The sequence below is a fragment of the Cynocephalus volans genome, chromosome X (genome assembly GCF_027409185.1).
Source record: "Cynocephalus volans isolate mCynVol1 chromosome X, mCynVol1.pri, whole genome shotgun sequence".
Lineage (NCBI taxonomy): Eukaryota > Metazoa > Chordata > Mammalia > Dermoptera > Cynocephalidae > Cynocephalus > Cynocephalus volans.
Genome location: NC_084478.1, coordinates 84,508,538 through 84,580,626, shown reverse-complemented (window position 1 = coordinate 84,580,626; position 72,089 = coordinate 84,508,538). Strand labels below are relative to the sequence as shown.

The 72,089-nt window shown below is 40.7% G+C and overlaps 1 protein-coding gene and 2 long non-coding RNA genes across 4 annotated transcripts; 1 reads left to right on the top strand and 2 right to left on the bottom strand.

The window, feature by feature from the left end:
• Positions 1 to 1,560: 1,560 nt before the first annotated feature.
• Positions 1,561 to 6,154, bottom strand: PBDC1 (polysaccharide biosynthesis domain containing 1). The gene is made up of 6 exons (XM_063083421.1): positions 5,984 to 6,154; positions 5,827 to 5,892; positions 4,525 to 4,584; positions 3,862 to 4,002; positions 2,816 to 2,927; positions 1,561 to 2,496 (listed from the first exon to the last, which is right to left on the bottom strand). The coding sequence occupies exons 1-6, from the start codon at positions 6,113 to 6,115 to the stop codon at positions 2,237 to 2,239; spliced, it is 771 nt and encodes a 256-aa protein (XP_062939491.1). The 5' UTR covers positions 6,116 to 6,154; the 3' UTR covers positions 1,561 to 2,236.
• A 14,928-nt stretch (positions 6,155 to 21,082) lies between these two features.
• Positions 21,083 to 32,110, bottom strand: LOC134367243 (uncharacterized). Of its 2 annotated transcripts, XR_010022393.1 has the most exons (4): positions 31,853 to 32,110; positions 30,450 to 30,633; positions 24,409 to 24,490; positions 21,083 to 23,193 (listed from the first exon to the last, which is right to left on the bottom strand). It is a non-coding gene; the product is annotated as an uncharacterized LOC134367243 (long non-coding RNA). The 2 variants fall into 2 exon arrangements; XR_010022392.1 differs by lacking the exon at positions 21,083 to 23,193 and having other exon boundaries at positions 24,052 to 24,490.
• A 5,330-nt stretch (positions 32,111 to 37,440) lies between these two features.
• Positions 37,441 to 48,478, top strand: LOC134367223 (uncharacterized). Its single transcript, XR_010022388.1, has 4 exons — positions 37,441 to 37,698; positions 38,918 to 39,101; positions 45,071 to 45,152; positions 46,368 to 48,478. It is a non-coding gene; the product is annotated as an uncharacterized LOC134367223 (long non-coding RNA).
• The last annotated feature ends 23,611 nt before the right edge of the window (positions 48,479 to 72,089 follow it).

Here is a 72,089-nt window from a genome sequence, read left to right as displayed (position 1 = left end):
TGGTTAAGGAGACCAGGTACAGCTTAACTGGGTCCTCTGCTGACAGCCTTACAGAGCCAAAAAATCAGTGTCAATCTCATCTGAGGCCCAAGGTCCTCTACAAGCTCACTGATTGTTGGCAGAATTCAATTCCTTGCAATTGAGAAATGAAATCCTCCTTTTCTTGCTGGCCATCAGCCAGGGAAAAATCTCAACTCCTAGAGCTCCACCCTCAGGTCCTTGCCACATGGCCCCCTCCTCTCACAACATGGCTGTTTTCTTCTTCAAGGCCAACAAAACATCTGCTGCTGCTGCTGCTTGTCTCTTTTAAGGACTCACTTGATTAGGCCAGACTCATCCAGGAATATCTCCCTTTTCATTAACTCAAAGTCAAATGATCAGTAACTTGATCACAGGAAAAAAGTCTCTTCATATTCACAAGTCTTGCCCACACTGAACAGGCTGGAATTAAATAAGGCATGTATGCCATGGGGTGGGAATCTCAGGGCCATCTTAAGAATTGCCTACTGCACCAAAGCACCATTTCGCCCACTTCTTCCCCTCTAAGTTTGGATGCTACCTTGGACTCCTGGCCTCTTATAGTGCAGCTAAGGTGTTCTGTGTATTTACTCCCCTCCTTTTCCCCAGTTTTCATCACCCTATCCTTGAACAGATGCCTCTTGCTTTAAAGCAGTTGGACTTTCAACTGTAGGTTTCTTGTTCTCTGCAAAGTTGATTGCAGAAAAGTCAATAAGCCAGTTGTCCTGCTGGTGAGCAACCTAGAAAAGGCCATCAAAGGCATAATTGTATGTGGCCAATAATCTTGCCACATTTGTGGATACTTAAAAATGTATTAACTAGAGAAAGTTAATACAGTAAAGGAGGTTCTTAATAACAAAGTCTGCCTAAGTGTTTAACATTCTCAGACTCCTTTAAAAACACATTTTATAAAATGAAAAACCTAAAAAATATTTTAAATATTTTTAAGAATTTGCCAAGGAGAATTCATGGAGAAACCTATTTGCTTTGTGCATAATTGTTGCTGCTGAGTGCATCTCTAGTTCAGCTCCTGCCTAGGCCACAACTCATCAATTAATTTTAAATTTTATTTTTCTCCTATGTCTACTGGGGGTGGGGAGCCTCATTTTTTCCTTTCTGCTCTGGTAAATCCTTTCTGGCATGATCACACTGTGGTTAGACTTGTAATAGTATTTACTGTACAAAGGGGTCTTCAAAAAGTTCATGGAAAGATTTGCATTATCTTTTAATTCCATTTTTCCACAAACTTTTTGAAGTACCCTCATATTTAGTATAAACATTGTGGTCTCCTCTAATTAGTTTCAGCAGTCAAGTTTAGTATGTCTATGGGGACATGCACCAAACTTTATACACATATAAAGATAACTGAAGCACGCACTCTTAAAAAGCATTAGATGAGAAGAAAACATCCCCTCCAAAACTATATAAAATCAATGTCTATTTTTGGAATCTGACAGAGTATCATTTAAAAATATATTCATTTTGTGTGAGTATACAAATGTATGCTATTATCCATAGCATTATAAAAGGGAAGCCACTCTATCAGACTTTACATTTATTTATTTTGCTAGCTTTCTGGTAACAACCTGGCTACCAAAAGAGAAGCAAGTACTAAAGCAGGTCCAGTTTCTTGCTCCTCTAATATGAACTGGGCTGCGTACACTAATGTGAGAGGTTCAAGCTGCTGCTGTTATCCCCATAGAGTATTTATCAAATCTTCTGTTAGATATAGCAAAGAAAATCAGAGAGCTATAGTCACTCAAAGGGCAAAAGTCAATTCTTATGTAAGGACTTCTAATGCCAACACCAGGTACAACTTAACAGGTTGAAAGAGCTTCACTAGAAGAAACAGTGACAGGAATTAAGAAACAGGCATAAATCATTTTATATAAGACATGGCAATGAGATTATATTTAAAAAGTCAAGTGAATTTAAATACCTTTTAAAAGTCAGTCACAGATAGAATCATAAGAACCAAAAGAAACTTATTTATAAGATTTTTTACTTGACCAGTGATGAGAATACAGTATAACAAGAAAGAATCGACTAAGACCCTACTAATAGTCCTTAAGCCAGTTCACACAAGGGAACAACCAGAGCAGCTCCTGATTATATGGCTAGAAAGATGTCCTTCTGAGTGTCCTTCAATTCCACAGGGACATAAATTTAACCAAAACGGTCTGAGTCACAGCTTCAAAAGTGCTGTTCCCTGTCTACCTTACATAGCTATTTTACCATTTTTGTTGATTTCTTTGCCAGTGTCTTTCTCTTTTTCTCCTCCTTTGTCAGTTTTCTCTTTTTCTCCTTCTCTGGTGACTCCTTTCTCTTCTTCTCCACTGTCAGCTCCTTTCTTGCTTCCGTTCTCTCTTCCATTGCTGGCTCCTTTCTCTTCTTTGTCTTGAAGACCAAGGTAAACTGCTTTGTTATAGCCTTCCCGGTTCCGAGCAATTTCGATGGCAAAAAATTGTATCCTGGGGGCTGGAATGTGAATGGAATTGATTATTTTATTAGTCTCAGTTAATTCCCTAAATCTACTATAAATCTATTGACAAAGCTGAACTAACATGCAAACCATTCAAGTACAGTCATAAGCTTCAGAAATCCTGAATTCTAATCTCATATTAATGAGACTGAAAATACTTAACTATCTTACAGTTACTTAAGAAACAGCAAGATGATCTTTAAAAATATTTGAAGATGATCTCCACCCTAACTATACATGTCATTGATTCATCAGTAAAACCAGACTCCTTGCTCTCTCCTTACGCAGAAACAATTCCAGAGGCAAGGAACTCACCAAAGATGGTGTTTTCCTCAGTGTAGCCCTGAGAACAATCTAGTCGCAGCAAAGTACCGTAGTTGAAGTCTTCTACAATCCCATTGAACTTCAAGCAGAATGGCCTCCACTTCTATAAAGGAAAAAAATGATGCCTTAACTGACAAATGCAAGAGGCTGATCTAGTCAGGCCTCGAGAGTGGTTCCCACTTCCACAGTAAGGAAAATAACCATAGTGGAAGAGACTAGGATTGAGGTGATTGCTAGTTAGTGAGTTTCTGTGCTATCTATTGTGTCTTTAGACTATTTCCTAGCAAGGACAATATTTTAACCTGAAAAATATCTAAATCCTTTACTACAGAATTAAAATGTGATTTCTTAAATAGATTCTGTTTTGTTTTGAAGTTAATGGCCAGCTCAGCCCAAAATGGTTACTCATCCCCACTAAAGCACAAATGAGACAAAGACAGGAATTTGGCCCAAAGTCATAAAGTTAGATTTTTAAAGTCCATTCAGTAGTGGCAATTTTCCAAGGATCAGTAACAGCCTACCAGAAGTCAGAAGTTTACATTCTTCATTAACCAAGGGCCCAATTTCAAGGAAAATTTTTTTCCTATCAGAGTGCTAGTGCACTGTGAAAGTACAAGATAATCATGTAAGCAGTGAGAAACACAAGTTTTCCAGATACCCATAGCCTGTGATCACGTGAACTTAAATCCAGAGAATCAAAACACATCCTGGTACCTTATTTGCCACTCCGCCACCCAAGCCTTCTGGTTAAACCGCCTACTTAAACTGATTCCTCCTCCCCTGAAAGGGCTGGGTGGGTGGGAATTTAAAATGTCCAAGTCAAAAAGGAAAAAAAAAAAAAAATAGACAATAAATATGAAAAAAACATAAACCAGAAAAACATTCATTTCGTAATTTAGTTGATTACAACTACAAAAAAGCCTCAGTTCTTTACGCATTTCCTTAAAACAAACAAAAAGAGTTTAAATGTATGAAAATGTACCAGCAATCAAAAACAGTTTGTAGATGCTAGGTAACATTTAAGACAGAATTCTTACCTCTTTAGCTGATTCTGATTTGAGTTCTTCTGGGACCAAGACATCTATCCTAAGTTTCTCAAAATTTTTCCGGAACTCAGAGTAGATTTGGTCATCTACTTTGGTGAGTTTCAGGAACTGTGGGTCAACTGATGAAATCAACTGCCAGACAGTAAAACAACATACAGATGCTAGTCTCTGACTGACTACACCTCTATCCTCCTCACCCCCACCAGAAAACCCTTATGGTTTTCAGGATAGAAGATTTCATTATGAAGTACTGACAGCTTAGGTCCTGGATAAAATCATGACATAGTTTTAAAGGGCCATAATATATTACAGTCCCTTCCGCCAGTTTGGCAATTAGCCCATTTGGCCCTAGTCCTGTCTATCTACCTCTGTGGATTGTTCATTCATTCAAAAAACATTTATTAAGTGCCTACTACATATGGGCCAGGTACCCTTTTGCCAGTTAGCAATGCAACACTAGGCAAAGAAGCAGAACTCCTCACTATCAAAACAAATTCACCTCCACTCCCCTGTCCTCTGTGGGCAAGCTCTTATAGTAATAAAAACTATCTCCAAAACACAACTGCTTAATTTGCAGAGATCAGTGATTAGCAGATCACCATATACTACAATCACATGTTTAATTCCGCTTAACGATAAAGACATACAACTCACCCTGTAGTAAACTTCAGCATGTTGTATTGCTCTCATGGCCCAAGCCATCTCAATGTCAGGCTGCAAAAGAGTGATGAGTGCCAGGTCAGAAATTTCCAAATCCTATGACTGAATAACAAACTCAGAAAGTCTGTGGATGTCTAATTAATGCTCAAGAGAGCTATCAAACTTGGTGTTACTGTCAAAAGATAAAAACTGGACTAACAGATTTAGACAATATAATTCTTTTTCATTCTTATGACAACCAAAAGAAGCTACCTACATGGTATAATAAACACAATGAGCTATCTTTGCCCAACAGCCAGTGAAAGTGTGGGAGAGAGTAGATAAATCGCTTTCTCAGGATTGAGTTAAATCACTGTAAAACTGAAATAATATACCCACCTATACCATTGAGGTGCCAGGAAGACAAAGATAATGGAAGTAAAACTACTTTTCACTTAAGAGTGTAGCACGTCATAATCATCATTTGTGTTTATCAGATAGCCAGTTCCCCATCCTATAAAACCTAGAAATGAATCAGTATCATGAAGCAGGCCAGGATATAAATGTCTTACTAAGCACTCACCACTTGTTCCACTGGAATCTCCCACTCCAACTTCACCAATCTATTTCACTGACTCAAGAAAAAGCCATTTGTATTAGTAGCTCCATGTCTTAGACCATGTATTTTTCCTACCTGCCAATCCATGTCCTTTGTCCACCTACACATTCAGGACCCAATTCGAGGCCCCACTTCTTCGGTGAAGTCGTCTTCTACTGCCTCGGTCCTTAGGGGTCTCTCCTTCAGCTAAACTCTTTGGATGGATGTACAGCCTGACCCACTCACCTAGTATGTATCACATTCTTATTTGGGTATTGTTACTATTTTCACATCCCTTTGTCTTGTTTCTCAAAATGCATCATGTGCTTTCTCCTTAAGGGTCTAAACCAGACACACCTTAAGCCAGTGCAACTTTCCTGCACAATGCAATCAATCAGGAACCTTTAAAAAATAGGGATTCTTGGCTGCCATCCTTCAAACATTCTGCTTTAGCTGATATGTACTGCAACCTGGCCATCGGGATGTTTAAAAGCTTCTGAGGTGATTCTAAAGCGTAGCAAAGTTAGGCAACCATTTCCACAGGCATTAGTCCTGTGTCTGTGGACCAAGACTAGAATGAACTGAAAGGCGCGGTTTCTGGCAGACGTGGAAAGAGTCTGCAGAAGGTATTAGAGGCGCGGGGTTATAATTTAGTGGAAGGTCCTGCAGAGATCCCAGGCTAGCTCCGTGGGTGGGAGCTGTGGGTGAGTCATACTCACATCGTTGCCATACGATTCTGCTGGGAGAGAAAGAGCATGTGCCACAGACACCAACTCCCCGGAAACCTGAGAAGGGGAAAAAAGGGGGGGGGTAAAGAATTCAAGTCTCGACCCACCTTGACTTCCCCACTCACCCGACCCCAGAGTAGCGTCTCACCGGTTCATCAGTTCCACTAGTAGCCGCCATGTTGCAGCCCAGAAAGCGTGCCTTCACCCTCCCAGAAGTGCCTTTTTGCTTACTTCTTCCGCAGTTGATTGGAAAGGCGGGCGGGACCGGAATCGTTCTCATCTGACCACGCTTACACTCACCCTCTCTCTTCCGGAGATAGTCGCTGGCCCCACCCGACTAGCCTCGCGCAGGCGCAGAGGGGGCGTGCTGTTGCGTAGTCGGGGTTGCTGGAAAAATCGGAGTTGAGTGACTGCTTAGGAATTTCGGTGGTGATCATGGGAAAAACCTGAGTTAAGATAATGCGATTTTCGTGTCCCCGCTATACTGTGTGCCCCGCAGAAATTTGAATTCACTTTCCAGGCGTGCATGCGCGCGCGCGAGCGCACACGAACACCCCAAACCAGGGAGTAAATCACAAACAGCCATGGTGCCTGGGGCTGGAGTGTAGGAATGAAGAATTTAATCCCTGCCGTGGAAGAACTAGATATAGCGGAAGAACTAGATATAGCAAGGGAAGAGATAAAGGGCAATCACAGCATAGCATCATATGCGTTTGCTGTGGGAGCATTAATGGGGGATACCTAAGCTGGGTCATGAAGGGCACTTAGCCAAGCATGTAGGGAAGGACACTCCAGGCAGAAGGAACAGCACATGCAAAGGCACTGTTGAATTAAACATCATGGCACCTTGCTGGGAATTGCAAAAATAGTATAGCTGGAGCAGTCATTTATAATTCTTTGAGGGAGCAGAGAAGAGGGCCTTTGTATACTGAATATTAAGGAGCTGACAGTTTACCCTAAAAGCAATGGTAAGCTACTGAAGGCCTTAAAGTAGACCAGCCTAATGATCAGACTTAAGTTTTAAGAGGATAAATCTAACAGGATGTAGAAGATTAATTTGAGGAAGATAAAATTGGAGGCAAAGAGACCAGCTTGAAGGCAGTGGATGATGAAAAACTAAACTAAGGCAGTGACAGGTGAGATGAATTTTGAGAATCAATAAGGCTTAGAATCAATCGGACTTTTTGGACTGGAGGATAAAAGAGAATTAGGATTCTAGTATGATTTCCAGGTTTCAGAATAGGATTTGGGGATGAATATCATTGAGCTAGAAAACACAGGAGAAGGGATGATGAGTTTAATTTGAGGAGATGAATTTGAAGAGCCTATGGGACATTTAGACAGAATTGACCAGCTAGAGGGAGATCTGATCAGAGATATAAATTTGATAGCTGATACTTGAGGTTTAGTTGAGCTTTCTCAATAAAACTATAAAGAACTGTAACGACACAAACAGCAGCAGGCCAAGGACAGAACCATTTATGAAAAAGAGGCAGGCGAAAAAAAAAGACTAAAAACAAAGTTGTCAGTAAGACATCAGCAAAGAACAAGGCAAGTGTCACAGAAGCCAAGGTGTGAGCTTCCAGGAAGAAGTGGAGAACAGAGCCCAATACCCTGGGTTGAGTATACTAAGCCCAGAAATATGGAGAGGTCATTGGAAACCTTAGCAAGAACAGTTTCGGTGGAATGGTAAGGGCAGAAGTCAGATGGCAGTGGGTTGAAGAGAGAGTGGGAGGTAAAGAAGAGATGGCAGTGACAATAGAAAGTTCTTCTAAAGAGTTGCAGCTAGAAAGAAATATGAGGTCTAGGTACTTTTTTTTTCTTTCAATTGTGGTAAAGAACAGATTACAAAAATTTACCATCTTAACTATTTTTAAGGGTACAGTTCTGTAGTATATTATATATTATATATACAGTTAAGTATATTATATATACAGTTAAGTATATTCAGATTGTTGTGTAACCGATCTCCAGAGCTTTCTCATCTTGCCAAACTGAAATTCTAATACCCATTAAACAATTCCCTATTTTCCCATCCTCCCAGCCCCTGGCAATCATTCTATTTTCTGTTTCTATGAATTTGACTATGTTAGAAACTGCATATAAGTGGAATCATAAAGTATTTGTCTTTTTGTGACTGACTTATTTCACTCAGCATAATGTCTTCAAGGTTAATCTGTGTTGTAGCATATGACAGGATTTCCTTCCTTTTTAAAGCAGAATAATATTCCATTGTATGTAAATACCACATGTTGTTTATCCATTTATCGATCAATAAACACTTGGGTTGCTTTCACCTTTTGGCTATTGTGTATAATGTTGCTATGAACATGGTTGTGCAAATATTACTTTGAGACCCTGCTTTCAGTTCTTTTGGGTATATACCCAAAAGTGGGATTTCAGGATCATATGACTAATCATGTGGTTAATGGATCATGTTTTAAATTTTTTAAGGAACTCAGAGACTTTTAGAATTATTTTAGGTTTAGAGAGACTTAGCTGTACTGAGGAATTGGCATTATACAAGAGTGTTCTGAAGGCTGAGCTAGGTGTATCTTGAGAGAAACTGAATGAACAGAGGCAGCAAAAGTAAAAAATCGAGAAATCCCATTCAGACACATTCTGTTTTCTCTATAAAGTATAAGAGGACAACTAAGAGCAAGAGGGAATGTGTTAAAGTCTTGTCTTCAGAAGAATGTCTTTGAATAGTAGCTCAGAGGAGTGGAAGAACCAATCTTACAGGGAGATGGAGGGAAGTTCTCAGGGAACAGCTAAAGCTGGAGGACATGATTCTGCAAGAGTAGTAGTCTTAGTTTGTATGTAACCCAGAAGTCTGAATGTAAGATGGACCACCCACATTGATGCTGAACGTTAGTGAATGCAGAGACCTGACCAGGAGGTCAATAGACAAGAATAACATGGAAAGGTAGACTCAAACCGATGGCCAGATTGGTGCATAACAAGTAGATATGAATATATCCAAGAGACCCACCTGTCCTTCTACTTGAGGAAGCACTTAGGTAATTTGCTTTATCTAATTTTGGGGGAAGATTCACTGCCTTCACATTAAAAAAAAAAAAAAAAACCCAACCCAAACAAACAAAAAACATTAACGTGTATAATATGTCCATGGTTTGTTTGTTAGGGTTAGTTTTACTTTTTTAAAAATAAGGTACCTACACACTACTCAACTACTCACAGACTTAGATACTTGCAGAGACCAGGAATTGGGTCCCCCAATACTGCAAATTCTGCACTCCAAAACAGCAGGAGATAAAACTGTCACCTAGAGCTTTTCTCACTGTTAGGGAAGGAAACCAGCCCAAGCAGAGTAAAATAAGTGTTTGTCTTTGCACTCACACCTATTGTTTCAGATGGACTCAAAGTTGCTGCCTATTAAAATAAGGGAGAGAGGAATAGGCCAGGAACAAAAGGCAGCACATAAAATGGAAGAGTTGGTGGACTTTAAGAACTACAACAAAGAGAACTTTTGGTGTGGGGTAAGAAAACTGGAGATGGAAATCCACTGGGATGATTCCCTCTATTTTTTGGAAAAGCAGGATTGAATTGTCCCTTCAGCTTCTTCCTTAAACAGGTAACACGGACACGCCATGGGTGAAACAAGAAGGCATCACAGTCCTGACTAAGATGCCAAGTATCGGTTATGCCAGGGATCGCAGGAGTGTGGAGAAGGTGAAAGTTATAATTGCTAGGAGATAGGGAAGAGAAAGGCAGTAAGTTACTAAATATGAGTTTGTCAGTGGCAAGGCACTTGGATGAGTGCTGCTATTTGCAAGTGGTGAAACCATATAGATATTCCCTTTGAACATGAATCACATGGTCTTGGAGGCTGTCAGACTATATGGGAAAGGCAAACTTGAAATGACCTTGAAACTGATCATTAAAAGCTGAGAGAAAAAATAGGACTATGGTCAGAAATCATGTAAGTTAGTCTATCTAATCATGGTATGTACAGGGGTTGACTTATGTCAGCTTATAAGGCTACTTAATGTGAAAGTAGGCTGTTAGAGATGACATCTCTAGTGATCACATGGTATGTTCTGTATCAGGAGGGAGCACAACAGTGACCCCAGGATGCCTTTCCAGATTGGGTCTTCTCCCAGACACCTTATAGTAACACAGCCTCAAAATACATAAAGCAAAAATTGAAAAAATTACAAGCAGAAATAAACAAATCCATTAAAAGAGTGGGATATTTTAATATCTCTCAGAAACTGATTGATCAAACAGCCAATAATTTAATAAAAATTTAGAAGTTTTGAACAACATGAACAAACTTGATTTAATGGATATATTCTGAACCCTGAATTCAATATTATATAATACATATTATTTTCCAGTATCCACGGAACATTTACAATAATTACATTAAAATATGTGATAAAGTATGTCTCAAAAAGTAATAGAGTTAAATTCATGCAGATAAGTTAGAAGCCATGCCTGATATGCAGTAGAGACAATGAAGTCAGTGAATTCTTGAACAGGAATTGAGTAGCAAAATAGACATGTAGACACTCTTCAGGGGCATAGTTTTTATGGACTGTTTGGCTATCAGATTATAGACAGGAAAGCAAACTCAGTTGGCCTTGAAAATTTTCACCAAAAGCTGGGAGAAAATTAAAGTGGGGCTCTGATTAGATATCTTGTAAGAGAGTATTCCATGAAAGAGAAATCCTCATTAACAAAATCTAACAAGGAACAGGTAAAAGAGATGGCTTTGCCACCTTGCTGAAGCTGTTACATGTGAGAGTGATGATCATATTCCAGGACTGTTTTATGATCAGGAGAAAAAACAACAGTTCCTCAGGATGCCATCTGACCAATCTGACACAGTTGTTACAAGAAGTGACACAATGTATTGCATCTCTTTTGACATGGAGACTGACAAATCCCTGAAGATCTTGTTCTTTCTTGGGGTGCAGTGGCCAACAGGAGTTGACAGGTTGACAACATGACACAGATGCCACCAGTACTGCTCTCTTTCACATTCACTAGTTTCCATAAGTCCCTCTCAGCCTTGTGTCATGTCCAGAATCCCATTCTCCATCCCCCTTGCCATCAATAGTAGCTTTAGTGCTCCCAAGGGTGCTGTAGTAAGATAGTGCTGCCAGGCTGACCATGAACTCCAGCTACTGCTCTTTCATAGCTGGTGAACAGATTTGCTTCTCAGAAAGGAAAACCCAGGCTTCTGGTCAAGATGGCGGAATAGACAGTCCCCAGCGTCACTCTTTCCCACAAATCAACAAATGCACAACTATAAAAAAGCAACAACAGCCAAGCTGGGGCCGCTAGAGCTCAGGGGAAGAGGAGGAGAGACCTACGGAGTGCATGAAGGTGGGAGAAGCCACGACGAGAGAAAAAAACTACTCCGACCATTTCATGCTACTGCTGCTTTAAGGCTGAAGCTGGTAAGCACACAGAGCAGGAGCCGGCAAAAGCCACAGCTGTGCCCTTCGGATGGAGTTGCTTGGAGGCAGCAGGGGAGAAGAGGGCCTTGGTGGCACCCAGGACAGCAAGACCACTAATAGTGTTCCTGTGGATCCACGCAGGAGTGAGGAGCCACAACAACTGAAAAAAAGGAGCCACTCAGAGGCTGGTGAGTCATCACAAGGGACTGGCACACAGCTGGTCCCATGGGAAATGTTTGCAGCACAGGCAGTGGGGGAGACAGGCCCACCAGGGGAACACTGGGGTACAGCAAGGACAGCTGATCTGCACCCCAATCAGTGAAGGACCACTCAGAGGAGACTGGTCAGGAATATAGAATTGCATGGGATGCAGTTTGATGAAAAGACTCAGCCCAGATCAGAGTTTCTACACAACACAGGTGCACCGGGTCCCTGGAGAGCCAGAAGCACCTATAAGGTCAACCATTAAAACCTGAGCTGCACAAAAAGCCTTCGCTAGGGAATCAGCAGCAAAGCAGCAATTGAGCTAAACCACAGAGCTCAAGTACTGGTCCCCACAGAAAGTTCCACCATTTTAGAAGTAAGCAAAGGACAAAAAGTTCCAGCCCAGGCACACTGCCAGCACCTCAGAGCCCACCCAGGGACCTGAGGCATGGAGGTGGGGACCAGATCCCCCCCACACACACACAGCCAGGCACACCACCACCATCTCAGGGCCCACCTGGGAACCTGAGGTATGGAGCCAGGGACTGGACCCACCCCACCCCCCCACAACCAGGCACACCGCTAGTGCCTCAGGGCCCTCCTAGAGTCCTGAGGTCTGAATCTGGGGACCGGATCCCCCCACACACAACCAGGCACACTGCCAGCATCAAGGAGCATGCCAAAAACATCACCTCCATGTGGGAGGCCCACTACAGCCACCGCAATAACCACGGCTGCTGCAATAGTGGCTAGACACCACAACCACCATGCTGATGGTCCACCAGCCACTGGAGTGCATTGACACAAGGAGAGTCACCAGCATAGACCAAAGAAAAGAAGAGGATGTCTCTCTTCACAAAGCCCATTCCAGAGGGACAGAAGAAGCATCTGCTCTACGATAATATTGGGGGACTTGAACACACCTCTCAGCATTGGACAGATCATCTAGGCAACAAATCAACAGAGTAACCATTACTCTTTCAGAAGGAGAGAAGAAATCTAGGGTTATCAGAGGTGGGAGGGGGGAGGGAGAGGGGTATAGGGAGAGATTGGACCAGGGGCATAAAGAATAAGTACGATTTGTAACAATATATATGCTGGTAATATTGATTTGATCAACATATGTCAACGTTGAACCCCCCCCCAGGTATGCATAACTAATTATGATTCAATAAAAAAACTTTTAAAAAAGAAAGGAAAACCCAAGAAACACCACTCAATATCTATAATACCAACTAGTGATGAACTTAGACCTTGAATTTAAGTCCTAATTCTTCCATTTACTCTTTTTGAACAGGGTCTCATTTTTTGTGTTTTTTTTTTCCAAATATTAAATGGAAACAAAAATACCTAATTTGTAGAGTTATTCTGAAATCAGTAATGTGAAACATTACCTAACTTAGGAGAACTGCTCAATTTATGGAAGCTTTTTGCTATGGTTTGAATGTGTTTATCCCTTCCAAAATTCACATTGAAACTTAATTCTCAATGCAACAATATTGGGAGGTGTATCCTTTGGGTAGTGATTGAGGCAGAGCTCTCATGAATGGGATTAGGTGCCCTTATAAGAGAGCTTGACAGAGGGAGTTTGCCCCTTTATGCCCCTTCCATCCCTTCCACCTTGTGACAACACTGTTCCTCTCCTCCTAAGGATGTAGCAACAATGTGCCATCTTGGAAGCAGAGAGACCAGGCCTTCACTAGCTGGCACCTTGATCTTGAACTTCCCAGCCTCCAGAATTGTGAGAAATAAATTTCTACTGTTTATGAATTGCCTAATCTGTGGTATTTTGTTAGCACAAACTATGCTTTCATTTACTATTGATAAGCAGCTATATAGAGAAACAATGAGCTGCTTGCTTCCTGATGCCACCTGCAACATAAATGAAAATCAGAAGTCCTGCATGATCCTTCAACACTGTGCAAAGCACCATAAGACATTTCAGGCAGGTCTGGCAGGTTAGGTCATATGGTTAGAGTGTGGTGCTGATAACACCAAGGTCGAGGGTTCAGGTCCCAGTACCAGCTGGCTGCTGAAAAAATATATATATTTCAGCCTCCTTGGCCAGCAAGAAAAGAACTGGTTTGACACATTGAAAGCAGCAACATCTTATAAATGAATGGAACCTAAAGAATATGGGATGAGCCCCATCAACAGAATTTATAGATAAAATCTACTATCTCTAGGGTAACTGGGAAGCAAAGTTGGCCTTTCAACTCTTTGCATAGTTAAGAAGCATGTAGGTCTGAGAGCACAACACTTCTTCTGAATAAGCCTTGAGGGTTCAGAACTTCTAATACTTTGAGAAACAGACAAGAGAGGCCAGTGAGTCAGAGTAGAAGGTATTTATTCCTAGAAGAAAGAGCTTTCATATTCATCCTCTTCACTTCTACTGTCCCCGGTGTACCAGAGGATTGTATCAAAATCAGTAGCTGTATGATGGGCAGACTGAGCCCCATAAAGCAGACCTGAGATTGATAGGATAGGGCTTCTATTATAGGGCTGGGTATTATTTTGTCATTATACCTAAGATGTATTCTTCTCTGAATGTAGAGACCATGATTTATTTTGTAAAGGGTGATTCGTGGGTAATACAAGAGCTTCCCTTTTAGTATTCCACCTTCAACATGGTGTCATCTCTCTACCCTTAGTGGGGTGATGGAGTTTGGATATGTTGTCCCCTCGAAAACTAATGTGGAAATTTGATCCCCAATGTGGCAGTGTTGGAAACTGATTGAGTCACAGGGGTAGATCCCTCATGAATGGATTAATGCTCTCCCTGCGGGAGAGGGGATTAATGAGTGAGTTCTCACTCTATTAGTTCCCATGAGAGCTGGTTGTTTAAAAAGACCCTGGCACCTCCCCTCTCTCTCTCTCTTGCTTCCTCTCACCACGTGATCTGCTTGTAGCTCCTGGCTGCCTGCCGCTTTCCACCATGATTAGAAGCAGCCTGAGGCCCATGCCAGATGCAGCTGTCCCAGAATCGTAAGCCAAATAAACCTCTTTTCCTTATAAATTACCCAGTTTCAGGTATTTCTGTTATAGCAACACAAAACGGACTAATACAGAAAATTGGTACCGAGGAGTGGGGTGTTGGTATACAGATACCTGAAAATGTGGATGCAGCTTTGGAACTGGGTAATGGGCAAAGGTTTGAGGAGTTTGGAGGACTTAGAAGGAGACAAAAAGATGAGAGAATGTTTGGAACATTTTAGAGATTGGTTAAATGGTTGTGACCAGAATGCAGATAGAAAGATATTTCTAAGCAGCAAAGCATTAAGGAAGCTGCATGGTTACTTTTAACAGCCTATGCTGAGTTATGGCAGAAAAGGCATGATGTAAAGCCAGAATTTAAAGGGAAGCAGAGCATAAAGATTTGGAAACTTTGCAGCCTGGCCATGTGGTAGAGAAGTGGAGAGCAGGAGAAAAGCTCAAGGGTGAAGCAGATAAACTGGTTGCTAAAAACATTAGTTTGGTGATGAGGCAGCCAGATGCTAAGAACTAGGACAATCGGGAAAAAGCCCTAAAGGCATTTGAGAAGTCTGGAAGGGTGCCCTGCCCATCACAGGTGTGAGGCCTATAAGGACTGAATTGTCCCAGCAGACAGACCTGGGGCACAGCTGCCCTTGGGATCCTGCTCCCTGCATTCCAGCTGCTTTTGCTGAAGCAGCCCTGCCTCAAGCAGCTCCAAGTGTGGTTCATGCATCAGCTCTGGACAGTAGAAGCCTGAAACCTTGGTGGTGACCATGTTGTGTTAAGTCTGCAGGCTGGTAGGATGTGAGAGAAGTGGAGGCATGGCAGCCTCCACCCAGGTTCCAGAGGATGTATGGAAAAGCCTGGGGGCCCAGGCAGAGACCTGCCGCAGGGGCAGAGACACTGCAAAGGCCATCTACTAGAGCGATGCTGAGCAGAAAAATGGGGTTGGTGCCCCCACAGAGAGGTCTAGTAGAGCCAAGGCAGTAGGGCTGCTGCCAGGACCCCAGATCTGTATGGCCACTGATAACATACAACTCCGGCCTGGAAAAGTTACAGGCACCAGTGCTGCTCAGTGTGCCATGCCTGGCAGAGCTGTGGGAGCGAGGCTACCCAAGGTTGTGGGGGCCCAGATGCCCAATTGTGCCCAGGATGCAGGAGTTGGAGTCAAAGAACATCATTTTGGAGTTTTAAGACATAATGTCTGTGCTGCTGGGTTTTGGACTTGTTTGGGGCCTATTTCTCCTTTCTTCTGGCCTATTCCTCCTTCTTGGAATGGGAACATGCACCCAATGTCTGTTCCACCATTTTATCTTGGCAGTAGATACATTTGTCTTTGATTTTTACAGGTTCACAGCTGGAAGGAATTTAGCCTTTGGTCTCAGATGAGACTTTGGACTTTTAAGTTGGTGCTGGAACAAGCTAAGACTTTTAGGACTGTTGGGATGGAATGATTGTATTTTGTATGTGAAAGTGCCATGAGTTTTGGGGGGCCAGGGGTGGAATGATAGAGTTTGGATGTGTTGTCCCTGCCAAAACTCATGTGGAAATCTGATACCCAGTGTGGCAGTGCTGGAAGCTGTTTGAGTCATGGGGGCAGATCCCTCATGAATGGATAGCAACACAAAATGGACTAATACAATGGGGTTTTTATTCCATTTAGTTTATACTTTTGTCTCCTTGTGTTTTTTTTTTTTTTTTCTTTTTTCTTTTCTTTTCTTTTTTTTTTTTTGGTGGCTGGCTGGTATGGGGATCGAAACACTTGACCTTGGTGTTATCAGCACCATGCTTTAACCAAGTGAATTAACCAACCACCACCAAGCCTCTCATTTCTTATATACACTATACACCTAATAAAATTTTTCATTCAGTCCCCAATATTTGTTGATAGCCTGCTCAGAGCTGTGCCCATATGTAGCTAAGCCCTAGATATGTAATGATGAATAATGCACAGTACCTTCTTCCAAAGCATTCATCCTAGTGAGATACATTATACTAAAATTGACAATTACAAAAAAAGACAGTAGTAATCAAAATGATAGAGACTCCAAATAGTAACACGGTTGCTCACATATATTAGAGGAGTGCCATGAGTTGGATGAATGGATAGATGACAATATATCCAGGGTATTATGGGAAGACAGGGAAGGGCATCTAAGGTATTCTGTGAGAATGCTGGGATCTGCTTGACTTCTGAAGTGAACACACCTTAGGTTAAGGTTGGAGATTTCCAACATGTTAAGCTCCCATGAAAACTCTGGCAGTTGCCACCTTTAACTTAAAATTGCTCATGGGTAAGGGCAGAGAAATAATACTGTTAACTGCTGAGTATAGACCATATGAACGCAGATTGTACGTGTTTTTTGTGTTTGTGTGTGTGCACACACACCTGTGAATGAAATGTGTTTGAAAAAGAGAGAGAGACCTCTCCAAGCACACCAGGGGCAGTACAAGTGATCTGGAATCAGGTAAGATTTAAATTCACCTCCTCCTTGGAAGTTACCAGCTTTACTCTCCTATTCAGTCTCAGGGCCATGATTGTTTATGGTTAAAGTTATGTTATCTTTTCTTTCAGAGGCACCTGAGTTTTAATATTTATATGACTTTAGGCGGATTTCTTAAACTCAATGAGTTTTAGTTTCCTTACCTGGTTGTTTTAATGATGGAATTATATAAGTGAACGTATGAGCTCCTAGCACAGGGCCTGTAAAAATACTTAATAAAGTTTAGATTATTCAAAATGCCATGAACTTTCCAGCTATAACTCAGACTGAAGCTCTGAGATTATTTTCTTCAAAGGTTCTTTTGTTCCACATCTGCTAAGGTAGAGGCCTGGTTTGAGGAAGGGGGAGAAATAGGCATATATTAGCCCTTGTGAGTAGAGCAGCAACTTCCTGGTACTGTGGTGAGCTGGGACTATCACACGGGATACGCATAGACCCCAGTCATGCCTGTCTTGTTGCAGTTCAACATAGGCTTTCCACAAGGGAAGTTCTCAAAGCTCCACTAAGTAATATCAGGATGTTATAGATAAGACTGGGCTTCAGAGGCAGGCAGCCCTGGAATTTAAGAAGAAAAATGAACTAAGCCCATGGCTTGTCTCTTTATATAGTTACTCTTCTCTACTTCTGTATTTACTCTCTCTTTCCCCTCTCCCTCTTTTCCTTCTTTCCTGTTTTGCTTTCTTGTAATCACAGAGGAATTTTTCATAGAAACATAAAACAGCCATTTATGTTAGTAACACTTGATAATTCAAGCCCTACCCTTAAATTTTTCTCAGAAATGGGGAAAAGTTTTTGCCTCTGTTGCTGTGCATTTTTTCTAACTAATCAGAACAACTCAGTCATTTAGGACTTGGATCAGTTCTTCACTCAGAACCTCTGAAGCCTTACCCACACCCACATTTCAGATCTCCTTTGTCATTCTATTTTATTCCATTCCTGGGTGAGGATATGGAACTGTATGTCAAAATATAACATCAAACCTGCCCCTGCCTAAGCCTGACGCTGTAGATTGGATGCTCCTGCCACCCCCAACCTCACTGAAGCTTAATCCCCACTGTAACTGTCAAGGGTGGGAAATCCTATTATGGTAATTGAAAGGTAGAGCCTTGAAGAGGTGATTAGATTGTAGGACCATGCCGTAGTGAATGGATTAATAATGGTGGTCAGGGGTGTGGTTCTGAGGTCTTTAAAAGGAGAGCACATGAAGAGTTTTTCTCTCTCTGTTCCACCATTTTCTGCCATGTGAGAACTCTGGGTCATTGTTGCCACTACCAAGACCTTCACCAGATGTATTCCCTGCACTGTGGATTTTGAATCTATAAGCAATAAATTTCATTTTTTTTTTTTTTTTTTACAAATTACCCAGTTCCATGCATTTTGTTATAAGCAACAGAAATGGACTAATACAGAAAATTGGTACCAGAGAAGTGGCGTGTTGCTTATAACAAATACTTGAAAATGTGGAAGCAGCTTTGGAAATAGGTGATGAGGAAAGGCTGGAAGAATTTCAAGGAGCAGGCTAGAAAAAGCCTAGCTACTGGTGGAAGTTCGGAAAACAAGAAAACCAGGGAAAGTGTGGAACTTTTTAGAGACTAGTTAAATGGTGGTGAGCAGGATGCTGATAGAAATATGGACAGTTAAAGGCCATACTGAGGAGATCTCAGATGTAAATGGGGAGGGATGTCTTGGAAACTAGGGCAAAGATCACCCTTGCTATGAACTGGCAAGGAATTTGGCTGCATTCTGTTCATGCTCCAAATTATTATGGAATGTGGAACTTAAAGGCGCTGACCCAGAGTATTTGGTGGAAGAAATTTCTAAGCAGCTAAGCATTCAGGAAGCTGCATGGCTACTTGCAACAGCCTATGCTGAGTTATGGCGGAAAAGGGATGATATAAAGCCAGAATGTATAACTAAAAGGGAAACAGAGTGTAAAGATGTGGAAAATTTGCAACCTGGCCATGTGGTAGAGAAGCAGAGAACATTTCAGGAGAACAATTCAATGGTGTACAACCGTTGGCTAAGGAGATTAGGGAAGAAGAAAGGGATGGCCAAGAGAAGAGAGAAAAGACCTTGAAAGGCATTTCAGAGATCTTGGAGGCTGTGTCTTCCATTACAAACCCAGAGGTCGAGGGAGACAGATGGTCTCGGGGAACAGGCCTGAGATGCCCTCCACAGGCTTACTGCCCAGGGCCACCTTGGGATGCTGCTCCCAACACCAGCACCCCCATTGCTTTGGTTGATCTAGCTGTAGTTAAATTAGTTCCAGGCAAGGCTGGACCTGCAGCTTTGTAAAATACAAGCCAGAAGCCAGGGCAGCATCCATGTGGTGTTAAATTTGCAGGCTTGCAGAATGCCAGAGATATGAAGGTTTGGGAACCTCCACCCTGATTTCAAAGGACGAATGGAAGACTGTGGTTCCAGGAAGAGATCTGTTGCGGGGACGGAGTCACCAAAGACAGCTGTCACTGGAGGCTCAGTGGAAACACCGGGTCTGAGTTGCAGCAGAGCAACCCCGTCACTGCCATGACTCGTGGAGCTGTGGGAGCAGGACCACTATGGAGACCCCAGACCTGTGGAGCTACCAGAGTCAATCACTAGCGTGCAAGAGCTGAAGTATGGCCTAAGCCCAGGAAAGCCATAGGAGCAGAGCTGCTCAAGGACCTGGGGACCCAACCCTTGCACCAGTGTACAGAGGACATCAAACATGGAGTCAGATACATGATTCACCAGCTTTGATATTTAATGCCTGCCCTGCTGGGTTTTGGATTTGCTTAGGAACTGGTACCCCTTTCTTTTGGTCTGTAACTCTCTTTTTGAATGGGAATATGTACTCTATGCTTGTCCCACCATTGTATCTTGGAAGTAGATAACTTTTTCTTGATTTCACAGATGGGACTTTAAACTTTGGACTTTTGAGTTGAAACAAGTTAAGATTTTGGGATGCAATGAATGTATGTGAAAAGGACATGAGTTAGAAGATTGGGGCAGAATGCTGTAGGTTGGAAGCCCCACCAATCTCACTGAGGCTTAATCACCACTATAACTGATGAGGGTGGGAAATCCTATTATAGTAAGTGAAAGATGTGGCCTTGAAGACATGATTAGACTGTAGAACCATGCCTTAGTGAATGGATTACTAATGGTGGTCAGGGGCATAGTTCTGAGGGTTTTTTTAAAAAACAACACACAAAGAGATTTTCTCTCTTTGCTCCACTATTTTCTGCCACGTGAAACCCCTGGGTCACTGTTGCCGCCACCAAAACAGTCACCAGATGTGTTCCCTGAAATATGGACATCCAGGCCTCTGAAAACTGTTAGCAATAAATTTCACTTTCTTTATAAATCAAGCAGCCTAAGGTTTTTATGTTATAATCAACAGAAACAGACTAATATACCTGGTGATAACCTTCATGGAGGTCTGCAGCTTTAAAACGTTTCCCCACGCTCCTGATCGCCTTGGCAACCACAACCCTCACACTCTGGGATGTATTTTGAGATTAGCATGGTGGTTTCAGGGATGGAACGGGTAAAAGTTCCTGTGTTGCATGTCTGACTCTTCCTGGGTGGTCTAGGTAGGCAGGGGTGCTCTCTGAATGTGTACAGGGACTAAAATTTTCCCTCCCCCCTTATTTATCTTGGTTTTGCCCCTTACCAATGTCTGAAGGTCGAGGCACACACAATATGACAGACAACAACCAGTTTTCTAGCCTTAAAAAAATTAAAAAATCTGTTATCTACAGATGGCTGAAGTACTCTAAAAGGGAAGGCCCTACTCTTCATCCTGGTCAGTGTTGACTATTGCCTTTGCCAAAATCTCTTATAATTTGATAAATAAAAAAGTATTATTTTATTACTATTTGTCTTTTTTAAAAGTACTTCTTAGATTAAACATTTTTTCCCCGCTGTTTACTATTTGGCTATCTCTTTCACTGAAATGTCTATTTGTATCCTTTGTTTTTCTATTGGGGTTATATGTTCTAAATAACTTTATTATTACCTCCTCTTCATCAAACTACTATGTCATCATTGTTTAGAATTCGAAAAATTCACAAATGCAGGAGCTGGGGGAAAAATAACTCATGATCACTCACTATTATTATTTTGGTGAATTTAATGGTTTTTTCCCAATATTATTTTCTCTATTTACAGATACTTCAGATAATTACACATACATGGACCCACACACATAATGAAATGGTGATCATAATGTTTTGAATTAATGAGCATTTTTTCACATCATGAAGAATTCTTCCAGACAATATTTCTAATGGTTGTCAAATAATCGACCTACCAAAGAGCCATACACTATCATTTAATCACTCACTCTCTTATTACACATTTAGCTGTTCCTATTTCACTGCTATTAATAAAGTACAATGACTGTCTTTGTACATAATTCTTTGGGAATGTACTTTAACTTACAAAATTAGCTATGCAATAGATATTAACCGTTTATCATGCATATTGCAAGCACTGTCCAACTTTATCATTGTATTTTGAAAATAAAATTTACTGAAAAGGTGTTGCTTTGTGTTGCTTCGCCCCCCCACGGATTTGTCACCCCACTTCCCCTGGGTGACGGAGATGCAAAGGACTACTCAAAGCCCATCTCTTCTGAGCAGTGAGAGGCCCCAAAGTGGTTAATCTCCCGCCGGAACCCTCAAGCGAGAGGGATCCCTTCCTTGGGAAATTAACACCGAATTGGGGTTCTCTTCCTGCATTTATTTTCCAGACCAGGAAATTACAGGAAGAGAACAAAGGTGGGGTTATAGTTTAACAATATAGGCTGGTAACTTTCAGTGAAACAACCCAGATGACATTCCAGTAAGGCAATTAAGTGGTCTTATCAACACAAGCTTGATCTTAGCAAACATTCCTTCTCCCTCTACAGTTTCTCAGTACCTTTACATAACAATCAGTAACTAGTCTGTCTTTGAGCCAGCAACCTGCTGTGCCACAATTCTTATCTTGCAACAAAGACTCACTAGACTGGGGAAAATTTCCTGTCCTTGCAAGGTCAATATCTGAAATTGCAAGGCTTTGGAAAACCAGGCCCTGTGAAGTACATATGCTTTTTAGTATATTCCACAAAAAGGTAATATATGACATGTATCAAAAAACAAAAAATAAGAAAAGGTATACAGTGAAAAGTGTCCCTCCCAACTTAATCTTCCATCTACCCAATTCCTACCTGCCCTCCTCACACATACAGTTGACCATTGTTATTTGTTTCTTCTGTAAACTTCAAGTGTGTGTGTGTTCAAATAAGGAGATGGCCCCCATCCATTTTTGTACAATATGTAGTATACAATATGTACTTTTCTGAACACTTTTTTTAGTTGCTTAACAATGTATCTTGTTGGTCTCCCCCTGTCAGTATACAGAATGCTTCCTCATTCTTTTTCATAGCTTTGCTGTATAATTTATCTAATGACAGACGTTTGGTTTTGCTATTACAAACAATGCTGCAGTGAACAACCTGGCACATATGTTATTTCAAACGTGTATAAATACTGGTGTGTCTGTGAGATAAATTTCCAGAGGTGAAATTGCCGGGTTAGAGGCTTTACGCGTTCATAATTTGCTAGACTTCCTAAACTGTCTTCAAAGGGTGTACCAGATCATATTGTCACCAACAATGCATAGGAGTTTCCCATAGCCTTGCTAACAGAGCACTTTATGAAACTTTTGCGGGTTCTTTTGTTGTTGTTGTCGTCATTACAATTGGTGAAAAAATCATCACGTCTTTTATTTTTATTTACGGGCTTCCAGTTTAAGAAGGCCTTTGATGAACAGTCCTTGATGCTACCTCCCCCAGCTTCTGACAAAAATACCTAAGACGACCCAGAAGAGGAGAAAAGTTTACAGCAACCCCTGAAAAGTAAGACTGACAAGGAACCTATTGCCAGAATGTGTGAAACATTCCCATTAACTCTAAAGTAAGTAATGTAGCTTCCAATTACTGAATACTTACCATATGTGGCGGAAAGTATATGTGTGTGTGCATGCACGTGCGCACACACACGCTTCTCCCTCAGGACTCTTCACAAAGATCCTGTGAGTATGTAGTATTACGAGACATATTTGACAAGTGAAGAAACTCTGGCTCAGAAAGCTGAAGTGACTTACTTGCTTAAGGCCATACGACAGGCACAGCTGAGGTTCAAACAACAGGCCTTCCAGATTCCAAACTGGAACTCTTTTCAATATCCCATAAGCTTTATTCGTCTCTCAGTCTTTGACTCCTGGTTCAGGAACAGAAGAATTATACCAATCAGAAATTTTGCCAACTCTCTCAAACTTTATGAGTACTGATTTCCGAGGTAGTTCAAGATGTGTTTCCTTCTGTTCCTTCTCACCTATACTAGCTTCCTTTCTATAGCCATGGAGAAACTAGAACTTGCAAACTCAAAGTGTATGTGCAAGATGGGAGGCTGGATGTAGAAGTGACAATAGGGATGCAGCTGGTGGCCTGTTGCATCCTGGCAGGTGGACAAGATGGATCCAATATAATAATAATGGTTAATATTCATTGAGCTTTTACAGTGGTCAGGGACTTTGCTAAGTGTTTTCCAGCGCTAGTTCGTTATAACAGCTTGATGGGGTGGGTACTGTTACTACCCCCTCATTATAGATGAGGAAGCTGAAACTTGAAGAGGTTAAATTACTTGCCCTGATCAGCTAAAGATAAGTGGAGCTAGGACGTTTTGTAAAAAAGATCTTTTCTCTGGGAGTCAGGAGACCTCTGTGATACTGCTGCTAGTTTACTTTATGGTTTTGTACAAGTGGCTGCCTCTTTCCCTGCTTCAGTGTCCCAATCTGCAAATTGTTTCCTTCTGTGACTTCTCTGAGACTCTAAGGTCACTGGCGGTGGACCTTGGAATCTGGAATTTGGAGGGGCAGTCTAGCATAGATGGGACTGGAAGGGAACACAAAATTTATTTGCCCAAGACACTGGCAAACCAGCTGCACCATGACAACCTCCATATGCCTTTGCCCTGCAAATTACGTTTTATGGAAAAACAGAATTAAAAGATAATAAGAATCTTTCCATGAACTTTCTGAAGAACCCCTCGTATGCTCTTTTCAAATGTTGAAGCAGGGCAAAGGCATATGGAGGTACAAAGGCAAAGATCGGAAGAGGACAGTCATCTGGATAGGCCCGAGGAAGGTGCTGAGGAAATTCGGTGGATTGGTATGGAGAGAGAAAACCAGAGATGGACGGCCACAAGGGTGATGATTGTTGTTTTCTACAAAGGACCCAGTAGATAGTCTCACAGCTTTTTTTTCTGGCAGGCAATACAGATGCGTTAGGATGAAAGGTATTTGTCATCACCAATCCAGTGGCCTGAGCTTGGGCTGGTGATTGTATTTCTCCGCAGATCAGTCTGTTTTCTGTTGCTCATAACGGAACACTGGAAACTGGGTAATTTACTTAAAAAATGAAATTTATTTCTTACAGTCTTGGAGGACAGGACGTCCAAAATCCAGGAGTCATATCTGATGAGGGCCTCCTTCTTGGTGGGAACTCCCTACAGAGTCCTGTAGTGATGCAGAATATCACATGGTGAGAACAGCCAGAGCCACCAGTCTACACCCATGGTAACCCATTAAACCATTAACCCATTACTCCATGAATGGATTAATCCATTCATAAGAGCACAGTACTCATGATCTAATCACCTCTTAAAGACCCCACCTTTCAACATTCCAAGATTGAGAATCAAGCTCCCAACATGAGCTTTGGAGGGGACAAATATAAAACCCATAGCAGATGGTTAGCAAGAATTTAGCATTGACCAGACAGGTACGCCAGCCATGCTACTGGTGGGAAGTGTAGCAACATACATACCAGTTGAGGATATGATTGGCAGATATGAGGGTACTTCCAAAAGTTTGGGGAAAAACAGAATTAAAAGATAATAAGAATCTTTCCATGAACGTTTTGAAGACCATTCGTATGCTTTCTCCAAATGTTGGCATGAAGAAGGAGTGAGCAGACTTAGAGAGCCATGATATCTTGCCATCAAAAGGTAAAAAGGAAAAAAAAAAAAAAATCTGTGGCTCTGGTCATGTATCACGTAGCTCAATCACCCCAGAAACAGAAGATTTTATTAAATGTAGAAGGCAATTCCAGTTTGACTAGGGCAGAGTGAGTGAAGGGACGGGGGGTGGGGGAGGTGGGGGAACAAAGTGTAGGAAAGGAAGCCAGAGAGGTAGCCAGGGATTAACTCCTGTACCGGAGGGCTTTCAGCTGAGGAATTACCAAGCTCACAAAATACATCCACACAAAGAATTCAAAGAACTAAAAAGCATGTTGGGTGAGGAAATCAAGTCCAAATTAGAATGAGGAAGTCTAATCAGATGACTGATTCGAACACAAAGCGCATTGTCATAAGGTTCTACGCACTGACTACCAGTTGGCCACAGGTGTGGATCTAAGTTTTCTAGCTACCAAAACATAAAGAGGGAAATGGGATCCCCTGCAGGACTCACAGTGTCCCTGAGATCAATTAACTGCTCAGAAGTAGCAACTATACTTTTTCCCTGAGACGAGTTTCTCCCACGAGTCATCCTAGGGAGAACACTGTGTAATGAGTGAAATTCCTCTTCCACAAGGTGATTCACTGAGATTTTTTTTTTTTTTTTTTTTTTTTTTTTTACAGCACGTTCAGTGTGAGCACAGTTAAGCAAAAGTAGCTTGTTTCCTTCCTCTCACCGCCAGCAGCAAATTGCTTGTGAAAAATGTTCATTTATTTATGGGTGTCTTAATGCATTTTCTTTGCTTGTGTGTTTTGCTGTTTGGTATGTTATTTACTGTCTGTGTTTGTTTCTCAGGGTTATTTACCCTTTGCCTGTTACATGCGTTAGGAATATTTTTCTTTGAGAGAAACATAATTCTGTGGGGGACATAAACATCTCACTCTTATTCTTCACTGGATCAAAAAAATATTGAGTAAAAACAGATGACGTCGGTAATATATATTTATTCATTCAGCAGACATTCAGGGAGCACCTACTACAAGCCAGTCACTATAGGGATGAATTAGTGAACAATTGGACACACATTCTCAAAACAAAACCAACAACAAAACCCAGCAGCTTTGTAGAGCTGACCTTCTGGTGGGCAGAAACAAGCAAACAACCATAACAAGGAAAGAAGTATGTTAAAAGAAGAAAATGCATTCAAGAAAGAACAACAACAAAAAAAGCAGGGTAAATGAAAATTGTGTGTGTTTGGGCGGGGGTGGGGGTGGCATCTGAAATAAGATGTTTAGGGGTGAGCCACACTGAAAGATGACATTCAGTCCAAGACATGAGAGAGATGAGGGAGGTAACCATGCAGACATCTGGGGAAAGAATGCTCCAGGCAGAAAGAACAGAGTGCAAAAGCCCCTACTCTAGGAGCAACAAGGAGGTCCCCACAGCCAGAGAGGAATGAGAAAGGAGGAGAGGACTAAGAGATAAGGTAAGAGAGGTAACTAGTGCCCAAACCACGTACGGCCTCACAGGCAATTGTAGAAATTCTCGATTTACCCTGAATGAAACGAGAGCTGTTGGTTTTGAGCAGAGGCATTATATGATCTGACCGTATGTTTTAACAGCATTACTCTGGCTGCTAGATTATCAGTGGGGGCGACGGGGAGGGTGAAGCAGGGAAAGAGTCAGGAAACAATTCCCGTAATCCAGGGGAAAACCGATGGTGGCTTGGTACGGGGCAGTAGCAGTGGAGGTGGTGAGAAGTGGTCAGCTGTCAGATTCTGGATTTATTTTGACGAGAGAGCTCACAGGATTTCTGGACAGATGCAAAATGAGGGGTGAGTAAAAGGGCGGAGTGAAGGATCACCCTCAAGGCTATGCCATGAACGACTGGAAGGGTAAGAGTTGCTGTTACCTGCGACGGGGAATACTGCAGGTGAAGAAGGTTTATAAGGGAAGATGTGAGAGTTCAATCTTGGGCTTGTTAATTTGGGCTGACTCTTACGCAATTTTCTCAATGAATTCGAAAGGAAGGTCACCAATCAAGAGCGAGGGTGGGGGTGGGAGGGTGGAGGCAGTATTGAAGGCCTGAAGAGAGAAAAAAGGCTGTGAAATAGAAGGGAGGGCAGGGATGGAGGCATGAGAGAAATGAGTAGTTTGATGATTTGGACTAAAAACCTGGCAGAAAGATGTTTTAGTTTAAATAGATAGAGATACTAGGTATTCCAAGATCGGGTAGTGTTCACTCTTTATGACCCAGTCAGAAAACTGTGGCTTTTGCTGGCCTTCCAGTCTCTGAACACAGGTTTGCTCTTGCTGGAGAGGGTGGCATGGATAGGTCCAAGTGAGGAAATAAGTTATCTGTGTTTACTCTTACTTCTTCAGTCATGCTGAAGAGGCACAGACAGGCCAAAGACATAATAGGATAGGACACACTCCATCCGGACTTCTGACTTATGCAAAACTGCACTTTGAGTTTTGCTTACAGAGAAAGAGCTCACGCAATTAGGTAATTTGACCCAAATCTGAAAGTGAGAGACAGGCCAGAAAGGGCATTCAGAGGATGAAAAGGGACAGCAGTAAGCCTCACTATCTTATATCCAATGGGACATGAGTAGGGGCTGGCTTATGAACAAGTTCCAAAGCTCTGCTGGCCTGCTTGGTCCAAACTGCTGTATGGATATTTACACCTCCTCCAGAGTGCTTCATTCTAGACCCCGATGCCAGTATTAAGGGACTAAGAGCCACGCTATATCTAGAAGAGGAAAGAAAGCTCTACCTATCGCCAGTCTAAGTATGTCAGACAGTGGGAATTTATACCCTTCCCTCAAACCGGAACTTCTTTTAAACCAGGCAAACACAGAAAATCTCTTGGGGGGGGGGGGGGAGCGGGGAAGCGAGAGAGCGAGAGAGCGAGAGAGTATGTGTGTGTCTATGGATATGTATAAATACGTATGATGTATGGATGTTTCTTCCAGAAGGGGCCTCCCTCAAATCTTCTTACTTATGGGTTGGCTGATGGCAAATTACATGCAGAGGTGGCTGAAACATACTTAAACTTGGGCCTATAAGCAAACCCCACACGCAGTGTATCAAACAAACTGTCTCCCCAATTTCCCAAGGAATTTGAAGCTGTGGCTGCAAAGCAGCCTCGAAAAGCGACTCCCACTTCCCCTCCGCCACTAACCTAAACCGAAGCCAGGTACCTGGGTCCGCAGGTGGAGAGGAAGCCTTCCCCACCAGTTCCTCAGTGAGTAGGAGATTATATCTAGGATCCCACTGATTCTGCTCAGATTCTACTCCTGCCTCTATGCAGTACACCAGGCAGTGTCCTCTTTCATGCCACCACCAGATGGAGATACTCTACCTCCCTTTTACCTGAGTTTCATTTGCCAGGGAGGCTGAACATTCCACAACAATTCTGATCCCTCCCCCACAGCTCCTGGCATCGCACAGAGAATCATACGGACGCTTCTGTCTGCCTGCACTGCTGTGAACTACAGCAGTGGCCAACCTGAGTTTCATGTAGCCACTGAACCTCAATGAGGACAATTTTAATACCTGACCATTGGTGGGCTGTATCCTGGTGGCGGCTACAAGAGCTACACTTTTGGATACTGGTTACCTCACATATTCTACAGAGGTCTTAAAGGGCTGGAACCTATGAAGTTCTAATTTTAGAAACACTTCAGCCAAGAGGGCCGGGGATTTAAGGAGCAGCATCTCACACTCCTGTACTGTCTGGCCCAAAATAAGGATATCCTGAGGGCATACTACCTCCTCCTGGTGTACGTGTTACTTGTCACCCTCTCCACGAGGTTCGGGAAGATAAAAGGGGCCATGGAGATGCCTGGGCACCCTTTCCATTCAACACAGCAGCCCTCCACCCCCACCCCTGCCACTGGTCAAATACAATCTGTTTTCTGCTTGTCCTCATTTGCCACAGATACAAGAAATGCACCCCAAACATTTTAAACGGTGAACAGGTGCAAGCGATCTCATATGTCTTAGAAACCAGCAATGTGTGCTCTTTAGTTGGAGTTTCTTTAGCAACAAAGAACGTATGGCATTTTCCAAATACAAATTTCTTAGGGCTCCTACGCATACACATTTGGAGAGGCACACTGGCCTTCTTAATCAGTAGTTTGGTAATCAGATCATCCAAGTAGTTCACTCAGAACAAAGCAATCCCCTCCAATATTTCAGAAAATTATTTTAAGTTATTGAAGATGATCATGTGCTGCCGCTCCCCTTGGCCCAATTAGCACATCTCATCTCATTCAGGCAGAGAATACTCGGAGACCGCCCCTCAGCTCTCCTTCCACTCAAAAAAGAGAGCTTCCGAGTGAAATCTGTCGGGACTCAGCTTTTCTGGAATGATGCTCAGAAGGAGGGAACAGGGTCTGGCACTTGAGTTCTCTCTTTATCACCTTTATGTTCGGGCAAGTATTTGAAAAAGATAAACAGAGTGGGGGCAATTAAGAATCCTATAGCCTGCCCACTTTCAGAAATCAGGACTTTAAAGAGGCTAAAACTTCACTTAGTCAATAGCTCTGCTCACCTAAGACACACAATAGTGCGGTATAGCACAGAGCCTTGGCACTCAAAGTATGGTCCACGGACCAGCCCATGAATCAGAACTCTGCATGCGATATATAAGCACATCAGAATTTGGAAAGTTCAGCTCCAGTGGTTAAGAGCTGGGGCACTGGCTAAAGCAGTGGTTCTCAAATTTGAGTGTTCATCAGAATCACCTGAAAGGTGTCTGAAAACACAGATGGCTGGGCCCTGACCCCAGAGTTTCTGATTCAGTAGGTCCGAGATTTGCATTTCTAACAATTTCCCAGGTGATGCTGATGCTGCTGGTCTGGGGACCTCACTTGCAGAAACACTGGGCTACAGACAACACTGGACTGAAACCATGGCTGTATGTGTTTAATCTCAGGTAAATCGCTTAAACTTTCTAAGCCTTGGTTTCTTCATATGTAAATTGGAAATAATCAAAGTACCAGTGTTCCCACGTTACTGTGAAGATTAAATGAGGGAATATGGAGAAAGCCCTGAATGGATACAGGCAATTATTATTATTTGTGGATCAGAACATACTATGGCAGACATTTCATCCTCCTCTAACCTCCCCCTTCCCCTGTCTCTACAGGGAATTCTGTCCCCAAAATAATGTAGCTAAACTATATGCGAAGTACGGATAATCTTAAATCTCAGTATTCAACACACAGAGAACGAATCCTGTCAAGGCCCGTACTGGGAGAAAAGGCAGGGGCTGATCGTAGAAAGAACTGAAGTCACAGTCAACTGCAACCTACCACCCAACACAACAGGGCAAAGCCTTGCCGCCGCCCTGGACTAAACCAACTGGGTGTCCTCGATATTCCAACTCAAGGCAAGTAGGTAGGTGCCTTCTAACAGGGCATCAGGAACTCTTTCCAGTCTCTACCTTATACTACAGCAACCCACCTGCCAGTCCCACCCTCTCCTGCCCACCCCCCCTTCCCCCACCTACTTAGTCCATTCTCCTCGCTTCCGCTTCGTCTAGTTACACTTCTTTTGCCTCAGATCCGATTTTCTCAGGTCATTTGGTCAAGGATCCCTGGATATTAGCTTGGACTGTCAAACCCTGGATCTTATTATAGCCATTCTTTCAGGAGGCTTATTTTGGGGATCTCCCTTCACTGGGCACCCCGCACCTACAAAAGGAGAACCACAGTTAGTGGTGGGTCTATAGCTTTTCAACTCCCCTCTTTCCTCCAGACCAGGCATGACTGAGAGGATCCTATTGCTGTCCACCAGAGAATATGCATTTTTTCTTTTCTTTTCTTTTCTTCTAACTCAATGTATGAGGCTGTTATCATAGTTTCACCTTTATGCTGAGCCACAGGATTCCTTAAAATTTCACAGTCCTGGTCACTTGTGCCAATTCTATGAAGCCTCCAAAACTACGTAGGACATACTGTACTGTGGGGCCCATTCCAAACTCTTATCCAGAATTAAAATTCCACTGGCTTTCCACTGATAACTACTGGAGGTCCTCCTGTGACACACTCCTCCATTACAGCAAAGCAAAGCCCCATAGTGACCTAACCTGGAAGGATAAGATCCCAGGACCTCTAGAGAAAGGAGGCCAGAAGGGAACCAGGCTTCCTCACCCTCTGGACTCTTTGGAATTCAGTGGAAAGAGGCCTTTAACCTAGGTGCTCAAAAACCCTAACCTAACAGCTTTTGTTGTCCACGCTGTAGTGCTGGCACTTCCCGATCCCACTAAGCCCTTCTATTGGAATTTTCCATTCTGATGCTACTTTTGAGAGTCTAGGAGCAACTGCAGGGAATGACGCAGCAAACATATCTATATTTTGTGGTAATCTAAATCTCTGTTAATAAGGCATGGGACAATGTAAAAACAGGAAGAAGCCTTCACCCTTATCAAGGTCATCAAAGCCTTGCAGGACCATTCCTACTGTCTTCGACTGTCATTTCTGGAAGAGGCCGAAGCTGACCACCTAGTCTCTCTAAATCGGTATACATCCACCGCATTTCTTTGTCATATCAACTCCGTTTTATTTCCTTACTACCACTTGTCACTCTCTGAAATTAAGTCGATAATTTGCTTATTGTCTGTCTCCACCCACTAGAATGAATCGTCCCTGAGAACGGGGCCCTTGCGTCCTTATGTGTCTTGGGTCCCCAGGGTCTAAAACTGTGTCTGGTACGTAACGGATGCTCAACGAGTGAGTATTTGTTTCATGAGTGAACGGATGTATGGATGGCTGGGTGGATGACGCCCTTAGAAGGGGCTCCGGGGCTAGCTGGCTTTCTCTTTCTCCCACTCGAGCACCTAGGCCCTGACCCACAAAGTAAAGGAACCGGAGAAACTTCCCGCCAAATAGCTTTAAGGCAGAGAGGACACACCTGGCTTGGGAATTCCGTACAGCCCTAATGTGCATGCCCACGCAGGACGCAGCGTGTCCATCTTCGCCTTACTCCTCGAGATGACTCTTAGAAAGGGTCCGAGGACTAACGTCTTCCTCCTCCTCACTCTCGTTCCTCCCAGTAATGTCCGCTACCACGGGAACAGAAGAAAGCGTCCACAAAATAAATTCAGGCGGTGGGTACGAAGGAGCGGGCCTAATCCCGTACAGCTCTGACAAACACGTCCACACTTCCCATCAGCCGCCGCGCTCCGTCCCCGGAGCGGACGCGCTTGAACACCGGGAACTTCCGGCTGCTGTTGCTGTGGTTTCGGGGGCGGAACCTCAGGAGACCGCCCGCCTGGCAACTGCAAATCAACTTCCGGGGCACCCCCCCTCGCTGCTTGGTGGGCTCCCTGCCCAGACTGCTGTCGCTTCCCCCTTTCCGTTTATCTTGTTCAGGTCCCTCACTGGACTACTCCGGGTCTAAAGAGCAGAAGTCGGGCGGCAAAGCGAATGGCCTCCCAGACCTTGTTCGGCGCTCGGTGAAAGTTTGGCCGTTTGGTGGCAGTATGAGTCCACAAAAGCGCTAGCTCCGCTCTTCCCCCGCCCTTCGCGTATAGAAAAACGCGCTGGAGAGTCAAAACAGACTACAGAGGCACAGCTCTTTTGGGGGCTGCCTTGTGGCTCTCACTCTTTCTTTCCTTAAATCTCTGCGCCAATGCGATAGCCAGAAGAGTGACGGAAGAATTATTTTGAATGCGAGCTCCTTTGATTACTACCCTGCTCGTAAACTTCCGCGTGTCCGCAATTTTTTTTTTTTTTTTTTTTTTTTTTTAATGACATAGTTCCAAGGCTCCTGCAGGGACTATTTTGTTTTTTTCTTGATTGTATTGAGTGTACATATTTGTGGGATACACAGTCGAATTTCAAATTCAATACACGTACACAATACGTGATGGTTAAATCAGGGTAGTAAGGAAATTCGTCATTATTAAGTTTAATCATTTATTTGTGATGAGAACATTCCATAATGTGGAGCTGTTAATCTTTTTCTTGGCGCCAATTGTCTAGCTCCAAGCCAACTGGGTCAATTGTTGAGCTAGGGCTGGGTCTGGAGCTCACAGACCCCTCAAGCCCATTCACAGACTGGGTCACAAACCCTTCATACACCAGGCTGGGTCACCAGACGCCTTCACACAGGTCTATGAGCTAGGTGACAGGCCAAAATATCCTTGGAAGCCATAAGTTGAAAAGCATGGCTGCCCGGGCGGATGCCCAAGGCAGACAGACGCCTGCCCACCTGTTTCACTAAAACTCCTTTAATAAAAAACAAATAATCCCTGGAGGAGCCTAGGAACCATGTCATTTTTTGTTTTTTATTAAATGAATTTCAAAATGCTGAGTATGTTAGTGTTGCAAGCTTAGAAAAGACGAAAAAGGTTAATAACATACCAACTTCATTATCCAGGAATGTCCACTCACATCTTCATGTATTGGCTCTTACTAACTAGGAACATGTTTTATGCAGCTGGTTTTAATATTTCGCACTCATTAAAAGCTGGTCACAAAATGCATTTGAAAGCATTTCACCTTGTCATTTCTTATGGGGATCATACTATATAAGTCACCTAGTATCCTGATACTTTTAGTCTGCAAATATGAGGAATCGAAAGAACTTTATAGAAAAAAAAAATCTGTTTAAAAACTGTCAAAGTATCTGAACAGACATTTTTCTAAGGAAAACATACAAATGGCCAAAAGGTACTTGGAAAAATGCTCTATGTCACTAATCATGGGGGAAATGCAAATCAAAACCACATTGAGATATTTCACCCCACTTAGACTGGCTAATATAAAGAAGACAAAGAATAACAAATGCTGGTGAGAATGCAATGAAAGGGAAACCCTCCTACACTGTTGGTGGGACTGCAAATTGGTGAAACCATTATGGAAAACAGAATGGAGGTTTCTCAAACATCTACAGTTAGAACCACCATATGACACAACAGTCCCTCTTCCAGGTATGCAGCCAAAGGAATGGAAATCATCAAGTTAAAGGGATACATGCACTCCCATGTTCATCACAGCTCTATTACAATAGCCAAGAGTTGGAACCAATCTAAATGTCAATCAAAAAATAATAATAATAAAGTTGGAGACATAACACTACCTAACTTTAAACCAAACTACAAAGTTATATTAACCATAACAGCATGATACTGGCATAAAAACAGACCCACTGATCAATGGAATAGAATAGAGAATCCAGAAATCAACCCACACACCTACATCCTCTGATCTTTGACAAAGGCACCAAGCCTATACACTGGGGAGGAGACTGCCTCTTCAGCAAATGGTGCTGGGAGAACTGAATATTCATATGCAGGAGAATGAAACTAGACCCATACCTCTCACCACATACCAAAATCAACTCAAAATGGATTAAAGAATTAAATATACACCCTGAAACAATAAAACTTCTTAAAGGAAAAATAGAAGAAACACTTCAGGAAGTAGGACTGGACAGAGACTTCATGAATATGACCCCAAAAGCATGGGCAACCAAAGGAAAAATAAACAAATGGGATTATAGCAAACTAAAAAGCTTCTGCACAGCAAAAGACACAATTAACAGAGTTAAAAGACAACCAACAGAGTGGGAGAAAATATTTGCAAAATATGCATTGGACAAAGGATTAATATCCAGAATATACAAGGAACTGAAACAACTTTACAAGAAAAAAACAAGCAACCCAATTAAAAAATGGGCAAAAGAGCTAAACAGGCATTTTTTAAAGGAAAATATACGAATGGCTAACAGACATATTAAAAAATGCTGAACATCACTCAGCATTCGGGAAATGCAAATCAAAACCACACTGTAATCCATCTCACTCGTTAGGATGGCTAAAATCCAAAAGTCTCTGAATGATAAATGCTGGCGAGGTTGCGGAGAAAAAGGGACTCTCATACATTGTTGGTGGGACTGCAAATTGGTGCAGCCTCTATGGAAAATGGTATGGAGGTTCCTCAAACAATTGCAGATAGATCTACCATATGACCCAGCTATCCCACTGCTGGGAATATACCCAGAGGAATGGAAATCATCAACTCGAATGTATACCTGTTCCCCAGTGTTCATCGCAGCACTCTTTACAATAGCCAAGAGTTGGAACCAGCCCAAATGTCCATCATCGGATGAGTGGATACAGATAATGTGGTACATCTACACAATGGAATACTACTCAGCTATAAAAAAGAATGAAATACTGCCATTTACAACAACATGGAAGGACCTAGAGAGAATTATATTAAGTGAAACATGTCAGGCACAGAAAGAGAAATATCACCTGTTCTCACTTATTTGTAGGAGCTAAAAATAAATAAATACACAAAAAAACCGGGGGCGGAGGGTGGGGAGAGAAGAAGACACAACAATTACAATTTCTTGAAGTTGATAGGAAAAGCAAACAGAAAGGACATTGTTTTGAGGGAGGGAGGTTTCGGTAATTGGCCACAATAATCAACAATATTGTATATTGACAAAATAAAATTTTGAAGAAAAAAAAACTGGGGAATTTGGGTAAAGGGTATATGGGAACTTCATGTACTATTGCTATAACTTTTATGCATAACTGAAATTAGTTCATGTAAAAGGAAGAAAATAAAATAAATACTTCCCCCCAAAAAAAATATTTTTAAAAAAATGTCAATCAACGGACACCTGGATAACAAAAAAGGTTGTATATATACACAATGGAATACTACTCAGGTATAAAAAAGACTAAAATTCTGCCATTCCCAGCAACATGAATTAGGTTGGAGAAAACTGTGTTAAGTTAAACATGAAATGTGTTAAGGATCAAAAAGAGAAATACCGCATGTTCTCTCTTATATGGGTGAGCAAAATATATATACATATATAATAAATAAATATTGTTTAAATAAAGAACATTCAGATGATGAGAGCAAACTTTCTGTTATTAGAGGCAAAAAGGGGAAACAGAGGAAGGATAGTGAGAGGATGGACAATGGACACAAAACAACTAGATAGGAAAAATAAGTTCGATTGCTTTACAATCGATTTAGGCTTATATAATTAATTTAATGCATGTTATCAAATGGCTAGAAGAGAGGTCATGTGTGGGGAAAATAGAATAGTTTGGTCAGGGCCCTCGCCTAGGTCCCATTGGGTGTGGTTTAGCACATCCATTGTAAGCGAACTGTGTGTGTGTGTGTGTGTGTGTGTGTGTGTGTGTGTGTGTGTGTGTGTGTGTGTGTGTGTGTGTGTGTAGCTAGTGCGCATGCCAGCCTTTGTCGCTATTCTTGTTTTCTAGGTCCCATTGGGTGTGGTTTAGCACATCCATTGTAAGCGAACTGTGTGTGTGTGTGTGTGTGTGTGTGTGTGTGTGTGTGTGTTTGTGTGTGTAGCTAGTGCGCATGCCAGCCTTTGTCGCTATTCTTGTTTTCTTGTTTTCTTGAGAGAGAGAGAGAGAGAGAGAGAGAGAGAGAGAGAGAGAAAGCGCGAGTTTTAGTGAAACAGGTGGGCAGGCGTCTGTCTGCCTTGGGCATCCGCCCGGGCAGCCATGCTTTTCAACTTATGGCTTCCAAGGATATTTTGGCCTGTCACCTAGCTCATAGACCTGTGTGAAGGCGTCTGGTGACCCAGCCTGGTGTATGAAGGGTTTGTGACCCAGTCTGTGAATGGGCTTGAGGGGTCTGTGAGCTCCAGACCCAGCCCTAGCTCAACAATTGACCCAGTTGGCTTGGAGCTAGACAATTGGCGCCAAGAAAAAGATTAACAGCTCCACATTATGGAATGTTCTCATCACAAATAAATGATTAAACTTAATAATGACGAATTTCCTTACTACCCTGATTTAACCATCACGTATTGTGTACGTGTATTGAATTTGAAATTCGACTGTGTATCCCACAAATATGTACACTCAATACAATCAAGAAAAAAACAAAATAGTCCCTGCAGGAGCCTTGGAACTATGTCATTAAAAAAAAAAAAAAAAAAAAAAAAAATTGCGGACACGCGGAAGTTTACGAGCAGGGTAGTAATCAAAGGAGCTCGCATTCAAAATAATTCTTCCGTCACTCTTCTGGCTATCGCATTGGCGCAGAGATTTAAGGAAAGAAAGAGTGAGAGCCACAAGGCAGCCCCCAAAAGAGCTGTGCCTCTGTAGTCTGTTTTGACTCTCCAGCGCGTTTTTCTATACGCGAAGGGCGGGGGAAGAGCGGAGCTAGCGCTTTTGTGGACTCATACTGCCACCAAACGGCCAAACTTTCACCGAGCGCCGAACAAGGTCTGGGAGGCCATTCGCTTTGCCGCCCGACTTCTGCTCTTTAGACCCGGAGTAGTCCAGTGAGGGACCTGAACAAGATAAACGGAAAGGGGGAAGCGACAGCAGTCTGGGCAGGGAGCCCACCAAGCAGCGAGGGGGGGTGCCCCGGAAGTTGATTTGCAGTTGCCAGGCGGGCGGTCTCCTGAGGTTCCGCCCCCGAAACCACAGCAACAGCAGCCGGAAGTTCCCGGTGTTCAAGCGCGTCCGCTCCGGGGACGGAGCGCGGCGGCTGATGGGAAGTGTGGACGTGTTTGTCAGAGCTGTACGGGATTAGGCCCGCTCCTTCGTACCCACCGCCTGAATTTATTTTGTGGACGCTTTCTTCTGTTCCCGTGGTAGCGGACATTACTGGGAGGAACGAGAGTGAGGAGGAGGAAGACGTTAGTCCTCGGACCCTTTCTAAGAGTCATCTCGAGGAGTAAGGCGAAGATGGACACGCTGCGTCCTGCGTGGGCATGCACATTAGGGCTGTACGGAATTCCCAAGCCAGGTGTGTCCTCTCTGCCTTAAAGCTATTTGGCGGGAAGTTTCTCCGGTTCCTTTACTTTGTGGGTCAGGGCCTAGGTGCTCGAGTGGGAGAAAGAGAAAGCCAGCTAGCCCCGGAGCCCCTTCTAAGGGCGTCATCCACCCAGCCATCCATACATCCGTTCACTCATGAAACAAATACTCACTCGTTGAGCATCCGTTACGTACCAGACACAGTTTTAGACCCTGGGGACCCAAGACACATAAGGACGCAAGGGCCCCGTTCTCAGGGACGATTCATTCTAGTGGGTGGAGACAGACAATAAGCAAATTATCGACTTAATTTCAGAGAGTGACAAGTGGTAGTAAGGAAATAAAACGGAGTTGATATGACAAAGAAATGCGGTGGATGTATACCGATTTAGAGAGACTAGGTGGTCAGCTTCGGCCTCTTCCAGAAATGACAGTCGAAGACAGTAGGAATGGTCCTGCAAGGCTTTGATGACCTTGATAAGGGTGAAGGCTTCTTCCTGTTTTTACATTGTCCCATGCCTTATTAACAGAGATTTAGATTACCACAAAATATAGATATGTTTGCTGCGTCATTCCCTGCAGTTGCTCCTAGACTCTCAAAAGTAGCATCAGAATGGAAAATTCCAATAGAAGGGCTTAGTGGGATCGGGAAGTGCCAGCACTACAGCGTGGACAACAAAAGCTGTTAGGTTAGGGTTTTTGAGCACCTAGGTTAAAGGCCTCTTTCCACTGAATTCCAAAGAGTCCAGAGGGTGAGGAAGCCTGGTTCCCTTCTGGCCTCCTTTCTCTAGAGGTCCTGGGATCTTATCCTTCCAGGTTAGGTCACTATGGGGCTTTGCTTTGCTGTAATGGAGGAGTGTGTCACAGGAGGACCTCCAGTAGTTATCAGTGGAAAGCCAGTGGAATTTTAATTCTGGATAAGAGTTTGGAATGGGCCCCACAGTACAGTATGTCCTACGTAGTTTTGGAGGCTTCATAGAATTGGCACAAGTGACCAGGACTGTGAAATTTTAAGGAATCCTGTGGCTCAGCATAAAGGTGAAACTATGATAACAGCCTCATACATTGAGTTAGAAGAAAAGAAAAGAAAAGAAAAAATGCATATTCTCTGGTGGACAGCAATAGGATCCTCTCAGTCATGCCTGGTCTGGAGGAAAGAGGGGAGTTGAAAAGCTATAGACCCACCACTAACTGTGGTTCTCCTTTTGTAGGTGCGGGGTGCCCAGTGAAGGGAGATCCCCAAAATAAGCCTCCTGAAAGAATGGCTATAATAAGATCCAGGGTTTGACAGTCCAAGCTAATATCCAGGGATCCTTGACCAAATGACCTGAGAAAATCGGATCTGAGGCAAAAGAAGTGTAACTAGACGAAGCGGAAGCGAGGAGAATGGACTAAGTAGGTGGGGGAAGGGGGGGTGGGCAGGAGAGGGTGGGACTGGCAGGTGGGTTGCTGTAGTATAAGGTAGAGACTGGAAAGAGTTCCTGATGCCCTGTTAGAAGGCACCTACCTACTTGCCTTGAGTTGGAATATCGAGGACACCCAGTTGGTTTAGTCCAGGGCGGCGGCAAGGCTTTGCCCTGTTGTGTTGGGTGGTAGGTTGCAGTTGACTGTGACTTCAGTTCTTTCTACGATCAGCCCCTGCCTTTTCTCCCAGTACGGGCCTTGACAGGATTCGTTCTCTGTGTGTTGAATACTGAGATTTAAGATTATCCGTACTTCGCATATAGTTTAGCTACATTATTTTGGGGACAGAATTCCCTGTAGAGACAGGGGAAGGGGGAGGTTAGAGGAGGATGAAATGTCTGCCATAGTATGTTCTGATCCACAAATAATAATAATTGCCTGTATCCATTCAGGGCTTTCTCCATATTCCCTCATTTAATCTTCACAGTAACGTGGGAACACTGGTACTTTGATTATTTCCAATTTACATATGAAGAAACCAAGGCTTAGAAAGTTTAAGCGATTTACCTGAGATTAAACACATACAGCCATGGTTTCAGTCCAGTGTTGTCTGTAGCCCAGTGTTTCTGCAAGTGAGGTCCCCAGACCAGCAGCATCAGCATCACCTGGGAAATTGTTAGAAATGCAAATCTCGGACCTACTGAATCAGAAACTCTGGGGTCAGGGCCCAGCCATCTGTGTTTTCAGACACCTTTCAGGTGATTCTGATGAACACTCAAATTTGAGAACCACTGCTTTAGCCAGTGCCCCAGCTCTTAACCACTGGAGCTGAACTTTCCAAATTCTGATGTGCTTATATATCGCATGCAGAGTTCTGATTCATGGGCTGGTCCGTGGACCATACTTTGAGTGCCAAGGCTCTGTGCTATACCGCACTATTGTGTGTCTTAGGTGAGCAGAGCTATTGACTAAGTGAAGTTTTAGCCTCTTTAAAGTCCTGATTTCTGAAAGTGGGCAGGCTATAGGATTCTTAATTGCCCCCACTCTGTTTATCTTTTTCAAATACTTGCCCGAACATAAAGGTGATAAAGAGAGAACTCAAGTGCCAGACCCTGTTCCCTCCTTCTGAGCATCATTCCAGAAAAGCTGAGTCCCGACAGATTTCACTCGGAAGCTCTCTTTTTTGAGTGGAAGGAGAGCTGAGGGGCGGTCTCCGAGTATTCTCTGCCTGAATGAGATGAGATGTGCTAATTGGGCCAAGGGGAGCGGCAGCACATGATCATCTTCAATAACTTAAAATAATTTTCTGAAATATTGGAGGGGATTGCTTTGTTCTGAGTGAACTACTTGGATGATCTGATTACCAAACTACTGATTAAGAAGGCCAGTGTGCCTCTCCAAATGTGTATGCGTAGGAGCCCTAAGAAATTTGTATTTGGAAAATGCCATACGTTCTTTGTTGCTAAAGAAACTCCAACTAAAGAGCACACATTGCTGGTTTCTAAGACATATGAGATCGCTTGCTAGGAAGCTACCTGTTCACCGTTTAAAATGTTTGGGGTGCATTTCTTGTATCTGTGGCAAATGAGGACAAGCAGAAAACAGATTGTATTTGACCAGTGGCAGGGGTGGGGGTGGAGGGCTGCTGTGTTGAATGGAAAGGGTGCCCAGGCATCTCCATGGCCCCTTTTATCTTCCCGAACCTCGTGGAGAGGGTGACAAGTAACACGTACACCAGGAGGAGGTAGTATGCCCTCAGGATATCCTTATTTTGGGCCAGACAGTACAGGAGTGTGAGATGCTGCTCCTTAAATCCCCGGCCCTCTTGGCTGAAGTGTTTCTAAAATTAGAACTTCATAGGTTCCAGCCCTTTAAGACCTCTGTAGAATATGTGAGGTAACCAGTATCCAAAAGTGTAGCTCTTGTAGCCGCCACCAGGATACAGCCCACCAATGGTCAGGTATTAAAATTGTCCTCATTGAGGTTCAGTGGCTACATGAAACTCAGGTTGGCCACTGCTGTAGTTCACAGCAGTGCAGGCAGACAGAAGCGTCCGTATGATTCTCTGTGCGATGCCAGGAGCTGTGGGGGAGGGATCAGAATTGTTGTGGAATGTTCAGCCTCCCTGGCAAATGAAACTCAGGTAAAAGGGAGGTAGAGTATCTCCATCTGGTGGTGGCATGAAAGAGGACACTGCCTGGTGTACTGCATAGAGGCAGGAGTAGAATCTGAGCAGAATCAGTGGGATCCTAGATATAATCTCCTACTCACTGAGGAACTGGTGGGGAAGGCTTCCTCTCCACCTGCGGACCCAGGTACCTGGCTTCGGTTTAGGTTAGTGGCGGAGGGGAAGTGGGAGTCGCTTTTCGAGGCTGCTTTGCAGCCACAGCTTCAAATTCCTTGGGAAATTGGGGAGACAGTTTGTTTGATACACTGCGTGTGGGGTTTGCTTATAGGCCCAAGTTTAAGTATGTTTCAGCCACCTCTGCATGTAATTTGCCATCAGCCAACCCATAAGTAAGAAGATTTGAGGGAGGCCCCTTCTGGAAGAAACATCCATACATCATACGTATTTATACATATCCATAGACACACACATACTCTCTCGCTCTCTCGCTCTCTCGCTTCCCCGCTCCCCCCCCCCCCCCCAAGAGATTTTCTGTGTTTGCCTGGTTTAAAAGAAGTTCCGGTTTGAGGGAAGGGTATAAATTCCCACTGTCTGACATACTTAGACTGGCGATAGGTAGAGCTTTCTTTCCTCTTCTAGATATAGCGTGGCTCTTAGTCCCTTAATACTGGCATCGGGGTCTAGAATGAAGCACTCTGGAGGAGGTGTAAATATCCATACAGCAGTTTGGACCAAGCAGGCCAGCAGAGCTTTGGAACTTGTTCATAAGCCAGCCCCTACTCATGTCCCATTGGATATAAGATAGTGAGGCTTACTGCTGTCCCTTTTCATCCTCTGAATGCCCTTTCTGGCCTGTCTCTCACTTTCAGATTTGGGTCAAATTACCTAATTGCGTGAGCTCTTTCTCTGTAAGCAAAACTCAAAGTGCAGTTTTGCATAAGTCAGAAGTCCGGATGGAGTGTGTCCTATCCTATTATGTCTTTGGCCTGTCTGTGCCTCTTCAGCATGACTGAAGAAGTAAGAGTAAACACAGATAACTTATTTCCTCACTTGGACCTATCCATGCCACCCTCTCCAGCAAGAGCAAACCTGTGTTCAGAGACTGGAAGGCCAGCAAAAGCCACAGTTTTCTGACTGGGTCATAAAGAGTGAACACTACCCGATCTTGGAATACCTAGTATCTCTATCTATTTAAACTAAAACATCTTTCTGCCAGGTTTTTAGTCCAAATCATCAAACTACTCATTTCTCTCATGCCTCCATCCCTGCCCTCCCTTCTATTTCACAGCCTTTTTTCTCTCTTCAGGCCTTCAATACTGCCTCCACCCTCCCACCCCCACCCTCGCTCTTGATTGGTGACCTTCCTTTCGAATTCATTGAGAAAATTGCGTAAGAGTCAGCCCAAATTAACAAGCCCAAGATTGAACTCTCACATCTTCCCTTATAAACCTTCTTCACCTGCAGTATTCCCCGTCGCAGGTAACAGCAACTCTTACCCTTCCAGTCGTTCATGGCATAGCCTTGAGGGTGATCCTTCACTCCGCCCTTTTACTCACCCCTCATTTTGCATCTGTCCAGAAATCCTGTGAGCTCTCTCGTCAAAATAAATCCAGAATCTGACAGCTGACCACTTCTCACCACCTCCACTGCTACTGCCCCGTACCAAGCCACCATCGGTTTTCCCCTGGATTACGGGAATTGTTTCCTGACTCTTTCCCTGCTTCACCCTCCCCGTCGCCCCCACTGATAATCTAGCAGCCAGAGTAATGCTGTTAAAACATACGGTCAGATCATATAATGCCTCTGCTCAAAACCAACAGCTCTCGTTTCATTCAGGGTAAATCGAGAATTTCTACAATTGCCTGTGAGGCCGTACGTGGTTTGGGCACTAGTTACCTCTCTTACCTTATCTCTTAGTCCTCTCCTCCTTTCTCATTCCTCTCTGGCTGTGGGGACCTCCTTGTTGCTCCTAGAGTAGGGGCTTTTGCACTCTGTTCTTTCTGCCTGGAGCATTCTTTCCCCAGATGTCTGCATGGTTACCTCCCTCATCTCTCTCATGTCTTGGACTGAATGTCATCTTTCAGTGTGGCTCACCCCTAAACATCTTATTTCAGATGCCACCCCCACCCCCGCCCAAACACACACAATTTTCATTTACCCTGCTTTTTTTGTTGTTGTTCTTTCTTGAATGCATTTTCTTCTTTTAACATACTTCTTTCCTTGTTATGGTTGTTTGCTTGTTTCTGCCCACCAGAAGGTCAGCTCTACAAAGCTGCTGGGTTTTGTTGTTGGTTTTGTTTTGAGAATGTGTGTCCAATTGTTCACTAATTCATCCCTATAGTGACTGGCTTGTAGTAGGTGCTCCCTGAATGTCTGCTGAATGAATAAATATATATTACCGACGTCATCTGTTTTTACTCAATATTTTTTTGATCCAGTGAAGAATAAGAGTGAGATGTTTATGTCCCCCACAGAATTATGTTTCTCTCAAAGAAAAATATTCCTAACGCATGTAACAGGCAAAGGGTAAATAACCCTGAGAAACAAACACAGACAGTAAATAACATACCAAACAGCAAAACACACAAGCAAAGAAAATGCATTAAGACACCCATAAATAAATGAACATTTTTCACAAGCAATTTGCTGCTGGCGGTGAGAGGAAGGAAACAAGCTACTTTTGCTTAACTGTGCTCACACTGAACGTGCTGTAAAAAAAAAAAAAAAAAAAAAAAAAAAAATCTCAGTGAATCACCTTGTGGAAGAGGAATTTCACTCATTACACAGTGTTCTCCCTAGGATGACTCGTGGGAGAAACTCGTCTCAGGGAAAAAGTATAGTTGCTACTTCTGAGCAGTTAATTGATCTCAGGGACACTGTGAGTCCTGCAGGGGATCCCATTTCCCTCTTTATGTTTTGGTAGCTAGAAAACTTAGATCCACACCTGTGGCCAACTGGTAGTCAGTGCGTAGAACCTTATGACAATGCGCTTTGTGTTCGAATCAGTCATCTGATTAGACTTCCTCATTCTAATTTGGACTTGATTTCCTCACCCAACATGCTTTTTAGTTCTTTGAATTCTTTGTGTGGATGTATTTTGTGAGCTTGGTAATTCCTCAGCTGAAAGCCCTCCGGTACAGGAGTTAATCCCTGGCTACCTCTCTGGCTTCCTTTCCTACACTTTGTTCCCCCACCTCCCCCACCCCCCGTCCCTTCACTCACTCTGCCCTAGTCAAACTGGAATTGCCTTCTACATTTAATAAAATCTTCTGTTTCTGGGGTGATTGAGCTACGTGATACATGACCAGAGCCACAGATTTTTTTTTTTTTTTCCTTTTTACCTTTTGATGGCAAGATATCATGGCTCTCTAAGTCTGCTCACTCCTTCTTCATGCCAACATTTGGAGAAAGCATACGAATGGTCTTCAAAACGTTCATGGAAAGATTCTTATTATCTTTTAATTCTGTTTTTCCCCAAACTTTTGGAAGTACCCTCATATCTGCCAATCATATCCTCAACTGGTATGTATGTTGCTACACTTCCCACCAGTAGCATGGCTGGCGTACCTGTCTGGTCAATGCTAAATTCTTGCTAACCATCTGCTATGGGTTTTATATTTGTCCCCTCCAAAGCTCATGTTGGGAGCTTGATTCTCAATCTTGGAATGTTGAAAGGTGGGGTCTTTAAGAGGTGATTAGATCATGAGTACTGTGCTCTTATGAATGGATTAATCCATTCATGGAGTAATGGGTTAATGGTTTAATGGGTTACCATGGGTGTAGACTGGTGGCTCTGGCTGTTCTCACCATGTGATATTCTGCATCACTACAGGACTCTGTAGGGAGTTCCCACCAAGAAGGAGGCCCTCATCAGATATGACTCCTGGATTTTGGACGTCCTGTCCTCCAAGACTGTAAGAAATAAATTTCATTTTTTAAGTAAATTACCCAGTTTCCAGTGTTCCGTTATGAGCAACAGAAAACAGACTGATCTGCGGAGAAATACAATCACCAGCCCAAGCTCAGGCCACTGGATTGGTGATGACAAATACCTTTCATCCTAACGCATCTGTATTGCCTGCCAGAAAAAAAAGCTGTGAGACTATCTACTGGGTCCTTTGTAGAAAACAACAATCATCACCCTTGTGGCCGTCCATCTCTGGTTTTCTCTCTCCATACCAATCCACCGAATTTCCTCAGCACCTTCCTCGGGCCTATCCAGATGACTGTCCTCTTCCGATCTTTGCCTTTGTACCTCCATATGCCTTTGCCCTGCTTCAACATTTGAAAAGAGCATACGAGGGGTTCTTCAGAAAGTTCATGGAAAGATTCTTATTATCTTTTAATTCTGTTTTTCCATAAAACGTAATTTGCAGGGCAAAGGCATATGGAGGTTGTCATGGTGCAGCTGGTTTGCCAGTGTCTTGGGCAAATAAATTTTGTGTTCCCTTCCAGTCCCATCTATGCTAGACTGCCCCTCCAAATTCCAGATTCCAAGGTCCACCGCCAGTGACCTTAGAGTCTCAGAGAAGTCACAGAAGGAAACAATTTGCAGATTGGGACACTGAAGCAGGGAAAGAGGCAGCCACTTGTACAAAACCATAAAGTAAACTAGCAGCAGTATCACAGAGGTCTCCTGACTCCCAGAGAAAAGATCTTTTTTACAAAACGTCCTAGCTCCACTTATCTTTAGCTGATCAGGGCAAGTAATTTAACCTCTTCAAGTTTCAGCTTCCTCATCTATAATGAGGGGGTAGTAACAGTACCCACCCCATCAAGCTGTTATAACGAACTAGCGCTGGAAAACACTTAGCAAAGTCCCTGACCACTGTAAAAGCTCAATGAATATTAACCATTATTATTATATTGGATCCATCTTGTCCACCTGCCAGGATGCAACAGGCCACCAGCTGCATCCCTATTGTCACTTCTACATCCAGCCTCCCATCTTGCACATACACTTTGAGTTTGCAAGTTCTAGTTTCTCCATGGCTATAGAAAGGAAGCTAGTATAGGTGAGAAGGAACAGAAGGAAACACATCTTGAACTACCTCGGAAATCAGTACTCATAAAGTTTGAGAGAGTTGGCAAAATTTCTGATTGGTATAATTCTTCTGTTCCTGAACCAGGAGTCAAAGACTGAGAGACGAATAAAGCTTATGGGATATTGAAAAGAGTTCCAGTTTGGAATCTGGAAGGCCTGTTGTTTGAACCTCAGCTGTGCCTGTCGTATGGCCTTAAGCAAGTAAGTCACTTCAGCTTTCTGAGCCAGAGTTTCTTCACTTGTCAAATATGTCTCGTAATACTACATACTCACAGGATCTTTGTGAAGAGTCCTGAGGGAGAAGCGTGTGTGTGCGCACGTGCATGCACACACACATATACTTTCCGCCACATATGGTAAGTATTCAGTAATTGGAAGCTACATTACTTACTTTAGAGTTAATGGGAATGTTTCACACATTCTGGCAATAGGTTCCTTGTCAGTCTTACTTTTCAGGGGTTGCTGTAAACTTTTCTCCTCTTCTGGGTCGTCTTAGGTATTTTTGTCAGAAGCTGGGGGAGGTAGCATCAAGGACTGTTCATCAAAGGCCTTCTTAAACTGGAAGCCCGTAAATAAAAATAAAAGACGTGATGATTTTTTCACCAATTGTAATGACGACAACAACAACAAAAGAACCCGCAAAAGTTTCATAAAGTGCTCTGTTAGCAAGGCTATGGGAAACTCCTATGCATTGTTGGTGACAATATGATCTGGTACACCCTTTGAAGACAGTTTAGGAAGTCTAGCAAATTATGAACGCGTAAAGCCTCTAACCCGGCAATTTCACCTCTGGAAATTTATCTCACAGACACACCAGTATTTATACACGTTTGAAATAACATATGTGCCAGGTTGTTCACTGCAGCATTGTTTGTAATAGCAAAACCAAACGTCTGTCATTAGATAAATTATACAGCAAAGCTATGAAAAAGAATGAGGAAGCATTCTGTATACTGACAGGGGGAGACCAACAAGATACATTGTTAAGCAACTAAAAAAAGTGTTCAGAAAAGTACATATTGTATACTACATATTGTACAAAAATGGATGGGGGCCATCTCCTTATTTGAACACACACACACTTGAAGTTTACAGAAGAAACAAATAACAATGGTCAACTGTATGTGTGAGGAGGGCAGGTAGGAATTGGGTAGATGGAAGATTAAGTTGGGAGGGACACTTTTCACTGTATACCTTTTCTTATTTTTTGTTTTTTGATACATGTCATATATTACCTTTTTGTGGAATATACTAAAAAGCATATGTACTTCACAGGGCCTGGTTTTCCAAAGCCTTGCAATTTCAGATATTGACCTTGCAAGGACAGGAAATTTTCCCCAGTCTAGTGAGTCTTTGTTGCAAGATAAGAATTGTGGCACAGCAGGTTGCTGGCTCAAAGACAGACTAGTTACTGATTGTTATGTAAAGGTACTGAGAAACTGTAGAGGGAGAAGGAATGTTTGCTAAGATCAAGCTTGTGTTGATAAGACCACTTAATTGCCTTACTGGAATGTCATCTGGGTTGTTTCACTGAAAGTTACCAGCCTATATTGTTAAACTATAACCCCACCTTTGTTCTCTTCCTGTAATTTCCTGGTCTGGAAAATAAATGCAGGAAGAGAACCCCAATTCGGTGTTAATTTCCCAAGGAAGGGATCCCTCTCGCTTGAGGGTTCCGGCGGGAGATTAACCACTTTGGGGCCTCTCACTGCTCAGAAGAGATGGGCTTTGAGTAGTCCTTTGCATCTCCGTCACCCAGGGGAAGTGGGGTGACAAATCCGTGGGGGGGCGAAGCAACACAAAGCAACACCTTTTCAGTAAATTTTATTTTCAAAATACAATGATAAAGTTGGACAGTGCTTGCAATATGCATGATAAACGGTTAATATCTATTGCATAGCTAATTTTGTAAGTTAAAGTACATTCCCAAAGAATTATGTACAAAGACAGTCATTGTACTTTATTAATAGCAGTGAAATAGGAACAGCTAAATGTGTAATAAGAGAGTGAGTGATTAAATGATAGTGTATGGCTCTTTGGTAGGTCGATTATTTGACAACCATTAGAAATATTGTCTGGAAGAATTCTTCATGATGTGAAAAAATGCTCATTAATTCAAAACATTATGATCACCATTTCATTATGTGTGTGGGTCCATGTATGTGTAATTATCTGAAGTATCTGTAAATAGAGAAAATAATATTGGGAAAAAACCATTAAATTCACCAAAATAATAATAGTGAGTGATCATGAGTTATTTTTCCCCCAGCTCCTGCATTTGTGAATTTTTCGAATTCTAAACAATGATGACATAGTAGTTTGATGAAGAGGAGGTAATAATAAAGTTATTTAGAACATATAACCCCAATAGAAAAACAAAGGATACAAATAGACATTTCAGTGAAAGAGATAGCCAAATAGACAGTAAACAGCGGGGAAAAAATGTTTAATCTAAGAAGTACTTTTAAAAAAGACAAATAGTAATAAAATAATACTTTTTTATTTATCAAATTATAAGAGATTTTGGCAAAGGCAATAGTCAACACTGACCAGGATGAAGAGTAGGGCCTTCCCTTTTAGAGTACTTCAGCCATCTGTAGATAACAGATTTTTTAATTTTTTTAAGGCTAGAAAACTGGTTGTTGTCTGTCATATTGTGTGTGCCTCGACCTTCAGACATTGGTAAGGGGCAAAACCAAGATAAATAAGGGGGGAGGGAAAATTTTAGTCCCTGTACACATTCAGAGAGCACCCCTGCCTACCTAGACCACCCAGGAAGAGTCAGACATGCAACACAGGAACTTTTACCCGTTCCATCCCTGAAACCACCATGCTAATCTCAAAATACATCCCAGAGTGTGAGGGTTGTGGTTGCCAAGGCGATCAGGAGCGTGGGGAAACGTTTTAAAGCTGTAGAGTTCTGCTGGGCTTTCCTAAACCCCCAATTCCCTCTATGCTTCAGTTTATCTTATAGGACATTTGTGCTTTCTTTTTCCTCATCAGTCCATATGTTTGTTGTATTGAAGCTAGACCCCTTGGTGCTTCACCATTAGGGCCCTTTCTTTCTTCTTTTATACTGTGCACATTACAAACCTCATGAAACAGTCCTGAAAGCAGGAAATAGAAACGAAAGGGCATCAGTGAAATAGACAATCAGACACAAAGGAGTACTCAAATAGGGCTTTGGCTTGGGGATTCAGAGTCTCCCCTGGAGTGTGTATCTTGTGTTCTCTTTCCCTTTCTCAATACTATGCTCATTACACAGTCCCTAGTTTGTATGATAGTGGATCGAAGAAAGGAGAGACTTGATAAAAGGTGATTGAAGAAGGAGCCTATTTTCGTAGCCTGGATGGAAAGAATGCTAACATATCAACATTTGTTTATTGCTTCCTTTGTGCGAGGCACAGTTGTAAGCATTTTATACATATTAACCTGTTTAATCTTCAGAACAACCCTTTGAGATATGTAGGTACTGCTGTTGTCCCCATTTTACACATGAGGGAGAGGTTAAGTATCTCGCCCAGGTTCACACAGGTAGTAAGTGGATTTATCCAGATCTGCCACAGGGAGTCCAATACTAGCAGAGTGGCATGCCTTATAAATATGCTCAGTTATGCCTTGTAATTATCTGGGTGAGAGGATCACTTTCTAGAAGATTAGGAATATGAGCTTGTGCTGATAAACCAACCAGTGCACGCCAGAATTTTCCTGTACTTCAAGCTTCTCATCTGGTCTATGAACTGAGAGATTACCTTACAAATGTCTTTCTACTCCTGTTCCTTTCTTCAGGAAATCTCAGTAACCATTGTTAATAACCTGGGTTGTGTCTACACCTTGCTTTGTTCTCTTGGCACTTCTTCTAAGTCAGCTGATAGGGTTCTCACTCTCATTGTTCTTTTTGTTTTCTTTTCACTCTTTTTATAGCCACAAAATGATCTGCAGAAAGGCTGTACCTCAATTTAATTCAATCATTTCCCTATTTATTAAAATTTACTCGTTTCCGCCCCCCCCCCCACTTTTTTTTTTGCCACTACTCACAATGTTACAATAAACATTCTCGCTTTTTTGGATAAATTCTCATTCATAGGGTTGCTGGGTGGAAGAGTATTCATAGTTTTAGTATATAACATTACCAGATTACTTCACACACCCACACAAAGATGTAACAATATTCATTTTCACCACATCCAAGTGCTAAATATTATCACACTTGAATCTTTTTGCCAATTAAAAGGGTAAGAAAGGATATCTGAGTTTAGTTTTAATTTGTATTTTTCTATTAGAATGAGCACCTTTTTGTATGCCACCTGGACATTTTAAATTTGTTAATCTGTGAGCGGACTATTCATACCTTTGCACATTTTTAAAAAATTTTACTTCTCAATATACATTGTAGTTGATTTTCACACCCCTTTACCTGTTCCTCTCCACCTCTTCCCCCCGCCCCCACATCATATCTGTTCACTTGACTTAAGTAGTTCAAGGAATTTTTCTGGTTATTCTGTCTTTTCCCCCCCTCCACCCTTGATTTGTTTGTGTGTTTATTTATTTATTTTTAGCTCCCACAAATAAGTGAGAACATGTGGTATTTCTCTTTCTATGCCTGACTTGTTTCACTTAACATAATTTTCTCTAAGTCCATCCATGTTGTTGCGAATGGTAGTATTTCATTCTTTTTTATAGCAGAGTAGTATTCCCTTGTGTAGATATACCACATTTTCCGTATCCACTCATCTGATGATGGACATTTGGGCTGGTTCCAACTCTTGGCTATTGTAAATAGAGCTGCAATAAACATTGGAGTACAGGTATCCCTTCAGCATGATGATTTCCATTCCTCTGGGTATATTCCCAACAGTGGAATAGCTGGGTCATATGGTAGATATATCTGTAATTGTTTGAGGAACCTCTGTACCATTTTCCATAAAGGCTGCACCATTTTGCAGCCTTTGCACGTATTTTTTATTGGATTGGCTTTTTAAAAAATCTACTTGTAAGAACTCTCTAATATACGAATTAGCCCTTATTTGTTATGGACTTTGCAGATTTTTTCATTAATCATTCACCTTTTGACTTTTTTATGGTATCTTTTGCCATTTCAAATTATTAATTTTATGTAGTTAAATGTGTCATTTTTTCTCTATTGAATTCTAGATCCCTTGACTTGCTCAAGAGTCTCTTCAACTCATAAGTTATGTATATTTTTTATACATTTTTTCAAAAGCATTCTAATTAAATTTTTTATTTTGATGTAATTTTAGATTCACTTGCAGTTGTATGAGTACATGTATCCTTTACCCAATTTTCCCTAATATCTTCCAAAATTATAGTAGAGTATCACAACCAGAAAATTGACATCAATGTAATCTGCCAATCTGATTCAGATTTTGCTAGTTATACATGTACTCATTTGTGAATGTGTGTGCATTTAGTTCTGTGCAATTTTATCACATGTACAGGTTTGTGAATCTACCACCACAGTCAGGATACAGAACAGTTCTGTAACCACAAAGATCCCTCAAGTGTTTCCTTTTCATAAGCGTATCTACCTCCACCTCCTTCTGTCCCCCACTCCTGTCCTTAATACTTGGCAACCATCTGTATAATTTTGTCATTTCCAAAATGTTATATAAAGGGAATCATATGGCATATAACCCTAGGAAATTGGTTTTTTTCACTCAGCATAATACCATTGAGATTCATCCAAGTTGTGTGTATTGATAGTTCCTTCCTTTTTATTGCTGAGTAGTATTCCATGGTATGGATATAACACAGTTTTTTTTTTTTTAAACCACCATTCATCCATGGAAGCAATCTGGGTGGTTTCCAGTTTGGGGCTCTTAGGAATAGAGCTGCTGTGAACATTGGTGAGCAGGTTTTTGTGTGGACATAAATTTTTTTTTTTATCTCTGGAAAAATGTCCACGAGTGCAATTGCTGGATTATATAGTTAGCACGTTTAGTTTTATAAAAAAATGACCAAATAATGTTCCAGAATTAATGGGCCATTTTACATTCCCAGTAATGTATGTTTGAGTCAGTTCTCCACATCCTCATCAACATTTGGTATTAATGCTATTTTTTATGTTAGCCTTTTTAATAGCTTTTTTATTGAGATATTATTTACATATTATAGAATTCACCATTTTAATGTGTACAATCAGTAGTTTTTAGTATATTCACAAGGTTGTGTATCTGTTACCACTATCTAATTCCAGAACATTTTCATCACCACAAAAAGAAACCCAATACCCATTAGCAGTCACTCTTCATTTTTCCCTCTCCCCAGCCCCTGGCAACCACTAATCTGCTTTCTGTCTCTACAGATTTGCCTATTCTAGTTATTTTATATAAACGGACTCTTATGTGACCTTTTTTATGTGACCTTTTATATCTGGTTTCTTTCACTTAGCATAAGGGTTTTAAGGTTCATCCATGTTATAGCAGCTCAAATCTGCTGTTGAGGCCTCCACCCCACCCCCCGCCCCGTGTATTTTTCATTTCAGTTAACTGTACTTTTCAAATTCCAGAACTGATTTTTGGTTCTTTGTATAACTTCTATCTCTTTTTTTTCTTTCTTTTTTTTTTTTTTAACTTCTATCTCTTTATTGATATTCTTTATTTAATGAGACATGGTTCGAATACTTTCCTTTAGTTCTTTGGACATGGTTTCCTTTAGCTCTTTGAACTGTTCAAAATGTCTTTTTCATCTCGATTGAGTTTGATAGTTTGCAGTTTTTGAGGAATTACTCCATTTCTTTTAGATTTTCAAATTTTGAATGTAAAATTATTCATGGTATTGCCTTTGTTATCTTTTTAATAGTTGTAATATCTTTAGTAAGATTTCCTGTATTATGTCTGATAAGGTAGTTTTATGTATTCTTTTTTATTTTTGTCAGTCTTGCTACAGGTTTATAAATTTATCTTTTCTAAGAACTAACTTTTTAAAACGGATTTTCCTTGTTTTTCTGTTTTCAATTTCATTTATTTCTGCTCTTTATTTGCTTCTTTCTGCTTTTTTTTTTTCTTTTAGGTTTCTGGCAACTGACTGGTACAGGGATTGAACCCTGGACCTTGGTGTTATTAGCACCACACTTGTAACCAACTGAGTTAATTGGCCAGCCCCCTTCTTTATTTTGCTCTCGTTTTTCTAGCTTCTTAAGGTAGAAACTTAAATTATGGATTTGAGATCTTGCTTCTTTTCTAATATAAGCATTTAGTGCTATAAATTTCCCTCTCAGCCCTGCTCCAGCTACATTCCACATATTTTTGAAATGTTGCTGTCTGAGTGTGGGCTAACACTATAATGCCCACCAAAATGAAAGGTATCCTGAGACCAAAGAACAAAGCAGGCAACTCCGTATGGGTTACAAGGACTTTACTGTTATTGTTGTTGTTACTGTTGTTGGGTGTTTACCTACAGGGATCAGGCAGAGTATCAATCCATCTGAGTTCTGTGCAGCTGCTTTCTTTATACCCCGGGTGGGGGAGTGTTGAGGTTTATAAGGGACCTAGAGACAAAGTGGAGCTATGCCAAAGAGAGAAAGGCTGCAGAAGTGCAAGATTCCCAGGTGCTCCACAGCCTCCTGTTGCTTATCTTTGGGGTTGCTGGTGTCACTCCACTTAAAAGCATAGCATTCTGTTCCTGCCTTCCTTAAGTTGCTAAGGGGAAGTTGTGGAGGGGAAAAATTGTAACTATTGAAGCCAGATCTCTGAAGGCCACAAGGATGCAGTGAGTTCTGACCAGCATTCCTATAACTCATTTATATTTTCATTCAGTTCTACTTATTTTTAATTTCCTTTTAGATCTCCAGTTTGCTCTATTGATTGTTTGTGTGTTGTCTATTTTCCAAGTGTTTAGGGATTTTCTTGTTGTCTTTCTGTTGTTTTATAGTTTGATTTTATTCTGGTCAGACAATGTCCTCTATGATTTCATGGTGTTGAAGTTTATTTTACGGCCCCAAAGGTGATCTATATTTCTTATGCTTCACTGCACCTCTTCCTACTCATCTCAATCCCTTTCCTGCATTAATTTAAGAACTGAGCATTTGCAATGTAAGTCTAAGACTTCTAACCTCACATCTCCATTTTACTTCTGTAGTTACAGAGAAGCCAAGGTCGCAAGAGGAGTATCAAGTTTCTTCTGCTGCTTATTTATTTGGGGCATGTCTGCTGTAGTGGATTTCAGGTCAAGGCAATAATTTCTTAGTTGCTTTTTACTTAGTTTTCTATAGGTGGCAGCAGAGCACCACAAAAAGAGAACCAATCCATCTTCTTCCACCCCTTCTGTTAAAAAAAAAAGAAAAAAAGAAAAAAGAAACAGAAGATACTCCTGATACTCTCTTGAAAAATATCGTTTTAAAATATATTTGTCAATTTGACAGAAGAAAAAGATTATTTTTCTATGTGGCCTTTTAAAATTGTTAGGTCTAATTTACTTTTGCATGTATTAATTGGCTGTTTTCCCCCTTTATCTTTTCATTTCTATTGTTCATTTTCCTGTTGGGAGTTTTAAAGAATAGCTTACTGTTTTTTCCTTTTTGTCTTTATAAAAATAAATAATATATCTCATTACAGAAAATTTAGAATTTCAGAGACATTGTAAAGGAGAAAACAACACTCACAAGCTACCAGTATTAACATTTTTTTTTTTTTTTTTTTTCCAGTATTAACATTTTGATACACTTTTTCTGCCCATTCCTACACTGGTGTTTTGGTGGGATATTTTAGGGTTAAAACTAAATTGTCCAGTTTTGCTTCCAAATTTTTAATTAAATTAATATTGTGACCCTCCCTATCTCCCTGTTTTACTGACCATCCTTTATAACTCAGTTTAAAAAAGTTAAATAATGTACATCTAGCCTTTTTGTAAATTATAGATAATTTTTATATAATCCAAATTAAATTTTGAAAAACTTTGTCAACCCATTTCCCATTTAGGATTTTTAAAATTTGTGTTGCTTGAAATCTATATATTAATTTGGGAAGAAGTAGCATCTTTAAAATAATTAGTTTTCCCATCCAAGAATATAGCTTATCCCTTTATTGATTTACCTCCTTTGTCTTCTCCAGTAAAGTTTTGCCACTTTCTTCATATAAGTGCAGAATATTTCTTTTTAAACAAATTCTCAGTATTGTTTATTTTCCTCATAGTGTATAGGAAGTGGTTTGACAATGAGTAGGGAAAATGAAGGACCATTAACTTCCTCATATAATGGAATAATTAATGTCTTAATGTTGTAATTCAGTACACACTTTATTGAAAAGTTTTAAGTTGTTGAAATATTGGCCATTGCAGTAAAGCAAAAAGACGAAAATTATTCATGATCTCAAAAATTATTAATACCAACTATTGGTATATTTTCTTCTAATCCTTTTTGGGTTTTTTTATTTTCTTATTTGTGTTTATAACACAAAGAATAATTATGATTTGTAATGATGAACTACTAATAATACGGATTCGAGCATCACGTATTATATACAAATATTGATAGTCAACTCTGTACCCCATAAATATGTATAATCAAATATGTTTGAATTAAAAAATAAATTTTAAAAAAAGATGATAATAATCCAGAGAGCACAGAAAAGTATAAAGATATACAATGAAAAGTGAAGGAAAATTTCTCCTTCCCCAAATCCACTTCTCCATACCTCCACCCGCACCCAGGCAAGAGGTATTGATGTGTATCCTTCTTTTTCCTATGCATTCATACATGTGCACACACACATACACCACACGTACACGTGCAGGTTTTCTTTGTGGCCTAATTCATAGCTATTTTTTGTGACTATGCCATGTTTATATGAAAAGAATATGTATTCTGTGTTTATTTAGTATTAACTTCTCTATATAGCTATTAAATCAAGATTGTTAACTGTTATTCAATTCTTTCTTATCCTTAATTACTGTTTTTTTCCTACTTGATCTGTTGATTTGTGAAAAAACCATTAATTTATTCAACAAATATGTATAGAGTGCCTACCACATGCTAGGCACTGTTTTAGCTTCTAGAGATCTAAAAGTGAACAAAACAAACAAAAATTCCCATCTTTATAGAACGTATATCCAGAAGCAATTAACTATTTATTTCCATCATTGGTATGTGAATGTTCTAATTTTATCCGTGTTATTAAGGATTATCATTTTTTTTTATTCTTTACCAGTTTGTTAGGAATAAATTCATGTTCCTTATTTTTTAATTTGCATATCATTAGTTATCAGGGAGATTAAGCATTTTCCATTTGTTTTTAGCAATTTGTGCTTTCTGATTATAAATTCTCTATTGTAAGTACTTTGCCAATTTGTCATTTGGACATGGTATTTTTGGCATTTGTTGATTGGAGCTAATTTTCCTTGTTTTCCTGTTTTGTTTAACCTGTAATTTTCAAGTCTTTTTATGACCAATTTCTGAACCTCTCCAACTATAAGACTTTCATTGCACTAGATTTTAATCATTTGAATAATGAGACTTATTAATACTTTAATTATATTGCAGTGAGCCTGGGATTCCATGAAGAATTTTTGATGGAGTAAAGGTTTTTGTTTTTTGTTTTTCGGGCTTTTTTTAGTGGCCGACCAGTACAGGAATCCGAACTCTTGACCTTGGTATTGTCAACACCCACTCTAACCAACTGAGCTAGCCCAGAGTACAGGTATAAAAGTAAAGCCAGACATAAATGTTGTGGTGTGTCCTGATCCAGATGTAGTTGTAGCCTCTTTAAAGGCTTAATACGCATTTCACTGTCATATGCTTTTTATTTATTAATATTTAGAAATAATTTAAGGCTTACAGAAAAGATGCCAGAATAGTACAAAGAACTCTCATATTCCCTTTGCTCAGATTGACCAAGTACTTAAAGAGTTTGCCACATTTGTTTTATCATTCTCTATGTATATATCTCTATCTCTCTATATTTATCTATCGATCTATCTATTTTGAGTAAATAAGTTGTAGACTTCATACCTCTTTACTCTCAAATAATTCCATGGCTATTTCCAAAGAACAAGGACATTCAGTTATATAAGCACAGTCCATTTTTCAACTTTAGGAAATTTAACACTGATGTACTACTTTTTCTTTATCCTACTGGCCGTATTTTATTTTTTTCAATTGACCCAATAATAACCTTGATAACAGTTTCTTCATACAGTACATGATCATTCATTTCAGCTACTTGTCATATCTTTTTAGTGTCTATTAATACTGAAAAGTTCCTAAGCCTTTTTGGTTATGAATCCTCAATCACGACACTACATAAATGATTTGTATCCTGACCAGACTTTTATTTTACAAGTTTATTGAAGCATAATTTACAAACAATAAAATCCACTAATTTTATGTGTATATTAATGAGTTTTGGTAAACATGTGCAGTTGTGTAACCACTACCAAAATCCAGATTTAGAACACTCTCATCCCCCCAAAACTCTGTTCCCTCTGTCATCTTTTTGTGCTCTTATTGTTATACATAATACATCTATATATGTTGCAAATCCAAATCTAACAATACATTTTTATAATTGTTACCTTTTATAATTTTTTGTTTTATCAAAATGCTAAGAAGAAAGCCAAATGTATGTGTGTGTGTGTATAAATATCTTAGTTAAAATTTCTGGTCCTTTAATTTGTTCCTTTTGATTCAAATTACCATCATGTATCATTTCCTTCCTCCAAGACAGCTTTTCTCCCACCTACCTTCTTTGGGCTGGTGGGTAAAACATGTTACATTTCTATATATTATAATTTGAACAACACAATTCTATGCATGTTGTTTCATACAGTTGCTTTTTAAATCAGTTAAGAGAAGAAATATGCATTTATACTTTTTTTCATAAATTAATTATTACCTTTTTGGGTGCTCTTTGTTTTTTCATGCAAATTCAAATTATTATTGATAGAAAAAGAAAAAAACAAATTATTATTGATGTCACTTGCTTTCAGTCTCAAGCATTTTAGTATTTCTTAGTAAAGAGAGTCTGCTAGCAAATAATTCTCTGTTTTTGTTTATCTGGGAATGTCTGTTTAGTCTTCATTTTTGAAAGGTAGTTTTGCTGATTATAAGATTTTCTGTTGACAGGTTTTTTTTTTTCTTTAAGCACTTTGAAGATATGCTTTTGCTTTCTGTCCTATATTGTTTCTGATGAGAAGTTAGCTATTAATCTTTTGGGGGTATCCTTTGTACATGATTAGTATTTTTTCTCTTTCTCCTATCAAATGTTCTTTTTGCCTTTTTCTTTTACATTTTTACTATGATGTATCTGTGTGTGAATCTCTTTGCATTTATCCTACTTGGAACTTTTTGAGCTTCTTCGATATGTAGATTAATGTTTTTCATCAAATTTGGGAAGTTCCCAGAAATTATTTCTTCTAATATATTTTTTACTCCTTCATCTCTCTTCTCTCCTTCCGATACTGTCTTTATGAATATGTTAGTGTACTGATGAAAGAAAATGGTATCAGTCTAGTCAAGGCACCTAAAATGGAGTCAGGAGGCTGTTTTAGCTTGAACTTTAGGCGCATCTCATCGGAGGGCACCTTGAACTTTTGAACTCTTACAATCAATGACCTCTAAAGACACTCTGAACTTTTAAACTTTTCTAATCAATCACAAGGCTCATAACCTCCTGGAAGAATAGTGACCAACATCTGCCAACCATCTGTTGACTATTATTCCACATACCTCCTGTCAGAATGAAGAATTTCTATCTGAGGATCATCTCACAGACTGTTACAACTAATCCCTTACTGCCAAGGCTACTTAAAGATGCTAGCACCAGTCATAATGTTAGACAAACAATTGTGTAACCACCTCCTCTTCTGATTGCTCCTTTTTCCTTTATAAGCCCTTTGTTTCTCTGGAGTACTTCTCAAGGTAACTTGGAAGTGCCTCCTGGCTGCAATCACCCAATTTGGCTCAAACAAACTCTTTGTTGTTTAAGCTGTACCTCAGTTTTTTTCCAGGTTTACAGTACTTAATAGTTTCCCACATTTATCTGGCTTTCTGCTTATTTTTCTTAAAATTTTCTTATGTTTTTTGACTTGCAAAATTTCTACCAATCTATTTTAAAGTTTACTGATTTTTTTTTAACCAGTTCACATCTATTGTTGAGCTTGCTATTTACTGAATTTTTTATTTTTGTTATAACACTTTCTGTCTTCAGAATTTCCATTTGGTTCTTTTATATAGTGTCTACCCTTTTATTGATATCTATTTGAGTCATTGTCACTGTAGCTTTCTTTTCTTTAAGCACAGTTTCCTTTAATTATTTTAATATATTTATAATGGCTGCTTTGAATTACTTGTCTGATAAAAACAGCATCAGAGACCTCTCACACACAAGTTTTGTTGTCTGCGCTTTCCCACCCCTCATATATGGGTTACATATGCTTCGTTTTTTTTTTCCCATGTCTCATAATTTTTTGCTGAAATCTAGCTATTTTTGTTAATATAGCAACTCTGGATAGTGATTCCCCTTCCACCTCTCTCAGGCTTGCTTATTTTGCTGATTACCTGTTTGTTTAGTGACTTGGCTAGACAGTTTTAGTAAAGTCTATTCCCCCTGCAGTATAAACCCTCTAATACTGCTCCTCAGAGAATAGATATAGCTTTGGATATGTACACACTCACCCTGGGATGACAGTGATTTTGGCTGTGCTCTCTTCATCTGTCTCCTTCAATGATCTTTCCAATAAGCTTCAAGCTGGTCTGCCCAAGGGTGAGATCAATTGGTATCTCATCCAGCTATTGGCCTTCACTAGTTGCTAGCTGGTTGCTGTACTGATTTAACAATGTCCCAGAGCATAAATTTCTTCTTAGGCTGATCCAATTAAATTTAAATTCTTTTGCAGATGTGGTTTTTGAGACCATACACTGAGGTTTTCCTGACCCTGAAAGGATCTTAGCTGTTGATTTCCCTGATTCTGTCAAACTAGCTAGCCTGAGGATTAAGCTTGTTGCACTTGTGGAGAAACCAGCCTCCTTTTAATTGCTTACCACCAAAATCTCCATTGTTTTCAGGAGTACCCCGAGGCTTGAATTTTCCTATACTATGTGCCTTGGGTTGAATATCCCCCCAAAACTTAGTCCCCACTGTGACAGTGTAAAGAGGGTAGGAAGTCCTATTATGGTAGTTGAAAGGTAGAGTCTTGAAGAGGTGATTAGATTGTAGGATCATGCTGTAGTGAATGGATTAATAACGGTGTTCAGGTGCATGATTCTAAGGGCTTTAAAAGAAGAGCACATGAGAACTTCTCTCTCTTCTCTGACATTTACTGCCAAGTGAGACTCCTGGGTCACTGTTGCCACTGCCAAGACCCAAGATGTGTTCCCTGGATTTTAGACTTCCCAGCCTCCGAACTGTAGGCAATAAATTTGTTTTTCTTTATAAATCACCCAGTTTCAGGTATTTATGTTATAAGCAACAGAAATGGACTAATGCATTGTATTTGAAATATAGTCAGTTCCTTTATGGAGATCTTCAAAGTTCTCTGTTTTTATGGACTGTATCTCCCCTGAGAAAAATCTATGAGCCAGTGCTTTGGGCCCTGGGCAGGGAGCAGTAGCCTCTATTTTCCTTAGCGTGCCTTTTCCTCTGGACCCTCCTCCCCGTGTGCAAGCTGATATTACTGTGATTGGTGACCCAGTATTCTTTGCTTCAACCCCTGAGGTAGAGCTTCTTCCTTACGATTGAAGGCATGCTGGGAGAAAGGAGTCCCCTATCTGTTGGTCACATTCACCAGAATTTTACCCTCACTAATTCTGAGTTAGGGTGGATAAAAATGCTGACCATTTGCCCCTCGCGGTAATGTACTTATGCTTAACCTTTTATTGGGAACCACACCTACTTGGAGTGGAGTTTCTCCCAAAATGACCTGAAGGGAGGTAGGGAGCTGATCATGGCACAGTAGCAATTAAAATGCCACAGAATCTCACTGTTCTTATCAAGATTTAGTGGATTTTATTGAATAAATTTTTTCATTTGCTGTATGTCTTTGCCATAATTTTCAGACTCCGAATTTTTTTTTTTTTTAATAAGTTTCACCACTTATTTTGCTGCGAAGGGTATTCGAGACTTGTAATGCCATCATCCTGTAAGTAGGATCCTCAATCCAGTAAAATATTTTTGCACTAAAATTTCATCATAATTGAAATAATAGTGACAATGGAATAAAACTAAATGTTCACCAGCAAGAGAATGGTGAAATATGGATTTTCAGTATTATCCCTGCACAGTGTCATTCAAACTATTACTTGAGTATCCTTTGGGTTTGGGTATGATGTGTCATTATTTTCAATAGTCATTATAGTTTCAATAAATTTTTTGATTTCCTATTTAATTCCTTCTTGGACCCATATGTCATTCAGTATAATGTTCTTTAATTTCCATGTATTTGTATAGTTTGCAGAGTTTTGATGGTTATTGATTTCTAGTTTTAATCCATTGTGGTCAGAAAAAATATATGAAATAATTTCAATTTTTAAAAATTTATTGAGACTTGATTTGACCTAACATATGGTCTATCTTCGAGAATGTTCTATGTGCTGATGAGAAGAATGCATATTCTGTGGTTGCTGGATGAAATGTTCTGTAGATATCTGCCAAGTCTAATTGGTCTAATGTTTTGTTGAGATCTTCTGTTTCTCTGTTGATTTTTTGCCTAGATGATCTGTCCAATGTTGAGAGAGGGGTATTCAGGTCCCCTACTATTATGGTATTTTGGTCTCTTTCTTTATGTCTAATAGTGTTTGTTTTATATATCTGACTGGTCCGATGTTAGGTGTATACATATTTATGATTGTTATGTCTTCTTGCTGGACAGATCCCTTTATCATTATATAGTGGCCTTCTTTGTCTCTTTTTATGGTTTTTGGTTTAAAGTCTACTTTATCTGATATAGGAATAGCTACTCCTGCTCATTTTGGTTTCTGTTTGCATGGTATATCTGTTTGCATATTTTCACTCTTAGTCTGTACATGTCTTTGCAGGTGAAGTGAGTATCTTGAAGACAGCACGTTGCTGTGTCTGTCTTTTTAATCCAATCAGTCAGTCTGTGTCTTTTGAGTGGCATATTTAATCCTTTTACACTGAGTTATTATTGAAAGATGTTGATTTACTCTTGGCATTTTATTGACTTTTGTTTGGATGTTGTAAATATCTTTTGTTCCTTCTTTCTATTTTATAGTTTGTGTTCTGTGTTTGTTGGTTTCTTGAGGTGGTTAGATAAAGTTCTTTTCTCTTTATCATTTGGATTTTTGTTATACTGGTGGGTTTTGTTCTTTCTTGTGTATTCATGGTAGTGATAATTGTTTTTTAGATACCAGGTGCAGTACTCCCTTGAGGATTTTTTGTAGGGCTGGTCTTGTGGTGATGAACTTCCACAGTTTTTGTTTGTCTGGGAAATATACTATTTCTCCTTCATTTCTGAATAGCCTTGCTGGGTATAGTATTTTCGGTTGGAAATTTTTGTCTTTTAGTATTTTGAATATATCATCCCATTCTCTTCTAGCCTTTAAAGTTTCTGATGAAAAGTCTGCTGTTAGTCCGAAAGGGGCTCCCTTATAGGTTGACTTGATGCTTTTCTCTTGCAATTTTTAAGATCCTCTCTGTCTTTGAGCTTTGCCAATTTGACTATAAAGTGTCCTGGAGATGACCTTTTGGGCTTGAATCTGTTTGGGGACCTTTGAGCCTCCCGGATCTGAGGGTCCATATCTCTCACTATACCTGGGAAGTTTTCCATAATTATTTTGTTGAATATGTTTTCGGTGCCTTTTCCCTTTTCCTCCCCTTCTGGAATACTCATGATTTGGATATTTGCACACTTAAGATTGTCTGCTATCTCTTTTAGATTTTCTTCATTTTTTTAAAGTTCTCTTTTTTTTTTTTTTGTCCACCTGGGTTATTTCAAAAAGACCATCTTCAAGATCAGAAATTCTCTCTCCTGCTTGTTCTAGCCTGCTGTTTAAACTGCCTTGTATTTTTTATTTCATTGAATGAATCCTTCAGCTCCACAAGCTCTGCTACATTCTTTTTTATTTTTATTTTTATTTTATTTTATTTTACTTTATTAATATTAATTTTTTACATTCTATGATATTGTTGCAGAGCAGTTGGAAGGGAGGGGGTGAGGCGAAAGGGGAAGGAAATGTGATGGAAGAAGGAGGAAGGAGGAGGAGTGGGATTGAGGCCTGTGGCACCCCCCACATTCCCACAGGAGAGACTGGGGGGCTTCCAGTGGTGGCTTGGTCATTGCCAGGCTGGATGCAGATGTCAGGGGGGTGTGGCAAAAGCCCTCTTCTCCCACCACCCCAGCTCGAGAACCCAGGGTGCTTCTTGCTGCGTCTCGGTGGTCATCACTGAGCTGGCTGTGGGTATAGGGAGGTCACGGCCAAGATCCTTGGCTCCCCACTGCCCCGGCTCAGAAGAGCATGGGGCGCTTCCTGTGGTGGTTCAGTGGTTGTTGCTGGGGTGGTTGGGTTTGTTGGGGGTGTGTGGCCGAAGCCCGAGGCCCCACCCTCAAGACTGATTGTGGGTATCAGGGGGCATGGCTGAGGTCCCATGCCCTTCCCCCTTTCTGGCTTGGTAGCCCAGGGGACTTCCAGTCCTTCTAGTTGTTATAGGTGTTCTTTGGTGAAATTAGGCCTTTACTAGTTCATATCAATCTTTGTCTCTGGTTGTGGGTACTTTGTTTTTTCTTTCAGTTCTGTGTTGGATTATTTGCTGTTCCTACCACTCAAATTCTGCGCTGGAACTAATTTGTTGTCCTTTGCTTATTTCTGAAATGGTGGAACTTCCTGTGGGAGCCAGTACTTGAGCTCTGTGGTAGAACTAAATTGCTGCTTTGCTGCTGATTCCCCAAGGAAGGCTTTTTGTGCAGCTCAGGTTTTAATGGTTGACTTTATAGGTACTTCCAGGTCTAGTGAAATCTGGTGTACCTGGGTTGTGTAGAAACACTGGTCTGGGCCTGAGTCTTTTCATCAAACTGCACCCCATGCAATTCTATATTCCTGAGCAGTCTCCTCTGTGTGGTCCTACGCTGATTGGGGTGCAGATCAGCTGTCCTTGCTGTGCCCCAGTGTTCCCCTCATGGGCCTGTCTCCCCCACCGCCTGTGATCCAAACACTTCCCATGGGACAGGCTGTGCTCTGGTCCCTTGCGATGACTCACTGGCCTCTGAGTGGCTCCTTTTTTTCAGTTGTTGTGGCTCCTCAGTCCTGTGTGGATCCACGGGAACCCTATTAGTGGTATTGCTGGCCTGAGGGCCACCAAGTCCTTCTTCTCCCCTGCTGCCTCCAAGTAACTTCATCTGAAAGGCACAGCTGTGGCTTTTTGCCAGCTCCTGCTCTGTGCACTCAGCAGCTCCAGCCTGGAAATGGCCAGGATTTGAAACGGTCAGAGGGGGTTTTTTCTTTCTCTCACCATGGCTTCTCCCACCTTCATGCACTCCGTAGGCCTCTCCTCCTCTTCCCCTGAGCTCTAGCAGCTCCCACTTTGCTGTCGTTGCTTTTATATAGTTGTAAATTGGTTGATTTGTGGGAGAAAGTGGCACTGGGGACCATCTATTCCATCATCTTGACTGGAAATTCATGCTATATTCTTTTTTAGAGCATTAATTTCTTTGTACATTTCCTCATTCAGGTCCTGGATACTTTTTCTCATTTCATTGTGTCGTCTGAGTCTTCTTGTATCTCATTGAGTTTCCTTAGGATTGTTGCTCAAAATTCCTTTTCAGTCATTTCAAGGACTTCCTGTTGTATAGGATCTGGTATTTATGAATTATTGTATTCCTTTCATCGTGTCATATTTTCTTGTTTTTTTATATTTCCAGTATCTCTACTTTGGTTTATAGTCATCTGGTAGAACAGTTGCTTTTTCTAGTATTCTGGACTGGGGTTTGAGGAAAGAGTGTTCCTCTTGTGTTTTATGATTTGAATGGAGTGTTTTAGTATTGGTTCTAGTTAGATGCAGTAGTGTGGTCTCCATGTAGGCACTTTGGCCTAATTCAATGTTGGAGTTGCGTGAGAGTGTCTCTGTGACCCAGTCCGTGGGATACTTAGTACTTCCTTGCTGAGTTTGGTGACACTATGTTGGTTCATCAGGACATGGGCAAACTCGAATTTTGGGGGGAAGCATCTTGGAGTCTAGTCACTCTTAGGTTATGGTGAGTGTTCTTGGGCGGGACTATTGGCACCCTGGCTAGCTCTCCCTGACCCTGATGGGTACATAGGGGTATACTAGTGCTCCTTGATTCGAATGGGTGACTCTGGGTGGGTCTTCTCCTTTTTCTTTCCTTTCCCTTGGCTCCTCTGGTAACTCTCCTTTTGTCTGTTCCGATGAGTGATCATCAGGTCCCCTGTGTGGTAGCAGTGACTGCTGGTGAGGCAACGAGCCATCCTTGTGGCAGCAGTTGCTGTGGTGGTGGCTGTCACAGCTGACTCATTCCACACTGGTGTCTGCGGCAGTGCAGGGAGTGTTGCTTACAGCATGGCTGCCTGTCGCTCTGGTGGGGCCTCGGCAGCAATGGGTTGGGCATTAGGGACAGGGTCTATTTGCTGGGGTCCCATATGGCTGTCTGTCTCTCCGGCAGGGCCTCAGTGGCAGCTGGGTCAGGCTCTTCTACCTTTAAGTCTTTAATCCATTTTTTTTTTTTTTTGTCTTTTTCGTGACCGGCACTCAGCCGGTGAGTGCACCGGCCATTCCCATATAGGATCCAAACCCGCGGCAGGAGCGTCGCGGCGCTCCCAGCGCCGCACTCTCCCGAGTGCGCCACAGGCTCGGCCCTCTTTAATCCATTTTAAGTTGATTTTGTGTATGGCATAATTTCATTCTTTTACAATGGACTCATGAATATTCAATTTATACTTTGTATTATAATCTAATACCATTTTAATGTTTTGTTGCTCAAATTAGTCCAGATATGGCTATTATAAGCTCTTTAAGTTGGCTCCTGTGTCCCTTTGGCACATCCCAGTCAAAATGAGGTGTGTTCGTTTATTTAGTACTTCCTTACTTTCTCATACTAAACAGTGCTCCACGCTCGTCTTGTATATTTCCTGCCCTAGTCCTAGCATCAACCCTTTCTCCAAGAAACCCTGATTTTTGTTGTTGTTGTTGTCTTGTTTTTTTTTTTTTTTTTTATCAGAGAACGTGATTAGAAACCAAGTCTGGGTGCTAGATATGCTTGTAACTGCTGGAGTGTTTCTAGTACCTTAAAAAAGCCTCAAAGATAGTCAGGTATACATTGTTATTTATTAAAAACATTTTTTCTTTTTCCCCTATAATATAAATTATGCTACTTTCCTCACAATAGCTAGAAATAAAGGGTCAGCTGTTTTTGCTAGACCCTGAAATCATCTCAAAGACTCATTTCCCTTGCCAGCCAAATTAGTTTGTCTAAGATCCATTTTTTGAGCCTGAAGGTCCCCACTCCTTACACTTCTGCCAAAGAAAGTGGTGTGTTTTATGGCCCTCTTATGTTCTTCTGTCTTGGTTATTCTCTTTCTGTCTTCTTTGCCCAACAGAATCTCCATCTGAGCTTATACTAACAAGTGTTTAAAAGGACAGAAAAGTTTCTCATAGATTTCCTGTAGTACCTATTGAAGCTCAAGGAAATCTTACTTCCCGACAAATGTTGAGATGTGGCCAGAGGCAGTGAAAGATTATTGCTCTCTCCATTACTAAAAATATGCCTTTACATATTTTATGGTGCTCTAACAGAACTGCCACTTTTGTTAATTCAATAACAAATGTTGATTGAGTGTCTACTATGTGACAGTCATTGTCGTAGGCTCTGAGGATACATTGGTGAACAAAACAAATTCCCTGCTCACATAGGGCTTATATTCTGGTCACATTTTTTCTCAACAAATGGCTACTTATTCAAACATTTGGAGGTTGTTGCACTCAGGTCTTTTTCTGTCTCTGATGAAGATCCTCTGAGCATCAGTCCTGGTTATCCTTGTTTGATTTTCAATACTGTTCACTCATCCCAACCTCCAAATTGGGTTATCTTGGACCTCACAATTCTTTTTGAAATGCCAAGGTAGTCCTCACTCTGAACAGCGTTATGTCATTCTTCTACCATTTTGATGTCACATAATCATTGTTCCCCCCTTTGGTATTCTTTGCAGTTGAATGGTTTTTAAATTGAAACTAGCCCTCCTTGCTTCACCCACATAGGCCTCCTCCTCTTTTTTCTTCTTACCTAGTACACACTATTAAGTCCTCCTCCCCCACCCCACCTGAAAAAAATAAAACAGTAAGGCAGAAGATAGAAGATAGAGACAGTCAGACCTATAAAGAGCGGTAACAAAAGTAAGATTTTGCTCTTGGGATCCAGGTCTCCCTGGGGTCTTTCTAAGCCCGTTGCAGTAGCTACTGCTGTCTATTGTTCAAACCCATTACTTGAGACCTGTGATCTGGAGCTTGTCCTCAAAAAGTTCTCCTTAAAAGTATACATCTTTTGACCTTTGATTCCCCTTTAGTTCTCATTTATTTTTTTCCTTGAAGGTACTGTTTCCACTTTCTCACTTCCTGTCTACTTTGCAGCCTGCTACAATCTGTCTGTCCACCCCTACTTTCCACTGAAACCCCATGCTAAAGGGTCAACATTAGATGAGAGATTCACAGCCAAAGTTGATTCAGACAGTTCCTGCTTGTGGTATTTTTATGGGGTGTTTTTTTTGTTTGTTTGGGGTTTTTTTTATGTTTCTGTGAGGAAAGAGTGCTTGGAACTTCCTAGTCCACCATTTTGCTGATTTTACTCAATACTTCTCATATTACAATGCATTGAAAAGGTCTACTCTCTGGACTTTTCCTCCATTAGTGCAGCTCTCTTTTTGTTTTGCTTTCAGAGTGACTATTGATTTTACAAAATTCATTGTCTTGCCATTACCCTTGGATTCACAGAGGAACAAAGGGCCTATGATAGTGAATCTCTAGGAACACCAACCTTAGCAAAGGAGGAAGACGAGTATTTCAGCGGAGTATGAGGAAAAGAAATTACAGTGTCAACAAATGCAGCAGATTGACCCTCACTGCATTAAACAAACTCTTCTATGTCTTAAACTTTTATTTATTTATTTATTTAAAAATTTTTATTGAATCATAATTGATTATACATATTTTGGGGGTTCAATGTTGACATATGTTGATCAAATCAATATTACTAGTATATCTATTGTTATAAATTGTACTTACTCTTTATGCCCCTTGTCCAATCTCTCCCTATCCCCATCTCCCTTCCCTCTTCCACCCTGATAACCCTAGATTTCTTCTCTGCCTCAGAAAGAGTAAAGGTTACTCTGTTGATTTGTTGCCTAGATGATCTGTTCAGTGCTGAGAGGTATGTTCAGGTCTCTCTCCACAAAGCCCATTCCAGAGTGACAGAAGAAGCATCTGGTCTTTGATAATATTGGGGGTCTTAAATTTTTATACAGTGATTTCTCTCCATCTCCTTGACTTAAAAACTGTGTACTATTAATTTCATTAGTTTCCTGAAGATGGCAGCAGTGCTCTATAAAATACAACTGTCCACACTTCCTTCTCTTCCAAATTTGGAGGAAAACATGTTTCCAAGAAAAGTAGATATAAAATTCTTTTCTGCATCCTTGTCTCCATTGATTATGATCTTTAAAATAATTGTTCCTCAATGTGATAGGCGAAAACTTGCATTTCACCACTGTTTTAATTTGCATTTCTTTCATAATTAGGACATAATTAGGAAACATATTTATATATGTTTCATAGTATTGCCCGTTTTTCTTCTCCGAATGATTTTCATATTCTTTACCCTATATTCACATTGGGATTTAATTTTATAGCCTTTTTCTCATTATAAAAATAATATGTATACATTGTAGAGGTTCAGCTAAATGTAGAAGAAATTTCAAAACACCACATTCATGCTACCAGAGACAAAAACTTTAATGTTTAGATGCATTTATGCTAGCTTTTTTAGTTCTTTGCATTTTTCACATTTAATATAATTTTTCTGTATATCATGCTTTTTTCATATAACTTTATAGAGATATTTTCCCATGCTATTAACATTTCTTGTATATATTTTAAAATAGCTTTTGTTTATGATTTAAAAAGTAATTCATGAGCTTTGTTGAAAACCTGGTAAATATAGACAGATTTACAAAGAAAAACAAACTATAATCCCTCAACCCAGAGTAAGCTGTTATTAAGCTTTTGATGTATTTTCCCAATCATTTTCTATGCAGGTATTATACATTTTTATTTCATTGGTATCATACAGTACTGTACAGTTTTACATATATTATTTTATATTACATATGCCAGTTAAACTGTTTTTAAATGTTATTTTATTAGCAATACAACAATCCATTATTTAATCACTTTAAGAATCCATTGCTATTGAATGTTAAAATTTTCCTCACTATTTTGCTATTAGAAACTATGCTATATAAATTTTTGAGTACAAAAGTCTTCCACATTTCTGATTCTTACCTTATTAAAGAGGTCCAGATTGGAATTACTGAGAAAAATGTTATGAGCATTTTACAAAATACCATAGCAGTTTAGATTTATGTAAATAGCTCTTTTCTTGCATCCCATATAACATTGAGTAGTTTCATTCTTACTATTTATACTTTTTAAGGTAAAAGAAATGGTACCCTAATATTGTATTAACTTCCGTTTAAAAAATTATTAATGGGTATTTCTCAAGTTTATTAGGAGCCTAATTTCCTCTTCTGTGAATTATTTGTTCAGTCTTTGTCTGTTTATTATGTCTAATGGTTCTTTTAATTGAAAACCTTTTATTTACTTGCATTATTTTATATATTTTAAATTTTAATCAGAGATAAGTTTCCTTCTAGATTGCTTTAGAATGGAATTTCTTATTTTTACTGATTACAAAGGTAATTAATGATTATTGTTAAAAATATTAAAAAATAAAGAAATGTTTAAAGAAGACAGTGAAAATCAACAGCAACCCCACCATTCCTAGGTAACTAGTGTTAATATTTAATGTTTCCTTTTGTTGTTGAAAGACAGAGAAACATTAGAAATAGAAGTTTGGGTCTAATTCTTGGAGGTAGGATAGGAACCTACCTCATTCATTCATTATGGTTTAGGAACTTGAGATCATGGCTTTTGGAATGTGGAAAGTTAAGTCCTCTTCCTCGAATCAGATATGCTCCAGACAAAGATCCAAGGCCATATGTGACAACTTACCCACAGAATTCTGCTCCTAATGTGGAGATGGTAGTAATCACATCAGCTATAACCCTCAGAGACCATCCTGATGCTGATAGTAATAACAACAGCAGCAAACATTTATTGAATTCTTACTGTGTGTCACACACTGAAATCAGGGCTTTACATAAATTAATTCATTTAATCCTCACAATAACTCTATGAAGCACGTACTATTATTATACACTTTTTATAAGTGGAGAAGTTGAGGCATAACTGGAGCTGCAAAGAGATCTCAGGGAGTGAACTGTCCAGATATAATTCTGATAGCAGGGAAAACCTTATCTTCATCACATTTAAGAGAAGGTTATTCTTATCAAGGTATATGCTCTTTTCTACCAGGAGATATAATAGTACATAGGAATCTTAGGCATCTGGTGGAGAAGGGAAGAATAGAGGTAATGGTATGGGAATTGAAGACGATTAAAAAAGGGAACAGGGAGCTAAAATAAATAAAGACAGAAAGACACAACAATCACAATAACACGTTGAACTTTCAAAAGAAGAAAATAGAACTGAGGTTACCAGAAGTGGGAAAGGGGGAGTGGGAGGGGGATAAAGGAAGAACTGGTAAAGGGCCACGAAAATTAATTACATTGTATAATGTTGAATATACTAATTATCCTGGAAAAAAATAAAAGGGAGCAGGGAATTCAAAGACAAACTTTACATTTACCGTATGTGCACATCATTGTTTTCTGAATGAAAATAATTATTAATTAAAAATTTAAATTAAAAATAAGTACAATTTAAAAATTAAAAATAATTTTTAAAATTAAAAGAAATTGATAACTGTTGTGAGATGGGAAAAATGGACACTAATATGTTGATGAAAAGTATAAATTGAAACAAAATCAAGGCTACTCTATAGCAAGATTCTAAAAACACAAAAAAGCTTCATTCAACAAACATTTATCAAGTACCTACTATGTGCCGAGTAGTGTGCAAACTGAATTAAAAAAACATTTATACCATTTTTAATAAATCACATTGTCAGAGATCTAAAAGTTTGATGTGAGTGTGGGAGAAAACTTCTTAATTTCTTTTAAAATGACAAATGCACATATGCTTTGACTAGCATTTCCACTTTCAGGGACTTATTCTACAGATATATGTGCATTTTCAAAATGACATATGTCCAAGTTTATTCACTGCAGGATTTTTTACAATATAACATATTAGAAAATATATTTAAAGTGAAGTAATGTATAGATCTTTGTGTTCTATGGTTCATTTAATATCAATAAAAGGGAGAGGCTAAATTCATACATATGTATATATGGGGTAGTCATATAATATATGTGGGAAGGAACACATAGAAACTAATACAAGGTGAATAAAACTCCTCTCTCCCTTTTACATTCTGACTACTTATTTATGGGGTTTATAGTGTGTACTCGTAATTGGAAATAGACTGGGGTGCTGAGACTAAGGCATGGGAGAGATATAACTCCAAATCAAAAAGGCATCTGGGAAGCCAGACACAAAGTAAATATTGTATTATCACATTTATGAATATCCAGAAGAGGCAAATCGATAGAGACAATAGAAACACAAAGTGGTTGCCTGGGACTGGCGGTGGG

Excerpts from the sequence above, each read along its gene's own strand:
- PBDC1 (XM_063083421.1), bottom strand. The coding sequence starts at position 6,115 with ATGAGAACGATTCCGGTCCCGCCCGCCTTTCCAATCAACTGCGGAAGA. Across the intron at positions 4,585-5,826 it reads CAGAATCGTATGGCAACGAT|CCTGACATTGAGATGGCTTG; the intron begins GTGAGTATGACT and ends ACTCTTTTGCAG. Across the intron at positions 4,003-4,524 it reads ATGCTGAAGTTTACTACAGG|TTGATTTCATCAGTTGACCC; the intron begins GTGAGTTGTATG and ends ACTGTCTGGCAG.